Here is a 72,089-nt window from a genome sequence, read left to right on the forward strand (position 1 = left end):
TTTGACAATTACCAAGTATCAATCTAAATAATCATGTTTTGTTAAGGTTTATTCATTGAACAAGAAAATCAATTAAGTATTATATTGAGAAAAATATGAAAATAAACTATTTGTGTCTTTAGGTTAAAACAAAAAATCAAATGCCAGTAGGCATATATAAAATTTAGAAAAGGAGATGAAGGAAAGCAAACATTAAAATGTCAGGAATTTAATATAACCTATTCTAAAATTTAAGAGTACCTGAAAGATAATAAGATAAATGAAGAATAAAGACCTTGAGGGGAAGACTATTAAAGATCATGAATTCAAATAAAGAAAGAGGAGGCTTTAAAGGATAATCGTAATTAAATAGCTGTCTTTTTGTTACTATCTCTCCTCAACTCCAACCTTTAGTTCACACTCTATGAGAAAATTAAATGACTCCATGATCAAGCCAGTAGTTAAGACTATATCTTTAGTAGAAAGTGGACTTCAATGGCTGAAAATAATTCAGAGTGAAATACAGCTGCAGCAATCAAGCAATTTTTAAAAGTAGTGTTATCAGTAGAAGCATTATGTAACTTGTTAGGGAGCACAGTGCAAGAAAGCTTAGTTTATAAAACAGCAGAAGAAAACGATATCAAAAGAGGCGAAAAGTAAATATAATAAGCAGCAAAGATCCACATTTGTATGGGTAAGGGTAAAGAAGTAAAAGTGAAAGATACAGCCTCAAATACATTCTAAAAATTTTAAATACTTAAAATTTTACAAGCATTTTCACATCAAGGCCTAGAATAAGTTTTATAAACCAAAAAGTCAAACTAAAAGGGTATTATACTGGAAATAACAACCTAGTGGATGGTAGAACAAATATCATTTATCCAATCATCCATAGTTTGTTATAGAAATATGAATGATAAGCCCCTGAAGAAAAGTCATATGCCCTCTTACTTTTTAAATAAATAGCTTTCATATTTCCCCATAGAAGATATATTTGAAAAAAAGCTAAAATATAACTAAATAAAATTTATAATAAAGTAAATGAAATTATTTGGTGAAATTACACACTGCACAGTATAAATGGAAGAGTTCAAAACTATTTGTACTCTAAGCCACACTTCAAATAGTGGCTGTCAAATAGACATTTAACTCAATACAAAGATAGAAAATATAACTTATTTTCTAGTTAAGCATCAAATATTTAGTCCAATTGTAAAAATATATTTTCCTTATATAAATTAATGAACACTCCTTAGTTCTTTTCCAGACTCGAATGTCACAAAACGCTTCAGCAAAATATTAGATAAGCCAAAGACATTAAATTAGAGATTATTCACATTGTAAACAAAGAAGCAACAGTAAAGTGAGCAGAAAACAGGACAATCAATGTTAATCAGAATTCATATAAGAATCAAAATGTCCAAATCACAGAAAATGTTATAAATCTCTTTTTAACCTTGTATATTTTCAGTTTTATTTTCATGGGGCTACTGAATTCAGTATTTTAATAAAAAAAATATCGGGGACTCATCTCCCTGGCAAAGAATTGTTTCTGGTGGTGACTTTGGATTTTCCTTCTATATAGCTATGGGTAAGTGAATAGGGTGGTCACTTAATCCAGGGTCTGGGGCACACAGCAGTCAAACCAATGAGAGAGCAACACAGTCCAAAGATAAACCAACAAAATAGTGAGATTAGGTTTAAAAGATAAACGAGAGAAAGAAAAAAAAGCTAAGATACAGGGGAATGATTCCAACATCACAATGGTGAATAGGTAACCAGCCCAGAAGCAGGTGCCTGGCTACTTTAATCTCCTTGAAGTCTGCACACCACTCCTTGTAGCTAGTTAACCATCAGTGATCATTTTAACAACCACTAATTCAGCCAGCCTGCTTCCCCAGTCAGATTTAACATTTAGTGGAATATAGATCTTTTTTATGAATAGCTTTTCTTTTACATGACAACAACGATTCATGAGCAGTCCTACATTCCTCACTTTCTAAGTAAGCTTAAACTTAACTTCAGTACTAGTCGGGAGTCATCACACCACTATGTAATGCAGGACAAACTTGAGCTTCTCAACTGTGAGAAGGCACTGACATCCTCAAGGGATCAACTTAACCTCCCAAGGATTGAGTTCTAATAAATTCAAGCAATGGGAAGCTGAGCTGCAGTGCAACTGAGAACCCAGATATATAGCTGAAGATGCCAAGAAACATGGTAATTGCAGGGTAGAGTATTTCCTTTGTGCAAATCTCATTTGGATGGGATTCTTAATTCAGTCTTTCTATTAGCTATCTCAAAATGCCCAACACTTCAAATCTATTACATCTTGAAAGTACCTCTAAAATCTTCACCCATTATCAAGCCAAAGCAATTTTCTAAGCTCTGACTCAGATAACTTTATTTCATGATTTTTAATAATTAGAACATTTTTATGCCCAATAAAAGACATCTGAGCCTCAGTATTTTTCATCCACAAATCACAAACAATTTATTTTCTATGAAAGCTATTCTTAATCTCTATCTACTAAGGAAATCTTCCTTGCAATTGCACAAGTTTGGGAAACTACTTCCTATTTACTAGGGGTACACTTGGGATATTTTCTCCTCTAGATAATATTGGAAAATATGCTTTGAGGGCTATAATAAGCTCATTGGAAAAATAAAAGTTAATTCACTGCAAGAATTCCCTCTCTGTACCTGTAGCATTTAGTTCAGTACCTGCAACACAGAAACGGTGGAATGAGTGACATGATATTATTATTAAAATAATTCCCTCTATTTATATGCCAGAAAATATTTTTAAAGGTTTTAAGTATGTATAACGTTGCTGCATCTAAATATTAAAATATTATTCTCATGAGGCAAAGTTTATCATTTAATTCTCGCTATTAACATTATATAATAGAAAATGTTTCTTAAACAGTATTAGAGTAGCTACAAACATGTGACTTTCGTGCTGTTGTTCACAGAAATGGTGGAATGTTTTGAATGTATTAACTATGGCTTATATTTTTAATATATCATTTGTTGTGTATTTTTTAAACATAAAAAATATAACCTCAAAGCACTCAACAGAAATGTACAGAAAACTATAAAGGAAAGAAAACCCTTAGCAATTTCACCATTAGAGATAAATTATGACTTATCAGTTTAATGTGTAATTTAAGGTTTTCATTCTACAGTTATATTATGTGTACATTTAGCATATTCTTATTAGTGGAAAATAACACCTTCGGCTTTTTTCCCCATCACTCAGTCTTCCACACTGATTCAAGGCAGGTAGAGAATTGGGAGGTAGTACAGCTGAATGGATAAAGCAAAGCACAAGCTTTGGTGTCACACAGACTGGGCTCACATTCTAGATATCCCACTTACTAGTGTGCTCTAAATACATAATAAAACTCACTGTCCTCATCTTTAAAACAAAGATGGTAATGCTATCTTATAAAATAGCTATGAGGATTAAATGAGATAGTGTAGGTAAAAACACTACAAACCATGCCACACACATAGTAAGTGTTGAAAACCCAGGACTCAGTTTACCTTAACTCCTTCTCTCCTTTCTAGAATAAGACAATATGAAGAGTAGATAGTGATCCAGCATTAAGCAAAGACTCTTCCATCTCAAAGATTTTCGGATCAAAGCGCCTCTCTTGGAGAGGCTAGGAACCGATGGAATAGATATGAGGAGGAAGCATGGCTCAATTTCTCAGTACAAATGGGAAGCCCATTGCTAGTAGTTTTTTGCTTGTGAACTCCCCAAGAAACAGAACACTGTAATAAGTGAACAGAGTTGTACTCAATGAATTATGAGCTTTTCTAGATCACCCTTTAGCCGCCCATCTCTGGGATGAAAGTTTCTGCACTCTACTCAGCATTCAGCACATACCATAGCTTAAATTCTATCCCAAAAGAAGTAGGTTTAAAAACCTGAAATTAAATGTTGGTGTCTGTGCACACAGTGAAACAAATATCTCTTTTGCTCTACTGCTTTACAAAGCTCATCTGGGATTATAGATCAAACTGAATTCAAACCTCACTCTCAGATTTGGCCTTCAGCCTGAAAGGACAAGGTGAGAACTTGGCCCATTAAACATTATGGAGTAAGTCAAGTAGTGAAAAGTTGTGCAAAGCTCCAAGCATCTCCAGAATGTTTTCAGCTTTTTACGTCGGAGACCTTTGAGGTTTGATTCCACATCAGGGCTCTGAGCTTGTGAGTTCACACTGTCACATTAGGAAAATGCCAGGAGAACACCCATCTGTGCAGACAAAACCTTACTGTTTCCCATTAGGGCTCAGTGGCGCCTGTTCTCACATTACTATGGTTAACCTTGGGTTAAACAGCATTTGGATAATAATGGCATAAACTTTTCACAGTTCAGTTTAAACTTTATAAGGGTTGGTTCTTTGTAGAGGAGAGTGCATTAATATATAAAACAAGCATGTTTTTTAGTTTAACTATTTGGCTTTGTGTGCTTTCAGGGTCACTATTCCAGCAAAATGTAGGCAATTTCAGTGTTTTTTTTAATAAAGTGAGAGAATGCAAACCTTTACAGTTCACTTGAATAAAGCTGTATGACCTACATACCGTGCATTTAAAACAATTATGATGCTGTTGCCAGACAGTATGGGGTATATTACTGGAGCTACCATCATTAGGCATGCCTCAGCATAACTCTTAAAGAATCCAGATGGTGGTTTTCAACTTTATCTCCATGGTGTACCCTAGGAAGTATGTGTTACAATCACAGTCTCCTTACTTCAAAGTTCTGTAAGCAGAGCCAACAGACAAAGGGGCTTCCTGCTGTTATTGGTGGGCTGTAACTGCACTAGCCATTACCCTCAACAGAACTCATATGCAATGCAATGCCCCTGATCCACAACAGCAAAGATGTGGCCAAAGGGCAAAAACTGGTACATAGAGGAATTTCTCAGAACAAGGCCAACTGTTTTTAAAATTACATTTTTTTCTTTCAAATTTATCATTTCAACAGAAATGGAGAGGGGAGAAAATGAATATATCATTTGATTTTTTTATAAAAATGATTTCTAATAAGGTCTTATTATAATAAACAAATACTCAGGTAGGATAAGAATAAGATAAATCAAACCAACTGAGGGTCAAACTCTGGTTATCTTTAGGTATATAGGTAAACTAGAAATACTGCCTGTGAATCTAAAAAAGGATTTTCATAATTTAAGCATAATTTTCCTCAGTGTAATCACAAAGGCAAAATGATTTCAGCTTGCTGAAAATTGTGGAGGAGGCTATTATGCTGTAGTGTTTTGTTATAATTGTTTATATACTTAACTTTGCATTAAGACTCTATATGTGTTCCAGCATTGTACAGTTTTAAGTTTCAATATTGGTTTCACTATTTAATTTGGATTCACTGATCAGATATTTCTGTCAACTAAATCTATAGAATACTTCATTAGATTTTTAAACATATGACATTATTAAATTGGTATTATCTGTCAAAATTTAAAATACACACAACCTTTGATCCCAAAATTCACTTTTAATAATTCATCTTATAAATGTTTTTTCAGTTATACACAGATATGTTCAAGCTAACTGAAACATTTTTGTTAGCAAAAAAAAACCTAAGAATAAGTTTCCATCAATAGGAAATTAGTAAATTTACTAGGGTTGCTACAAATGAGTTAGATCTTTCTGTACTAATATGGCAAGATCATCCAGATATGTTAAATTTTTAAAAAATAAGATGTACAATATTGTGTGTAGGATAAACTTACTAATATTTCCTAAATGTTTCATCTGTTAAAAGATTCCATTCATTTTGGGTTATGAGTTGCTTTTATAAATAATTTTGTACCTATATTTCCAATGATCTAAAGAGGAGTGAGAGAATATATGTGATATGGTTTGGCTGTGTCCCCACCCAAATCTTATTATGAATTGTAGTTCCCATAATCCCCATGTGTTATGGCCAGGATCGGGGGAGATAGCTGAATCATCAGGGTGCTTTCCCCATCCTGTTCTCGTGATAGTAAGTTAGTTTTCATGAGATTTGATGGCTTTATAAGGGGCTTCCCCCTTAGCTGGGCTCTCATTCTTCTCCTTTCTGCCACCATATGAAAAAGGACAGGCTTGCTTCCCCTTCTGCCATAATTATAAGTTTCCTGAGGCCTCCCTAGTCCTGCTGAACTGTGAGTCAATTAAACCTCTTTCCTTTATAAATTACCCAGTCTCTGGTATGTCTTTGTTAGCAGCATGAGAACAAACTAATAGAACATGTTCTCAAGTCTCCCATTTTAGCTGAATTCAGTTCATCTTAATTGTGTTTCATAACAATATTTCTTAAAATAATTTTAGTTTTGTCCCATCTAAAGCATATAAAAATGACGGTTTTTGTTTATTTGTTTGTTTTTGGTATATTATGTGATCAGATTCTATTTGCTATGCAGGAATTACATCATGACTCAAAATTAAGGCATGAAGAGTTGTCAGCACTCTGACCTAATAGGTCATTGACTACTATTTTTATCAGGTCTCTCACAGTATATTCTTCATAAAAATGTTAATTTATTAATTTTTTTTAACATGGTGGGGTGATATGTTCCTGATTGGGATAAACAGAAGGCACAAGTCTTAATAAGATGTTAGCACATACCAGAATTTTTCATTAATATAAATAATTTTAAAAATATTACAGAAGGGGGAAAATTTGACAGTTATAAATAATTTCTTTAAAAAATTTTAAATTTAATTAACGTACTGATTTTCAGACCAGTTTTAGGATTACAGAAATGTAAGTAGAAAATATAGCATTTCTATATTCTTACATTCTCTCCTCCCACCATCCCACTTTCCCCTGTTTTAACATTTACATTAGTGTAGTACATGTGTTAACAATAGATGAGCCTATATTGATACATTATTGTTAGCCAAAACCATTAGTTTACATATTTCACTATTTGTGTTGTACGTTCTACAGGTTTTGGCAAACATCTAATGACACAGAGCCACCATTGCCAATTTCACCACTGTCTTTCACCAAGTTGATTCATTTTGAACTGGCTCCAGCAATCTACTCAGAGTTGACCTCAGAGCAAAAAATTGAAGTGGGTAATATATTAAATCTTTTCTCTCCTCACTCTCTACCTGAAGTCCCCAGTGCCCTCTCATGGCCACAGGCTCTGCAGTCATAGATAACATTTTTTTCAGGAACAGAAAGAAACTTGTGATTCTTAGCATCCCTCTATGTCTCTCTTCTCAGGAAAGCTTGCATTAGAAACTGTTGTCTCGTGAGCTGGCCATTGAAGCCCGAGGCATGGACTGTTTACAGCATTGTTACAGGTATCTGAATTAGAAGATGGCTTGGCCCTTAGATTTGGATTTGCAAAGTATAGCTCTTTAGCAGTGAACATGCTCTGTTAACTGTCCTGTTAAGATGGTTATTTTCTTTTAATAGGCTTTAAAAACAACTAGAATCCTATTTCTTTCAATAGAGATTTATCAGTACCCTAGTTGAATTCCTACTCACCAATTTTTCTCTATAGATTTTGTCCATTGTAGGACCTTGGAAGGTTCGTGTTTCTGTAACTATTTACTGTTCAGTTATCTTTGAAGTTTGTGTTAAAAATACACTGTTGGTGGGAATGTAAATTAGTACAACCACTATGGAAAACAATATGGTGATTTCTCAAAAAACTAAAAATAAAACTACCATATAGTCCACCAATTCCACTACAGGGTATTTATCTAAAGGAAAAGAAATCAGTATATCAAAAAGGTATGTTCACCTCCATGTTTATTCACTATCGCAAAGATATGGAATCAACTTAAGTGTCCACCAATGGACAAAAGAATAAAGACAATGCGATACAAATACACAATGGAATACTATTAAACCTTAAAAAATAATAAAATCCTGTCATTAGCAGCAGCATGGCTGAAACTGTCATTATGTTAAGTGAAATAATCCAGGCACAGAAAGGCAAATATTGCATGTTGTTACTCATATGTGGGAGCTAAAAACGTGGACTTCATAAAGGTAGAGAGTAGAATCATAGGTATACGAAAGGCTGGGAAGGCTACAGGGAGGACAGTGATGACAGATTCGTTAATGGGTACAAACACACAGATAGATAGAAAGAATAATTTCTAATGTTTGATAGCTGAGTCGGATGACTATAGTTAACAGTAATATATATTTCAAAATAGCTAGGAGAGAGGACTTGAAATGGTTGCAACACGTAGAAATGATAAATACTCAAGGTGACGAACAACCTAAATACCCTGACTTGATCATTACCCATTTTATGCATGTAAGAAAATATCACATGTACCCCACAAATAAGTATTATGTATCAATAAAAATGATATATTATAAACTCAGATCACCTGGCATAGGATCTACCCAATATGTACAAGTTTAGCAAATACAAATTTGTCATGGGCAAAAAAAAGAGAATGAAACAAATTACTTATTTGCCTAGAATGAGTAAAAGTAACCCAACAATATTATTGGAAAAATCTCATTCCTAAAAGTGAATCAGGTTTGGCATTTTTTAATACAAAAACAGAACAAAATTAAAATTTAACTAAGACCTAAGTTCCACTCCAGGCACCAAATTAAAGCAAAATATGGCACAGAGTAGTCTATAGACTTCAGCCTTTAATAAAAATAAAATCTTGACCCAGATGATATAATTTAAATGGCTTTTTATAATTTAATTATACAACTTATATAAGGTTGCACATCCTTAAGATGTCAAAATGTGCCACCTTTTCCGCTAAAATTTCAGTGAGACGTTAAGAATTGTGTTAAAAAAAAAAAAAAAAGCCTGCCTTCTAGAGTAAGCTGTACATTTTTTGAAGGGTGCTGTTTAAGAAAAATGTCTAATTTTTTTCATCTGGTTAATCAAACAGTGGGAAGCGTTGTAATGGATAATTGGGCTACTCAGTTTATCATTATAATTTGACATTTACATAGGTCTTTATACTTTCAAAATGTTATGCAACCATTTTTCTTGATTCCATCAATATTACCTTGAGAGGTAAATTAATTCTTCAATTCACATTTTACAAATGAGCACAAAGAAGGAAGGTGGGATGAAACAAGTCAGATGCAAAACTAAGATAAGAGCTTCTTGTCCTGGCAGGCCTAAGCTACTATTTTTTATCCCTTGAGGAAGCCTAAGCCTTTCTGTTTGAAATTTTTCAAAGAGAATTAAGCTGTCAAACACACGTTAACAACCAAGGCCTCTCATTTTCTAGCCCAGGTGGTCCAATTACAGATTTAGCCTAAAGTAGAATCAGATATAAAATAATATGGCAAGTCATGGTTGCTACAGTCGTAACTATCTTTTATTTTAAAACAGACTTCAAAGATTAAAAATAACATGTCTTTACTCATGGGTAAACTTTTCTTTCCAACTCTTCCTCCTCAGTCTTTTTCTGCTTTCTCTAGAACAATATTACCACTCTGCAGGGTCTATTTGCAACAATCCAGGAAGTTCTCTGGGTCTGCCCCAATGTTACAGAGAAGAAATGATGACCATAAAAATAGCACATAAACATGGGAATTAATATGGTCAGTATTTGACGTATGATTGAAAAACTTAATCAGAGGACAGAATTCACATATTTCAGCCTAAGTGTCTTTATGTATATGTCATCTTCTTCCTTTGATTGCTTGGCTTCAAACCACCCCATCACCATCACCCTCTGCTCATGATGAATGCCTACAGACAGAGCTAATGCATGAGGTGGCAGTGTTCCCATTGATAATAGGGGCTGAAAGAAGCCAGTTCAACTCAGGATGTAAGGATGCCACTCAAAGTACTAAATGTTCATTTATACAGTCCATCTGAATGATGGATTTTCAGCATTGAAGGGATCCTAAAAGAATTCAGATATTTAAAATGGAATATTGAATTTTTTGGAGCTTCAATAGGGCTAATGTAACTTTTTTTTAAAGGATAAGATGTATTGCAAAACATCTAGACTCAAATGATCTGGATCAAATCACAACTCCACAAAATTAAATTGGGTTAATTTATAATTAGGCTTTATGGCAATAACATGCTAGCTGAATAACTTGAAAATAAATAAAAAGAGCAAACTCAATCCTGCTGTAAATACTGTTACTCTTGGTAAATGGCATTTTATGTTAAGAGCTCAGAGTGTTAACAGTGGTGTCAAGAATAGGTCAAATTATTAAAGAAAAGTTAATTTCTCATTCTTGGAGAGGAGTACCTTCCTCCAATTGCAGAATTAGAAACTTCATCAATCTAAAATAAACCTACTTACAAATATTGTTTATGTGCTTGGAATGGCACCAAAGTAGTTAAGTAAAATGTAATTTGAAATTTGGCAGTACATATGTAAGTATGTGGATGAGTGTATATGTGTGCACTCTCAGAGTTAGCTCTTTTAAAATTAATTTTATTGTTGAAGTTGTATATTGATCCTCAAGTTGGAAGACAAATAAATACACAAACAAAAAGATGTAATAGGGCATAAAATTTGAAATTAACACTTTTGTATTTATTGAGTTTATTCTCAATGTCTCTGGAAAATCATTATGAGTGTTATATTGACACTGTAGTTATTCTATATATATTTGTGAAATAAATTATACATGTATATATCAAATGTGCTTATATATTTAAATGGAATTAAATTTCATCTTCAATGAATGTATTTTTTACAATTAATTATGAAACATTGTTCTAAACAGCAAAGTCCCAGATGCCAAACCTACATTGTTATTCATTCTGCATCCATCTACTAATTCACACCTGGCATTCTAGTTTCAAAATCTTCTCTTACCATTTTTGTTGAGAATTATAAAAACAATTTTAAAAGGATAATATTCATTCTGATATATAACTTCTGTAATTTTATTATTTCTATCTTAAGGATCACATGGATTTTTTTTACAATTGAACTCCCCCTACCTATTAAAATAAAGAAACAAAAACAACGCTTTTCAGCACTCTTAGCACACTTTCTTACTCACTAAATTGACTAATTAGAAAGTGTTATATTCCATCTATTCCTAAAATTTTGACATTAATAAATTATCCATAACTTCTGTTTGAATGGCAAAGTTGTATTCAAAAGTAGAAAGACACTCAGTATGCCAAGTCAGGTAATGAAGGTTGTATTTTATGGAGGCAGGACTCTGATTTTTACTAGCCTTTTCTAAGTACATTAACATTGTAAGCTGTATTTTTTAAAACATCTGTAAATTATAAAAGTGTTGCTATAAGAGTGTGTGTCTATAGTTACATGCCTAAAAGCCCAGAGAACATACTGGTGAATACCATCTCTGTAGAAAGGCCAAAAGGATGCCCTTGAAATTCATTTTAACTCCTTCAAAATGACCTGAACCACAAGTCAGGAATGAAAATCAATGCCTATTTACTTTCTATGCACCAAGTATTATGAAATTACAAAAGCAATATAAAATGGCTGCCAGTTTGTCATTTTCTTTTTTTAAAAAATCTTATCACTGTTTGAAACTACTTACATAATATATCAAAGAAACAAAATAAGAGTAATTATACAAACATTTAAAATTAAGTGTTCTTAAAGGTGAATATTGATGCACAGAAATTGGCATGTTTACAAATGAATTCTACCACAAATTCTACCAGCTCTCTTTAGTGTTTTCCCTCACACCATACCCCAATACGATGATTCTAGTTCCAGATCCTAGCTACCTTATAAATCATGTCTGAACATAAGAAAAGGATGAAATCTCCTATACTCCTTTAATTTCTCCCCAAGTAGACCTTATTATATCCGGCCCTTCTTTAAGCTCAAAATAACATTGCTGATGCAGCTAATGATGTTGTATTGTTCATCTCAAAACATTCTCTTTGCCTCAGTGTCTTTAATGATATAATAAAAATAACATTTAAGACATAAAAGCCCATAATCATAGAAAGAATCATAAATAACCTTAGAGATTACTAAGTCTAGAGTGGCAGTTCTCAATCATTTTTTTTTCATTATCACCTTCCAAGGAGAATTTTCAAGCGTTGTTAACCTAGTCAACCCTTCCCTCATGAAATTTAAATATCACAACTACACTCTATATCTGTTTATCTACTCTCTATATATCTAATCTATATGCTTTATACATTAAACGTGTAGGGGCTTTTTTGGTTCCCCTCAGAAAAAATTTATGCCACATTAAGATAATATCATCTTTGTGGTGAATGTGTTTTTCAGTTAAGGAAACATGACTGAAATAGAGCTAGTAAAATAATAAGATACATCTATCACAATGGTATTAGTCAATTACAGTGGGGCAAGAGTTGTCCCAACTACCTTTGACAATCACCAGTGAGATATTAAGTATTTTATTGCTAGAAGTAAATCTAAGGAAGCAGTGATACCACTATTAAGTATAATTTTTTCCTTCTGGTCTTTTTTTTGTTATTTCTCTTCTGTTGATTGATTATGTGGATACCACTCCATTTTTATACTAATAATTCTAAAATACATGTTACTTCTTTCTCAAATCATTTATGACTTCTCCTTTTCCATTCAACTTTTCTGTTTATAGCACTATTTCACAGCATCTTCTACCAATAACAAAGCAGCTTAAGGATACAGTGTGTAAGAATATATGCACACATGCATAACACATATATAATACATATGTAAACACATGCAAACCTATTATTCAAAAGTGGAGAAAAGGCTAAATATTGTGGTACACATTCTTCACTGCTAATGACCAGAGGCTAACATGTGATATGACAGATCGTAGAGGTTGTTCATGATGACATTTAAACATTCCAGCTTTTTGTCTGATCATGACAAATTTCTGACTAATGTAGTTCCTTTTAGTGAAGCTTAAGTCATAGTGTGGAACCAAACCATTTAATATAACAATATTTGACAACGTAATAGTGAGAGGTTCAGAAGCACAATCAATAAAAATAGATCCTAGACCACAGCAAAAGGCAATCAAATACCCTCAAAAGAAGGTAGCTGACTCAGCTCCTAATTAATCAAATGAATCACTTAAACCCATGGAAATAATAGCAAAAAAGAATCTCAGAAATTCTGCATTAGCTGAAGTATTTTTTTTCTTTTTTTTTGATGTCTGTTGGTCTTTTTTGTTCCCAAAAAGGACAATCCTGGCAGGACTTAAATTTCATGATTAAGTTTGTATCACAGAGGTTTTTTTGTAGTTTTATGAAAGGAATGTGGAGACAGAATCTGGGTCCTTGCCCTAGCTTTGATCACTACTGGTTCTCTTTTTCTTGGAAAGTTCCTGAACCTCTCTGATTCACTCTTGCATTATCATAGGTTATTGTGAGGTCAAATAAGATAATGAATATGAGTTATAAAAGCTGCTAGGTTTCATAGGAAGTCCTATTTTATCATCATTGCTATCTTCCTAGGAAGGTAGGAAGTGACTACCTTCCTATTACTTCCTATTTCAAATACATATCAAGCAAGATTTTGTTTTGCATTTAGTTTCAATGGGACAGTAGTAAACTATAAACAAAATATCATTCCAGGAACATTACCTTAATGTCTTGATGACATTGATGTCCAAAAGTTACAGACAGTGAACAGTGAGTTCCATGAAAAGAATTCTGAGAGTTGATCACATTCATGTTCACTAACATAGTTGTCAGGTTTTCCCCCATATATCCCAGGCTTCACTTTCTCAGTTTTTCTTCTACTGAATAATCATTATGTGTGTCACATGGTTCTAAACACTGAATCAGGTGGTAGTAATGAAGAACTGACCATCAGGGACTCAAGTTGGAGAAAATACTGCAGATAGTGGAATAGAGGCTCAAGTGTAATTCCTACTCCCATCCCTTTAAAAAAAAAAAAAAAAGAGAGAGAGAGAAACTGTCCCTTACATTATTTTGGCCGGAACTAGTGATCACAACACCCCTTTTAAATTTCCTTAGTGCTCAGATCACATTCTACCTTATGTTATAGCTCTTTGTGGGTGCATTATACATCTATTATCACTCTCCCCACTAGATTGGAAGCTCCTAAAGATTAGTGATTACATGTTAGTCATTTTCCTATCCTGAAAGTAACAGGAAGTACTGTAGCATATAATACACACTGACAAATGTTTGCTAAGTTAAAATGAAAAGAGAAGACACAATTTGAGCTTAAAATTTGCACTTTTTACGTTATAATTTGCGATCATGACATTCTTTCTATATTATAGTGTATATTTAAAATTCCCTTATGTACTAGTTTAAAATATAATCTGAATGTGAGAGGGAGAGGGAGAGGAAGAGGGAGAGAGGGAAAGAGAGAAGATAGAGGACTTTGAAATATGGTTCTAATGAAAAAGGGAAGAAAACAGTAAATTATTAGAAAGCCCCATTAGAATTTATCATGGTAAATTCTACTCCTAACCTTTACCTCAGCCTCTCATTTGTAACACTATTGATCTTCTGAGCAGTTTGTTTTAAAGCATGTTTCTGAAGGTTAAATTGGACTGAACAAGTGAATTTCTGCCTTTTAAGATGACAAACTACATACCTGCTCCTTGAGGAGAGAGTTAAGAGAGAGCTAATACAAATTTCAACACAATTATTATCTGACTTGCCTTTTAGCTGACCAAGACTCTGCCTCATCCAAATTAGGTTCAATGTTAGTCTTGCTTTTGATTGTGAAATTATTTCCTATTTTCTTAATTGTTCTAATTTATTAATTGCTAGTCAGCAAAAGACTTCCATGTAACCAAATGTGTTTCACATGGAGGAGCTAGAGGTGAGACAGGCTTGAGCCTCTGATAACAGTGCTCTTCACTAGTCTTTTCTAGTCATGAGCTCCAAATCAATAGGCTGAAGAGCCGTTTCTAGTGACCCAGATCAGAAGTGAAAGTTGGAGCTTCTTTTGACTGAGAGTGCCCGACAGTAATTCATGCATTGTAAACACAGTCTGTCGAGTTGTCCCATGCCTCAGCAGTTTACAGGGAGTACAGATTATTAAAATAGAGTTGGGGCTGGATTTTTGCTTATGCTTCTGTCATGGTCTGTTGCTATTGATTTTTTAGGAGGCACAGACTCTGTGTCTGTCCACCCAAGGGATACTTTTGGTGCATGGTTGAGCTCTATGAAAAAATGATCTTATTTGTTTATGCCAGTTTTTCTCTAAAGTATGTTTTATATTTTTGCTTGATGTCCAATAAATTTGTTATGCACTCATTTTTACATGTATTAAAAATATATAACCAGCACATCAGAACCACAGTTTGTTATATCTCATTTCTCAAATTAAGGCAAATAATATTTAGAAATAGAAGAGTTGTGCCAGTGATGTAAGTATTATAAATTCGGGAAAACGCTGCTTTATACCCAAACTTGATGCCTTACAAACAGGAAGTAGGTAAGCCACCTAGATTGAGTAGTTATATCATTTGGACCTGCCATTCCACTTTCTGATATAACAAGGCAAAGTATTATAGGTAAGTATGATCAAGATAAATATGTATGAAATCTTCAAAATGAAAATTTTTAGAATATTAATCAGCTCAAGTGACTTGTGGATTTAGATTCAGCAAAAGTCAAATCATTTCCCCCAAAGCATAACTGCATGCAGTAAAAAAAAAAAAAAAGGATACAACATAATTAACCTATATACAGTTTTAAGTTTTGTTCCTAGGCATCAGCAGCATAAAGAAGCACAAATAATCTTACTCTGGTTTATCAAAAATGGGAACACATTTCCAGGAGGTATTTTTCTGAATCCGACTCAAATGAGTGGATATGTTGCTGAACAAGTAGCTATATTTTAATTTAATTCCTGACACCGATTTCCAAAGAAAAGAGGGCAAGAGCTCATTGCCCTACTTTGGGTCTCTTCACATGGCTTTCCACTGCCCTGAGAATAAAGCTGACTGCCACACCATAGAATAGAAAGCTCATCATGATCTAACTCCTACCTAATGTGTCAGGTTCATTCTTCCCATCTTCTTTATTTGCTAGGATTCACACACCTGAAGCTTTTGTGATTCTGGACTAAATTCCTTCTTTTTGTAGAAACTTTTTGCATATTCTGTTTGTCAGTAACACTCTTCCCCAATCTCTTTACATATCTATTACCTTCTCACTTTAAGGTATCTGCCTAAATCCATCTTCTCAAAGAGACTTCTCTAACCATGCTGTTTTTAAGCAGATAGCTTCACTCTGTCTCATACTTTCTCTCTGCTTTTCATTTATTTCTTTCACAAGAAATAGTAACTGACTATTAATTTCTTTTGTTATGTGTGTGTATACATGTGTTTCAGTCTCTTTTTTCCTTGAATAGAAAGTTGATTAGGACAAGGACTACTATCTTATTCACCAATTTTTCCCTTAGCATCCTGCATAGAGTCTGCACACAGTTTAAGTCTTATTAAATATTTTTGAACAGCTTAATGAAAGTATATCTTACTGGTGATTTCATTTTAATTATTTTGAAGACTCAAATCATCCTAGGTTTTTTGAATAAATTCCATTTTCATCACAGTATTAAAAACATAAAATATGACAAATTAGACTTTATCTTTTTAAAATTGTTCCTACAAAACTAAACTCAAGGCATGATTTTCAGCTCTCGGGTTCTGCAACCTCAGCTTTGCATTGGGAAAGTATGATGAATCTCTCTCTTAAACACAAAGTCATACCAATTTAAAACCCTAAACTCAGGGGTGTCAGGAGCCATCCGGCTCTTTATACTCTTAACAGTACAGTTTTTCTTTCTGCAATGTGTTTTTTGATTAATTATCCAACTAGTAACTAACCAGTCCTTTCATCAGTTTTCTTTGTTGAAATCTATTTTTCTCTTTGACATTTAAGTTTTTCTATCTTCCTCGTGTCATTTTTCTATCTATCATTTTCTCTTTCATTTTCCTCAAGAAATGAGTCAGTTGGAGAGTATTTTTTACCCTTGTCTTCTATCAGATGTGAAGGAAAACCTGTTTGTTGACTTATTTGTTTCATTTCCAATTATGTGTTTTCAATTACAAAGCGTAACTTTTAAATGAAAATATTTTCTTTCTTCACAAAGCCATATCATTCCAACTATCTTCTTTTTATAAACTAATTGGTTAATCAATTCAACAAGAATTTTTTCAACACCTACAACATGATTGACATTGTCTAGGCTCTGGGGAACAGCAGGAAATAAAATATTAAGTCCCTGCTTGAATAGACTTCCAGTGGGGCAGGAACCTGCTGATTAAAACATATGTTCCTGTGCATGCATACATGTGTAAATGCACACCCACACACCCCCACACACATACACACACTTGTCTTACCTGCTGAAATGTGGAGAGTCTATAGAAGGGAAAGGAGAGAATACACATTGGGAGACAACCCCGCAGTACTTGCCACAACATTTTTACTGCATTGTATTAACTTTACCCAGGAAATGAAAAAAATGTAAAACTTCACAAATAATTAATAATATACTATGTAATCTCTAGGTTACAGGAACACATAATCCAGTTGGGTAGAAGAGCCAAACAGTAAAGCTAGATTTCCTCACCTCTCTCTCCAACTTCAATTTCAACTAGTATGTGGACTTCATGCTCAAAGCATTGACATTTTTCTGAAGATATCATGTCATTTCACCATCTCATGTTTTTGCAAACGCTGTTCCAACTTCATAACATTCCATTTCCACATTTCTATCTGCAAAATTTTCTTCATCCCTCAAGACCAAAGTAAAGTGATAATACCTAATACAGACCTTGGTTCACAAAGGTACTCAATAAATGATGCTGAATGAATGAGTTTAGAAACAAAGATAAAGCTGATATGATTCTACATCAATGATGCAAATGCATAAATCCTGGTAGGTTCAAAGTGAGAGAGAGGGCTCAGAATCAGCAATCATGATGGAGAGGTACCATTATTAAAAATTGAACAAAGATTTTTTGAGTGGCAGAAAGAGAATGAAAGCTATTTTAAAGGAATAACACAAACAATTTGGAAGCATATAACATATTCATTTCCTTCATACTTAATATTTGTATTCTGCCTAACACTCATGATTAAATTACAATAAAAAATTTTCATTTGTACTGAAATGTCATTTATGCCACTATGGTATATTTATTAAGAAATGATCTGATGCATAAGGTTGGTGACTTTTGTTTGCTCGAAGAAAAAACATTTGTTTCCTTCACAATTAAGTGGATTTTCCAGATCAAAGTCTCCTGATATATTGTTGATAAGTTCATTTCTAACTCTGTTAACATTTAACACCCATCCTGGATATTTATAAAACAAAAATAAATTTAAAATATTAACATTTTACATTAACAACAAAGTCCATTTGGAATAAACTTGTCTCCCAAGACCATTAGTCTAAAATGTTGAGGATGCCAATATTTACATAGCATACTAACAATGACATGAATAATTTAGAACGGAAATAATAAAGTCAAAAAGTTACCTGAGTCATGTCAAGGTAAAAGTTTATGAAAATGAGACAAATTGATAACTGCATTGCATTGATGTGTCCTACATTTCAGAAAACATTCCTTTATTAATAAAGTTCATTTTTTCTATTCCAAACATTCTCTGCATAGCTTTGTGATAGTTCCATATTTTCCACTAATGTGGAAAATGCCAGTCCAAGCCAGAGATTTCTTGCTGTAAGGTTAGGAGACCTAATCTTAGCCTTGGGATTGCCTCTGCCTGTAACTCCCTTACTGGAAGACTGAACATATTAGTGGGTCTGCTGAGCTTCTGCTTCATCCTCTACAATGTGAGGAGAGTACGGAGGGGAGTCATAATCTCTAGAGTCAGTTTGTGCAGCTCAGGAATTCTGTGAGTCTGTGAGTACTTTCACAAGCTCCTCTGGGTACCTAGGAGAGGATTCCCTTTTTGGAGGAATTTCTCTAAGGCTTGGTCAAGAGTGAATCTCCAGGCCTTGGACTGGTTACCTAAATCTCAGGTCAGCAAATCATTCAATGATAATTTTTATAAAAAGGTAATATGACTCATACAAATATAAAATGATCTCTTGCAAAATATTTTGTTTAACTGATTAACTACTGAGGGATCCAGTAAGATATTGATCTCACATCCATAGGTCAATCAGAATTCTGAAATGTATTTATTTTAAAAAGCAAAACTCTGGGGAAAAAAAAACACATAAACTAGAAAATATATTTGCAGCACATTTTATGAATAAAGGGCTGGTTTTCTTGATATATAAATATCAATAACTAACAAAAGAACTAAAGAACTAAGAATGTAAGAGCCCTAGAAACGACTGAAACCTCTGATCTCTTCCATATGGAGTATCACATTAACCAAGGACAATTAAAGGTATTTCTAAAAGTACAGAACATAGGAGGCAAGTTTCATATAAAGCTATCCATATAAATCTATTTCACATAAAGACAACAAAAAATGAGAATCAAAAACATTTCAGCTGATGAAAACTCTCTGACTTTACCTGCTAGGGTCTGAATATTTTTGTCCCCCGCCATTCATATGTTAAACTTAATCCCCAATGTAATAGTGTTAAGGAGTGGAGCCTTTGGGAGGTAACTGGCCATAAGGACTATATCTTTTTATAAAAAGAGGTCTGAGTGAGTTTATTCACCCCTTCCAACATGTGAGGACACAAAGAAGGAGCCATCTATGACAAAATGGGCCCACACTAGACACCAAATATGCTAGTGTCTTGAGTTTGGACTTCCAAACCTCAAATAAATAAATAAAATTAAAAAAAAAAAAACTCTCTTTTCATGAAGTAATAATTGCATTTCATCAAATGAGTTTCATTTGCATTTCTACAGATGAGAATTATTTGTATTTTTATGTTTTCTACAATGTACAGTTGTAAAACAGATCAAAAGCACTGAAAGGCGGATATAATGCAGAGGAACACATAAGATATGAAACTTAGTAATATTTTACTAGTATTGTTTACAGGCTTTCACAATTTTTCTCTACAGAGTTTGTTCAACTTAATTAGAAAACATTATCCTTTTTCTCCTAAGTTATTTAATATCCTTGCAACATTTAAGACATCTATTTCCTAACAATATAAATATCATTGAAAGTTTTAAATTTGGAGATATAAGGACTTTCATTTCATTTTTAAAAAGTTGTGTTTATTTTAGACAGAATCTTTTGTTCAAAAAAAATGTCAATCACAGAAAGGTAGAGGTGACCTGGTTAAAGTTGGAGGTTTGAAGAATCAGTATCAGAGTCTCCTCAAGCTCTTTCCTCATTCCTGAGGTGGCTCCTACGTTTTAAAAATTATGTAAGTAAAGTTTTGTCTCATTTTGGAGTGAGACAGACATTAATTCAACCCCATTCTCCTTAATTGTTATACAATCTTTGGCCATGTGTTTTGACTAACTTCTGTTTAGGATGTTAAGAGAATCATAATAATTGTGTCTTAATGTTGCTGTAAGAACATTAAGGTATTAGGTATTAGATATAAATATAGATACAGATAGATATATCCAAAAGGTGGAAACAACCCAAATGTCCATCCACAGATGAAAGGATAAACAAAATGTGGTGTATATATATTATGAAATATTATTCATCTCCTTAAAAATAAATGAAATTTCTCTCCATGCATGGCACAGATCAATCTTGAAAGTATTAAGCTGGCCAGGCGCCGTGGCTCATGCCTATAATCCCAGCACTTTGGGAGGCCGAGGCAGGCGGATCACGAGGTCAGGAGATCGAGACCATCCTGGCTAACATGATGAAACCCCATCTCTACCAAAAAAATACAAAAAATTAGCCAGGCCTGGTGGCGGGTGCCTGTAGTCCCAGCTACTCAGGAGGCTGAGGCAGGAGAATGGCATGAACCCGGGAAGCGGAGCTTGCAGTGAGCCAAGATCATGCCACTGTACTCCAGCCTGGGTGACAGAGAGAGACTCCATCTCAAAAAAAAAAAAAAAAGTATTATGCTAAGTGAAATAAGCTAGATACAAAAGGACAAATATTGTATCGTTCTGCTTATACGATAAATATAAAACAGGCAAATTCATAGAGACAGAAAGCAGAAGGCCTGACGGGAGGGAAAATGGGGAGTTATTGTTTAATGGGCACAGAGTTTCTGTTTGGGATGATAAAAAAGTTCTGGAAATGGATACTGTGGGATGGTAGCACATCATTAATGTACTAAATGCCACTGACATGTACATTTAAAAATAGTTAAAATGGTAAGTTTTATGTATTATTTCACCACAATAGAAACAAACACACAAAAAATGTGCTATAGTGTCTAATCCTTACTCATAATAAGGAGCATATAAAAGTTATCTCATCATTATGATTGGTATTTTATTTTACTTCTTTAATATTTCATTTTACTTACTACTAACAATAAATTCACACTGCTAGTTAGTTATGAACGTAAATCTCTCCTTGTATCTAGATTTTCTGGCTCCTAATCTGATACTCTTAATGAGATCTCATATATTTAACTTTTTTTAGAGATCTCTTCTCTCTCAGATGCTTGGGCACATGACTTTATTCTAGCAATTCCTTACCTGGTATGCTTCCAACAAATCACAATTAGTAATGTAATTTTAAAATAACAATTACAATTTTTTGCACACATTGATAAGTAATTTTTTGGTGATTACCAAGTGTCTATAGGAGTGTCTCACCCAGGGTACATATCTAATAATTATTTTTTAAATGAATAAACATATGTAAACATGTGAACACATAAATTCATCTCTCTTCCTTCCTGTAGTCCCATTGAAATGACATTATATAAACAGACAAATCATAAACCCATGAACTATTGGAAGGAAAAATATAAAAGAATAAGATGCCAACAAAATTTTTTAAACTGGACACCTGGCAATAGATTTAGCTGAGTCAGAAAAGACTAAAGCCTGTCTTGTAAAGGAGGAAGTAGAGTCTTGCCACACTGAAAAATCCCAAAAGGCTCAGGAAGTGGAAACATCAGATACCTCTAAAGACCAAGGGCCAAAGGGGAGCTGAAAACACGAGATAAATGTCTTTTAAAAAGAACAATTAGATGTACAGATTTCAAACTAAGCTAACAATGGACTCACCAACTCACAACAAGGCAAAATATGGTTAGTTAGCTTTCTGGAGTCTTAAGTCAGGGAAGAAACAGAACTTAGACTATTCATAGCTATAAGTAGGGTAATAAGCCATACTGAGCAGAAAGATTAGGAATAAGGCTGCTTGCCAGTCTGTTTGCACAGAACTGTTTTTCATCATTTTGGAACCTCACAATTATAGGAAGTAGGCAAAGAACACCAGTTATATGAGGAATGACCCTTACATGAAAGTCTGAGAGGAAAACAAACAAACGAAAAACAGAGAAAACATAAAACGCAGAAAGACAGAGAATGTTTAAGAAGAAACTATGATTCTCAAAGAGACAAGAGAAGTATTGTGATTACAATATAAGAACACAGATAAGATATTGCAATTACAAAATAAAAACAAGACAAGGGAGAAACTGGTTTCTCCCCGCTCATTCTCACATAGCATAACTGTAAATCCTGGAAATAATGGAAGATACAACACAGGTGAATTCCAAAAGGTAGCAAGAAAGAAGAACTGATTTGGGAAGCCAAAACTGGAGGAACAACACAGCATCAGGGCATCTTATGTCTCCCTCCTCAACAGGAGATGATGACTCAAACGCAGCACTTCCAATTCCCAAACCTAGCAACAGAAAGCAGCCCACATAGGAAGATTCTTCCCCAGGAGAAGAGTATCTTTGACAAAATTTTCAGCCCTAAATCACCACAAGCAGGATTGATTGGACGCTCCACCCACAATGAGCTGCCAGGGAAAGTGATCTTCTTTTCCACTGAGCCTGAGACCCTCTTTTCTACCAAGAAATTGGAGGTAGGAGGTAGGCAGGTAGAGCTGGAAGGAAGGACCAAGTCTCAACAAGTGAACTGGCCTTGGGAAGCCTCTTTGATCCCACAGGCCTGAGACTCCCCTCCTCTGACCAGAAACACTAGAACAGCCAAGGGATACCCATGAGAGGATACCACCACCCCCTCCACCCACAAGAGACACTCACATTCCCTCAGGCAGCACCAGCAGGGGTGAGTGGAAGCCCCACCTGCACCAGATAAACCAAGCAGACCAAAATAACATCGCAAAGGTTCTGAAAAACTGTCATTGGGACCATAGCCCAGAAAAATAGTCAGAGAGCTGTGGGCTAACCCTAAACAGGGTGACCACCTGGTAATATAAAAGATTTAAGTAGGACCCAGGGTCACATAATATAATAAATAAGTGTCCAGCATATAATCAAAAATCACCTGTCATATGAAGAACCAAGAAAAATCACAACTTGAATGAAAAATGACCATCAATGGATATTAACTTCATAGTAAATCAGATGTTGAAATTATCTAACAAGAATCTTAAAACAACTGTCATAAAAATAGTTCAGTAATCTGTTATAAATCTCTAGGAACTAATGAAAAAATAGAAAATCTTAGAAAATAATTAGAAATTACAAAAAAGAACCAAATGTAATTTATAAACCTGAAAAAATGCACTAAAAAACACCAAACAGCTCACTGGATAGGCTCCATAGTAGAGTGGAGATGATGGAGGATACAATCCGTGAATCTGAAAACAGAACAGTGGAATTCACAGACTAAAAAAAATGCTCAAAAGAGCCTCAGGGACCTTTAAGACAATAATAAAAGATCAAAGCAATAGACATGTAGATCAACAAAACCGAGTAGAAAAACAATAGTCCCACACGAACATACCTTCTCATTTTACAAAAGTAGAGCCATTCAGTGGAGGAAGAATAACATTTTTACCAAATGCTGCTGGAACAACTGGACATCTGTAGACAAGTGCATGAACTTTGTCCCAAACCTCATCCTTTAAACAAAAATTAACTCAAAATGGACTATGTACATTTTATAGTTTTAAATATAAAACTGTAAAACATTTAGAAAAAATATAGAAGAAAATATTCAGTATCTAGAGCTAAGCAACAAGTTCTTAGAGTCGACACCAAATCGTAATCTGTAAAAAAGATTGATAAATTGGGCTTCATCATCTGCACTCAATAAGAAAAAAGTAATTCAATTAGAAGATGGGCAAAACACTTGAAGATATTGCAATGAAGAATACATATAGACTGAAAAGAAGCACATGAAGATGTTCAGCTTTATAGTCATCAGGGAATTGCAAATTACAACCACAGCACTGCATACCTATATGGAAGACTAAAATAACAAATGGTGACAACACCAAATTCTGGTGAGGATGAAGAGAAACTGAATCAACACATACATTACTGGTGCAAATGTAAGAATGCAAGAGACAGTTTGAAAACAGTTCAGTAGTTTCTTTTAAAACTAAATAGGCAATTGCCATGCAACCTAGCACCTGCACTCTTGGACAATTATATCAGAAAAATAAAAACTTACATTCACATAAAAATCTGTGTATGAATGTTCATAACAGCTTTATTTGTAACAGCTAAGAACTGGCATAAGCCCAGGTGCCATTCAACAGGTGAACAGTTAAGTACATGGTGGTCTATTCATACGATGGACTATTAACAATAAAAAGGCATGAACTATGCACACAACAATTTGGATGAATCACAAAGGCATTATCCTTAGTGAACAAAGGAAGTCTTGGAAAACATACATATTGTATTATTATACTTAAATAACATTTTTAAGAGACAAAAATCATAGCAACATAGGTTAAAGAAGTAAGAGGATGTAACTTTGGTTATAAAAGGGTAATATATGAGCCACCCTTGTGGTGATGAAACTTGACTGTGGTGGTAGAAACACAAACCTACACATATGATACAATTATGTAGAACCAAACACACATGCATATATGCACTCATACACAAGCACAATGAAAACTGGTGGAATTGGTATTAGTTTGGTGGATTATATCAATGTCAATGACTGTAATATTATACTATATATTAATAAAATGTTACCATTAGTCCTAAATAATATATGAACTTTCTGTATTTTTTCTTAAAACTGCATATGAATCTAAATTATTGCAATCAAAATTTTGAAATAAAAAGAACAGAAGGCTACATAAAAAGAACATTCAAAAACCAGAAAAATATCTAGAAAATTACAAATGAGATATTGGTAATTCAAATAAAAAATCAACAGAAAAGTTGAGGTAAAAATGGAAGGAAAAACAAATGATTTAGCAGCTCTTTCCAGGCAGTCAAACATACAAATAATATAAAACCAGAAAAAGTGATCTGAGAAAATAAAGAGAGGAAATTATTAAATAAAACAAGAAACATTGCTAGCATTGAAGACTTCAATCTCCAGAATAAACATCATATATAAATGCACAGAACAATGAGTAAGAGAGACCAGCAACAAGGCACACCATTATAATTTTTCAGAAACACTAAAAATAAAGACAAGAGTCTGAAGTAGTTTATGTGGAAAAAAAAAACCCTAGGCCACATAAAAGATTAGTAATCAATATGACATTATAATTTTCATATAGAAGCTAAAATATGTAAAATAATAAAATCTCAAGACCCCAAACTTAACCATACCAAAGGGAAAGTTAAGGTGGGGAACTGAGTCATGGAAAAAAACAAAACAAAAACATAACTTCCTTTTGTTCCCGAATAGATAGATGTAACTTCACATGCTGACTTAAATCTTATGTAAAATTAGATTTACTGAGAAAGAGAAGTATACATAGTTGACTTCCTCCCACTTCCATCTTTTCATATGTAAAATGTAAATTCACTGAGTGCTAATCAAAGCCTCACAGGAATGAAACCACTTGCCCCATTGCCTACCCTCCCCATTTTTTCTTTCTTCCCATTTTCCCCTTTACATATTGAAATTCTCAAAATCCACTTTGGAAAAAGCACAAGACACAAATCTTATGTGTCTTGTACTTCTTTTTCCCTGAGCACGTCCTCAACCTTGACAACATAAACCTATAAATCAATTGAGATTTGCATTGGTCGCTTAGTTTACAATCAGGTAATTGCCTACAAAATTTCAAGGGGAAATGAAATGCAGTCTAGAATTCTACACTAAGCTAGACTACCATCAAATTAAGAATGGAATAGTAGAATGTTTAGACATTTATGCTCCCAAAAAATGTAACCTGCCCTGCAACCTTTTTTAGGAAGCTGCTAAAGAATCTGCTTGACTAAAACAAGGCAATAAGCAAAAGGAAGTCATAGCATCCAGAAAATGGGATCCATCATGCACACAAAGAAAAGGCGAAGAGAATTCCCAGGATGTTCAGAACCCACCAAAAACAAGAGTCTGTTCCAGATCAGAAGAGAGGGAAACACTCTGAAAAAGTCCCTCAAAGACAAAATTAAACAGAGTTTAAATGATGTGCTTGACCACAAAAAAAGGCTTCTTGCTCTGTAAGATTTCTGGAATTAATTAGTGATAAGCAAAGATAAATACAAGCAAATCATCACAACAGAGTGAACACATTCCAGTAGACCACATGGATGAGCTTTGGAAAATATAGATATATGCATAATGTAATCCCTTAATTTCTGGGAGGTTGGTGGGAGGGAAAGTTTGAGAAGGTAAAATGTGTGTGTTAAGGGTGGGAGTGGGTAATATGGTTAGGCTTTGTGTTCCCACACAAGTCTCATCTGGAATTGTAATCCCCATAATCCCCACTTATCAAGGGAGAAACCAGGTGGAGATAACTGAATCACTGGAGGCAGTTTCCCCCATGCTATTCCTCTGATAGTGAATTCTCATGAGATCCAATGATTTTATAAGGGACTCTTCCCCCTGCACTCAGCACTTCTCCTTCCTACTGTGTCCAGAATTGGTGGGTTCTTGGTCTCACTGACTTCAAGAATGAAGCCGCGGACCCTCGCAGTGAATGTTACAGTTCTTAAAGGCGGCGTGTCCTGAGTTTGTTCCTTCTGATGTTCGGATGTGTTCAGAGTTTCTTCCTTCTGGTGGGTTCGTGGTCTTGCTGGCTCAGGAGTGAAGCTGCAGACCTTCCTGGTGAGTGTTACAGCTCATAAAGGCAGCGCAGACCCAAACAGTGAGCAGTAGCAAGATTTATTGCAGAGTGAAAGAACAAAGCTTCCACAGCGTGGAAGCGGACCCGTGCAGGTTGCCACTGCTGGCTTGGGCAGCCTGCTTGTATTCCCTTATCTGGCCCCACCCACATCCTGCTGATTGGTCCATTTTACGGAGAGCGGATTGGTCTATTTTACAGAGAGTTGATTGGTGTATTTACAATCCCTTAGCTAGACACAAAGGTTCTCCAAGTCCCCACTAGACTCAGGAGCCCAGCTGGCTTCACCTAGTGGATCGCGCACTACACCGGGGCTGCAGGTGGAGCTGCCTGCCAGTCCTGCGCTCTTCAGCCCTTGGGCGGTCTATGGGACCGGGTGCTGCAGAGCAGGGGGCAGCACTCATCGGGGAGACTTGGGTCACACAGGAGCCCAATGCAGGAGGGGGAGGCTCAGGCATGGCGGGCTGCAGTTCCTGAGCCCTGCCCCACGGAGAGGCAGCTGAGGCCCCACAAGAATTTGAGCACAGCGCCGGCAGCTGGTGGCTGGCGGCCAGCACTGCTGGGGGACCTGGCGTACCCACCACAGCTGCTGGCCCGGGTGCTAAGCCCCTCACTGCCCCTGGCCGGGGGCTCCGAGTGCAGGGCCCACCAAGCCCACGCCCACCCAGAACTCACGTTGGCCTGCAAGTGCCACCTGCAGCCCGGGTTCCCGCCCGCGTCTCTCCCTCCACACCTCCCCGCAAGCTGAGGGAGCCGACTCCAGCCTGGGCCAGCCCAGAGACGGGCTCCCACACTGCAGCGGTGGGCTGAACAGCCCCTTAAGTGCAGCCAGAGTGGGCGCTGAGGCCCAGGAGGCGCCAAGAGGGAGTGAGGGCTGCAAGGGCTGCCAGCATGCTGTCACGTCTCACTACCACCTTGTAAAGAAGAGCTTGCCCTTCATATTCTGCCATGATTGTAAGTTTCCTGAGGCCTTCCCAGCCATGCTGAAACTGTGAGTCAATTAAATCTCTTTCCTTTATAAATTACCCAGTCTCAGGCAGTTCTTTTATTTTATTTTGTTTTATGTATTTTCAGATGGAGTTTTGCTCTTGTTGCCCAGGCTGGAGTGCAGTGGTATGATCTTGGCTCACTGCAACCTCTGCCTCCCGGGTTCAAGCGATTCTCCTGCCTCAGCCTCCCGAGTAGCTGGGATTACAGGCAAGCCACCACACCCAGCTAATTTTTTTTTCTTGTATTTTTAGTAGAAACGGGGTTTCATCATGTTAGCCAGGCTGGTCTCAAACTCCTGACCTCAGCTGATCCACCCACTTCGGTCTCCCAAAGTGCTGAGATTACAGGCATGAGCCACCTCGCTTGGCGTAGCAGTTCTTTATAGCAGTATGAAAATCGATTAATAAATAAATTGTTACTACAGAGACTAGGATGCTGCTATAAAGATACCCAAAAATGTGGAAGTGACTTTGGCACTGGGTAACAGGCAGAGGCTGGGACAGTGTGGAGGGCTAAGAAGACAGGAAGATGTGGAAAAGTTTGGAACTTCCTAGAGACTTGTTGAATGGCATTGACCAAAACTCTGATAGTGATATGGACAATGAAGTCCAGGCTGAGGTAGTCTTAGATGAAGATGAGGAACTTGTTGGGAACTGGAATAACGGTAACTCTTGCTATGCTTTAGAGACTAGTGGCATTTGTTTCCTGCTCTAGAGATTAGTGGAACTTAGAACTTGTGATAGATAATTTACAATATCTGGCAGAAGAAATTTCTAAGCAGCAAAGCATTCAAGAGGTGACTTGGGTGCTCATAAAAGCATTCAGTTGTATGCATTCATAAAGAGATGGTTTGGAATTGGAACTTATGTTTAAAAGCAAAGCAGAGCATAAAAGTTTGGAAACTTTGCCGCCTGACAATATGATAGGAAGGAAAAACTCATTTTCTGAGGAGAAATTCAAGCCAGCTACAGAAATTTGCATAAGTAACCAGGAGCCAAATGTTAATCACCAAGGCCATGGGGAAAATGTCTCTATGGCATGTCAGAGGGCTTCATGGCAGCCCCTCCCATCACAGACCACAGACCCAGAAGCCTAGCAGGGGAAAACGTGGGCCAGGCCCAGGGCCCTGCTGCTTTGTGCAGCCTCAGAACTTGTGCCCTGTATCCCAGCTGTGGTTAAAACGGGCCAATGTACAGCTCAGGCCACTGCTTCAGAGGGTGTAAACCCAAAGCCTTGGCACTTCAATGTGTTGTTGGGTCTTTGGGTATGTAGAAATCCAGAAGTGAGGTTTGGGACCCTCTGCCTAGATTTCAGAGGAGGTATGGAAATGCCTGCATTTCCAGGCAGAAGTTTGCTGCAGGGGCGGAGCCCTCATGGAGAACCTCTGCTAGGGCAGTGGAGAAGGGTAATGTGGGGTTGTAGCCCCCACAAAGAGTCCCCACTGGGGCACTGCCTAATGGAGCTGTGAGAAGAGGGCCACCATCCTCCAGACCCCAGATTGATAGATCCACTGACACCTTGAACCATACACCTGGAAAAGCCACAGACACTCAACACCAGTCCATGAAAGCAGCCAGGAGAGAGGCTGTATCTTGCAAAGCCACAGGGACAGAGCTGCCTAAGACCATGGGAGCCCACCTCTTGCCTCAGCGTGACCTAGATGTGAGACATGAAGTCAAAGGGATCATTTTGGAGCTTTAAGATTTGACTGCCCTGCTGGATTTTGGACTTGCATGGGGCCTATAGTCCCTTGGTTTTGGCCAATTTCTCCCATTTGGAATGGGAAAATTTACCCAATGCCTGTACCCCCACTGTATCTTGGAAGTAACTAACTTGCTTTTGATTTTTCCAGGCTCATAGGCAGAAGGGACTTGTCTCAGATGAAACTTTGGACTTGGACTTTTGGGTTAATTCAGGGGACTGTTGGGAAGGCATGATTGGTTTTGAAATGTAAAAGGAACATAAGATTTGGAAGAAGTCAGGGGCAGAATGATATGGTTAGGCTTTGTGTCACCACCCAAATCTCATTCTGAATTGTAATCCCATAATCCCCACGTGTGAAGGGAGAGACCAAGTGGAGATAATTGAATAATAGGGGTGGTTTTCCCAATGCTGTTCTCATGATAGTGAGAGAGTTCTCATGAGACCTGATGGTTTTATCAGGGGCTCTTCCCCTGTTACTTCACTCTTCTCATTCCTGCTACCTTGTGAAGAAGGTGCCTTGCTTCCCCTTTGTCTTTTGCCATGATTATAAGTTTCCTGAGGCCTCCTCAGCCATGCTGAACTGTGAGTCAATTAAACCTCTTTCCATTATAAATTACCCAGTCTTGGTCAGTTCTTCAAAGAGTATGAAAATGGACTACTACAGTGGGAATGGGAGATAAATTATGGTAAAAATGTCAAAGTATCATCTCTCTTGTAACAATCAGTAGAATATATCTGCAACTTAAAAATTTTTAAATAGCCATAGCAATATATTTTTGTTTTTATTTGATTTATTTTACCTTTCAATAGTATTGTTTTATTTACCACTGTTATAAAATACTTTATATGAAAATAGATAGAATAGTATAATGAATCTCCATGTGTTTATCAAATATGGTGGTAAAGAGCAGAACAAACAAGTGTTAGAAATAGGGAGAGGTGGAGCAGGAACTGGTATTTTTAACTGTATGCCATTTAGCACTATCTTAAGTTTTAACTACTCATATGTCTTATTTTAATTACATAATTATATAAAAATAAGCATAATGCAAATAATTTTAGAAATTGACCAAGCATAAAAAGATTAAAATTGGCTGTGCATGGTGACTCACACCTACAATCCCAGCACTTTGGGAGTCTGAGGCAGAAAAATCGCTTGCACCCTATAGTGGGAGTTGCAGTGAGCCGAGATCTCACCTCTGCACTCCAGCATTGTCGATCGAGTCGATAGGACTCCATCTCAAAAAATAAAAAATAAAGATTAAAATTACCCCTATAATCCTGTCACCCAGAGGGTACCACAGCTGAAATGCCAGTGTATTTTCTAAAATTATGGTGTAAAGCTCAAAAATAAGATAGTTGATTCAAACAAACACAAAACCTTCAATCTTTAGATCTAATATCTTCCTTTGGAAAATACTCTTAATCTTCAAGCACTCTTTGGAAAACAGTAACATTACAATTGACATTGCAGTTGACACTGGAGAAATCTTGGCAGGAACTGAATTGAGTAGCTTGGAAAGGAATCACCCACAGCTGTCCTTGACTGGATGTATCCAATTTGACCATTAAACAGGAGAAAAACACAGGGCCCACTAATTGAGTATCATAATTAGCAGCCTACCTTAGAGTCACTTTTGTGAAAGTTAATTCAGTTTGATTAAGCCTCCAAACCATCACTGTTAAGCTTGAAGCAATATTTCATGACTGCTATTTCTCTCTAATGGATTGCATTATGACCTGTGAGTTTTAGTCTTTTTAAATTTGAAAATGTTATATATATCTTATCACCAGTTACTCTTACCTCTTATCTTTAAAATGTTCCAACGTAACTGCAAAATTACTATACCCTAATATCCCATCTATACAGATAGCAGGTCTCACATAAAATCTCATTCTATTTTGCAAGTCATTTATAAAGATACTGGCTGTTCCTTTGTTCATATGACCATTGATTTAAAGAGTAGTCAAAATGTCCCATCCTTTTTCCTTTAACAGAATTTTGTCACTTCTTTGCCATTAAAGAATAACCTAACTTATCTGCTAGCCTTGGGTTTAAGATGTTAATTTTTGTATTTAATGTTTCTATCAATGACCCTGTAATGTGGAAACCATTTTAGATTTGTCTACAAGTGCAGATATTTCTATTTAGGGAGGGCAATTTTATTGAAGCCTTTTGGGCTTTGGGACCATTTCTAAACATCGCTCTTAGTCCTAAGAGTGAAAATATTGTTTTCACAATACACACTCAAGAAAATGCAGAAAAATTAGCCTGTCAACACTTTTCTTCTTGTTAGATTTGTATTTGATACTTGGGGCTATTGTATAAATTTCCATAATTTATGCAAACAGTGTAAGTCAGTCACATATCAAAAACAATCATATTAATGATACAATATTCTCTTGAACACTGGTGGGTTGGCATCTTTTTTTAAACTGGAGATATAAATGTACATTTAAAGTATATAAGCACACATAGATTAATATTTTATATTATTGATAGTACTGTATCATCCCAAGAGTTATATCCCCTAATGAAATGATAAGCTATTGGTCTTGAGGGACTCAAGATGGGCACTGACAAGGGTGGGGACACAGAGGAGTATACCCACTGACAAGCTGTTTCACCTAAGAGAGGCGTGGTTTGAAAATTGTACCTGGAAGGGCATTAGGACAGAAAAACTGTATCACTACAAAGATTCTATATATACAATATTTTTATTATCAGTTTCTATCATAAGTCTTATATTAGTCACATTTTGAACATATACTATTTTACCCAATTTGAGAAACCTAGATGTAACATTTGAATTTTGTGGGCTGAGAATATGTTGAAATTTGAGGAAATTTTTAACATGTAGGGAGTCATATAATGCTTATTTCCTTCTGCATCACCAACCCATTCCATTCTTTGTTATTGCCTAGTTACCCCAGAGAAATAGAAGTGAAGCTCAGTAGATGCTTCCCTGATCAAAAACACAGAATGGGCCAGGCGCAGTGGCTCACGCCTGTAATACCGACACTTTGGGAGGCTGAGGTGGGTGGATCATGAGGTCAAGAGATCGAGACCAACCTGGACAACATGGCAAAACCCCGTCTCTACTAAAAAAAAAAAATACAAAAAAATTAGCTGGGTGCGGTGGTGTGCACCTGTAGTCCCAGCTACTTGGGAGTCTGAGGCAGGAGAATCACTTGACCCTGGCGGGGCAGAGGTTGCAGTGAGCCGAGATTATGCCACTGCACTCTAGCCTGGAGACAGAGGGAGACTCCATCTCAAAACAAACAAACAAAAACCCACACAGAATATTACAAGGCTACAGCAAAGAAAGTTTTCATACAAGAGCTCGCTACCCTTAAAACCCACAAGCAACCACAGGTATTTTCTGTTGTTTTAGTTTATTCTGGAAAAAAAAAAACTCGCTAAAAATTACCACCTTTTTACCCATACCTGTATCTCTTCGTGGCTCTAGACTGTCATAGCCAGCTGCGAATTCAAAACACATCTCTCATTCAACATACCCCAAAAATTTAACTCAGAATTTTCCACCCAATTTTGCCCCTCTCTCTGTTTCCACCACCTTAGTAAATGACAGTGTCTGAAGTAGAAACCTGGGAGTCATGATAATTTCTGTATTTCCCAAAACACCCACATCAAGTTCAATCCACTTACTATATCATCTTTCTCATCACTCAAGTCCAGCTCACCATTCTCTCATCTAGAAAATTACAGTGGACTTCTAAATGTCCCTTTGTGCTTAAAAAACCCTCAAAGGCTTCTCATTGTTCCTAATAAAATGTCTGAACTACTAATAAAAACTAAAAGCTTTTGTGTGACCTGGTCCTTGTCTACCTCTCTAGACTCATTTCTTGCCACTCTAACATACTCTTTCAGATAAACAATCTTTCTGTTTTTGTATTGTGCTGTCTTGTATTGTGCTGTTCTGTTTTGTATTGTGCTTCCCACATGCTGTCTCCTTGTCCCAAAGGATTTAGTGACTCTATTTTCTCCCGGTTAGCTTGTGAGTAAGTCTTATACATTCTTAAGTGACCATTAGACCAATTGCCATTGCCTTGTATCCTCAGACAAGACATGGCTCTCATGTTTATGCCAAGACTCTCTATTCTTCCTTCTCAGTAACTCTATTTTACTTGAGGTTTTACATTTAATTGTTTAGTGTCTCTGTCATTTGTTAGACCAGTGGTCAGCAAATCTCTTCTGTAAAAGACCAGTTAGTAAATATTTCAGGCTTTCCCAGGCAAATGGTCTCTGATAAAACTACTCAACTTGGCTCTTGTGAAAAAGCATCCATAGACACTAAGATAACAAATTTGTGTATTTGTGTTCCTGCAGCCTCTGGGTCATAGTTTGTCCATTCTGTTATTAGATTATAAAATCCATGAAGGCACTGAGCATATTTGAATTTTTCACTGTTGTATTTCAGTTTCCACTGCAATATTTGGCACACAATAAGCATTAAGTACATATTTATTAGATGAATGAGGGTCAATAAATGAACAAGATTTTGGATCAATATTAATCAGTTGTGAGGGTGCATATATATATATATATTTTTTCATCTGTGCTTCTAAGCCTCAAGAAAGCAATTGTTTGACAAAGGAGATTACTCTTAGATGATCCAGTCATTATTCAGATTTGCTCTTGATATGCTTGACGGTCTCAGACAAGCTCAAAGCACAGAAATTTAAGCAATTAGTGAGGGAGTCTCTACTTGTTCATAAGATCCCTTAAACAAAACAAGAGTTTAAAGGAGAATGAGAACTAAAGAGAAAAATGTGCTCCAGTATTCTATTTTCACCTATCAGGAAAACTGAAGGAGCAACTAAGAATCTTTACTTTTTAACTAGTGAGCTAAGCACGTAAGTACAGAAACAGTAATTATTAGAAAGAGAAAAAAAAAAAAACTCTTAACAAACCCCAACAAGGAATCATAAAGACATAAATTATGGCTGAGAACTTCAGTAGCAACCAATTAGGCACTTAAGCTTCACTTAGAAAGGTTTTTATCCAGAAAAGAATAGTTTCTGGGGCTTCCAGTCAAGATGTTAAATTGAGCATACACAGGTATATTTATCGCGTCTCAGTTAAGGTTGTTTGGAACCAAGAGAAAACCCAGTAAGATTTAAACCCATGTGACTATGGGGAAATGAGACTAGATGTATGCCCTAGGGACCCAGGCTTTAAGCCAGTGTCGGAAAGAGTAGATTCAGGAGGTGCTATCACTAGTCAATGAAAAAGCACTGGGCTCCCTGCATAGAGCTTGAGCCTAAACAAGGACTATTACTTATGTGAACAGTGACTTGAAATTTCAGCAGCCAACTTGTAGCAGCCACAAACAAAATGCTTACCCAGGACATATGTGAAAAAAGAGAATACCCATACTATAAGAATCACAAGCACATGCATTGATTACTATGGGGGTCTGAATTGATCCCACCCTTTAGTTACAAAACTACTGAACTGAGAAATAAATCTAAGTGTTGATTCAGTTCTGATGAAACCTATAGTGTCACCTGAAGAGAAAGTGAAGGATTCCCCAGAATACATATGAGAAAAAATACCTATTAATTCCATAAAATAGTGTCCACAGAATCAATAAACTAGGGAATTTACAAAGAACCAGACCACAGTACAATTCACAAGGAATTTTTAAAATAAATACGTTTCAAGAGGGCAAAAATGAAATCCATAAAAAGAAGATGCTATGAAAGAACGACAGGCAGACACAGAAACAAATCAGAAAAGAATAAAAATTATATATAAAACACAGTCTTTGAAATAAAATAATAACTAAAACTGTAGAGATGCTAAAGAGTAACTTACTACAATGGGAGATCAAATCAAGTCTCAAAGTAGAACAGAAAGCTATATAGAGACAAAAAGTATGAAACAGAAGGTAAGAAGTATTACTTTCTTATGGTATGAGAGCATGAAAAAGAAATATTTAGTACAGAATGAAAATTTTCCGTAGTTGAAGGTATAATTCTTCAGCCTACAAGTGTTTCCAGAATTCCAAGGATGATTTTTAGAAATTCTACCCAGACATGAAAATTAGCAAAACTTCTTAACGTTTTCCAAATAGGGGGAAAAAATCAGTACTCAGAAACTTGTACCTAGGACAAGACCCATCAGAATGAACACAAATCCAATCAGAATGGATAGCAAACTACTTACCAACCACAATAAAAACAAAAAATGAGATGAAAATAGTGTAATAAAATCACCAAAGTATCAAGGAAATATATTCACCAAACTAAAATTTCACAAACAAGCACAAAAATGAAATAAAAACATGTTTGGACATAAGATTTTCAAAAGAATTTCTACACACAAGTGTGCACTGAAGGGATTACTAAAGGATGTATTTCTTGAATAATAAAAATGATTCCACAAATGGAGGATTGGGACAACAAGAAGTAACTATATGAAAATAACATTTTTGTCTGGGCGTGCTGGATCACATCTGTAATCCCAACAGTTCGGGAGGCCAAAGGAAGGCGGATCGCTTGAGGTAAGGGGTTCAAGACCAGCCTGGCAAACATGGTGAAACCCCATCTCTACTAAAAATACAAAAATTAGCCAGGCATGGTGGCACACGCCTGGAATCCCAGCTAGTTGGGAAGCCGAGGCATGAGAATTGCTTGAACTTGGGAGGTGGATGTTGCAGTGAACCAAGATCAAGCCACTGCACTCCAGCCTGGGTGATAGAGTAAGACTCCATCTTAAAAAAAAAAAAAAAATAGGAAGACAATAAAAATTTTTAATTATATCAAACATTTAAGAAAGGAATTACACAAATTCTTCACGATTTCTTCCAGAAAATAGAAGCAGAATCATTACTTCCTAACTCATTCTATGAGGCCAGCAGTACCCTAATACCCAAAAGAGACAAAGACATTATAAGAAAAAACTACAGACGGTTATCGTCCATGAACGTAAATACAGAAATCCTCAATAAAATATGAGTAAATTAAATCTAACAATGTATAAACACAATTATACACTGTGACAATGTGGGATTTATCCCAGGTATGCAAGGCTAGGTCCACTTTCAAAAATCAATTAATGTAATTCATCAGATAAATTGACTAAAGAAGAAAAATCACATAATTTTATCAGTAGATACAGAAAAAGCACTGGATGGAATCCAATACCCATTAATGATAAAAATTAGAAAACAAACTGAAAACAAGGAATTGAGAGGAAGTTCCTCAACTTGATAAAGAACATCTACAAGGAACTGACAGATAATATCCTATTTCATGGTGAGAAACTAGATACTTTCTCCATAAAATCGGGGATAAGATGATACGTCTCTCACTACTCCTATTCATCATTATACTGAAAGACCTGGCTAATGCAATAAAAAAAGAAAAGGAAATAAAATATATACAAATTTGGAGGAAGGAAATAAAATTACTTTAGATCATGGATAATATCATTGTCTATGTAGAAAATCTCCAAGAAAAAATACCCTGAAACTGATTATTATAGAAAGGTAGGAAGATATAAGTTTAATATATGAAAGTCAATTGCTTTCTTGTACAACAGCAATGAATTAAAATTTGAAATTAAAAACACAATGCCATTTACATTAGCACCAAAACAAACAAACAAAAAATACTTAGCAGTAAACTAGCAAAATATGTATAAGATCTACACAAATGAAACTAAAATATACTGACGGAAGAAAGCAAAGAAGATCTAAATAAAGAGATCGTCCATATTCATCGATAGGAAGATTTAATATTGTTAAGATGTCAGTTCTTCCCAAATTCTTATTTATTTATTGCAATTCCAATAAAAATTCCAGAAGATTATTTTGTGAGTATCAACAAGCTGATTCTAATGTTTATATGGAAAGGCAAAAGACTCAGAATAGCCAACATAATATTGAAGAAGAATAAAGTTGCAAGACTGGCACTAACCCACTTTAAGATTCACCATATATCTACAGTAATCAAGACATTGTGGTAGTGGTGAAAAATGGACAAATAGACCAATTAAATAGGATAGACAACCCCAAAATAAATCCACATAAATATAGTCAGTCGATCTTTGACAAAGAAGCAAAGGGAATTCAATAGAAAAAGACAGTCTTTCAGGAAATGTGCTGGAACACAAGTTGGGAAACATATGCAAAAAAAGAAAAAATAATCTGGACACAGACATTACATATATCATTACATTATACATTACATATTACATTACATATATCATTACATGTATCAGAAAAATTAACTCATAATGGATCATACATCAAAATGTAAAACATAAAACCTGATATGGTTTGGATGTTTGTCTCCTCTAAATCTCATGTTGAAATGTAATCCCCAGTGTGGGAGGTGGGACCTGGTGGAAGGCATTTGGGTCATGGGGTTAGATCAGATCTCATTAATAGCTTGATGCCATCTCACGGTTATGAGTGAGTTCTCTGAGCTTATAAAAAATCTGATTGTTTGAGAGAGTCTGGGACCTCCTGTTCTCATTGTCTCTTGTGCCCTCTTTAGCCGTGTGATGTGCCTGCTCCTCCTTTGCCTTTCACCATGATTGTAAGCTTCCTGAGGCTCTCAGCAGAAGCAGATGCTGGCACTATACTTCTTGTACAGCATGAAGAACTATGAGCCAAAATAAACCTCTTTTCTTTACAAATTACCCAGTCTCAGCTATTCTTTTATAGCAAGGTAAAAACTGACAAATACGAAACTATAGAAATCTAGAAAATAACAGAGGATAAGATTTAGGTGTCCTTCAGTTTGATAACTTTTTAGATATGACACCAGAGCCATACAAGAACATTTAATAAGTTGAACTACATTAAAATTGAAAGCTTCTGCTCTGCCAAAGACACTTTCCATAGAATGAAGAGGCAAACCACAGCAAGAAAATATTTGCAAGGTGCATATCTGATAAAGGACTGTGATCTAAAATATACAAAAAAACTCTCACAACAGTAAGAAAACAATCCAACAAATTGACAAAAATCTGAAGACACCTCACAAAAAGCTATACAGATGGCAGATAAGCATATGAAAAGGTTCTTAATATCACATGTCATTAGGGAATTATAAATTAAAACTGAGATACTTCTACATGCCTGTTAGAATGGCTAAAATATAAAACATTAACAAAATAAACGCTGACAAGGATGTAGAGCAACAGGAAATCTCTCGATTGTTAATGGGAATAAAAAGTAGTACAAAAACTTTATGAGATAGTTTGGCATTTCTTACCAAGCTAAGCATTGGTTTACTCTCTGATTCAGAAACCATGCTCCTTGGTATTTACCCAAATAAGGTGAAAACATTTTGACAAAACATACACATGGATATTTATATTAGTCTATGCATAATTGCCAAAACTTGGAAGCAGCCAAGATGTTCTTCAGTATTTGAATGGATAAACAAACTATGGTACATTTATATAATGGAATATTATTCAGCGATAAAAAGAAATGTGCTGTCAAGCCATGAATAGACATGGAGGAATCTTAAATTTCTATTTCTAAATGAAAGGAGCCAATCCGAAAAAGCTAATATTATATGCCTCCAACTGTAAGTCCTACTGAAAAAGGGAAAACTATAGAGACAGCATAAAGGTAAGTGGCTTCCAGGGACTAAAAGAGAAGAAAAGAAGGGAAAACAGGTGAAGCACAGGGGATTTTTCGGGTGGAGAAACTCTTCTGTATAGTAGTCGATGGTGGATTCAAAACATTATGCATTTATCCAGACCCACAGAACTTCACAAAGCTAATGCAAGCTATGAGCCTCTGTGGATAATAATATATCAGTACTAGTTCATCATTGGTAACAAATGCACCGTGAATGCACGATGTTAATAATAGAGAAAACCACAAGAGAAAAGGATAGTATATATGGAAACTCTGCCTCCTGCCCAATTTTTCTGTAAACCTAAAACTTCTTTAAAAACCAAAGTCTATTAGTCTAAAAAAACACCTTGGTAAATATGGTTGGTAAATTTAAGTGATCTTAAAATATAGATTAGCAAAACTTATGTATTTTAAAGACCCTTAAAATTCTAGATAAAAATAATAAGAAACAATAAGAGACAGTTTAGAAGCAAATTTGACTTCCTCAAGAGAAAGAAAAAATTATTAACTATCAAGACACCTTAGAAATATAAAAGTTGATTTCAAGTTTTGTCATGAAATGACAGCAATTCAGTCAAATCTTCAAGCTCCATTTCTAATTATAGTTCTCTTGCTATTTCTACCAAATCTGCAGTTACTTCCTTCACTGAAGCCTTGAATCCCTTAAAATCATTCATGAGAGTTGGAATCAATATCTTCCAAACTCCTGTTAAAGTGGTTATTTTCACCCCCTCCCATGAGTCATGAAAGTTCTTAATGGCATCTAGAATCATTTCCAGATGGATTTCAATTTACTTTGCCCAGATCCATTAAAGGAATCACTATCTATGGCAGCTATAGCCTTACAAAATGTATTTCTTAAAAAAAATAAGTCTTGAATGTCAAAATTACCCTTTGATCTATAGGCTGGAGAAAGGATATTGTGTTAGCAGCCACAAAAATATTAATTTCCTTGTACATCTCCATCAGAACTCTTGGGTGACCAAGTGCACTGTCAATAAGTAGTAATGTTTTGACAGAAATCTTTTTTTCTAAGAAGTAAATCTCAACAGTGGGTTTAAAATATTCAGGAAACCACACTATAAATTCATGTGCTGTCATCCAGACTTTATTGTTCCATTTCGAGAGCACAGGCAGAGCAGATTTAAGATAATTCTTAGGTGCACTAAAATTTTCAGAGTGGTAAATGAACATTGACTTCAACTTAAAAGTCACCAGCTGCATTAGCCTCTATAACAAAAGTCAGCTGTCATTTGATGCTGGCCATTGACTTCTCTCTATGAAAAGCCTTGATGGAGTCTTCTTCCAAGATAAGGCTGTTTCATCTACAATGAAAATCTGTTGTATAGTGTAGCCTACTTCATCAATTATCATAGCTAAATCTTCTGGATAACTTGCTACAGTCTTCCATATCAGTACTTGCTACTTTACCTTGCAATGTTATGTTATGGAGATGGCTTCTTTCCTCAAACTTCATGAACCAACCTCTGCTAACTTCCCATTTTTCTTCTGCAGCTTCTTCACCTCTCTCAGCTTTCACATAATTAGGGCCTTGCTCTGGATTAGGCTTTGGATTAAGGGAATGTTGTGGCTGGTTTTGTCTTCTATCCAGACCACTAAAACGTTCTCCACATGAGCAATAAGGCTGATTTGCTTTCTTATCATTAATGTGTACACTGGAGTAGCCTTTTAAATTTCCTTCAATAACTTTTCCTTTGCATTCACCACTTGACTGTTTAGTGTAGGAGGCCTACTTTTTGGGCTGTCTCAGCTTTTGACATGCCTTCCTCACTAAACTTAATTATTTCTAGCTTTTGACTTAAAATGAGAGGCAGATGACTCTTCTTTTCACTTGAATACTTAGAGGTCACTGTAAAGTTATTAATTATCTTAATTTTAATATTTTTGTGTCTCAGGGAAAGGAGGCCTGAGGAGAGGGAGAAAGACATGAGAGAATGGTAACTGGCTTGTTTCATATAGCATACTACCTTCCAGGTCCATCCTTATCATTTATTGCAAATGGTAGGATTTCCTTCTTTTTTAAGGCTGAACAATATTTCATTGTATGTATACACCACATTTTTTTAAATCTATTTATCTCTCAATGGATACTTGGGAAATATATTTCAATAGAAATTTAAAAAGGAAAAAGCAAAGAACAAATATCAATGAAATGGGATAGAGTTGAGAACCAGGCTCATACATAAATGACAGTTTTGGAATGGCAAATCAATAAAAATTAGAATGAACTAGTTAATAATTAGCAACAATTTTTTCTCAATATAGAATATTTTTGAAAAATAGTTTTCTTACCAAATACCACAAAAATAAAATCCCACTGAACTAAAATACAAACATAAATAAAAAACTTTAAATCTATTAAAGCAGACAATCTATAAGAAGTCAGGTGGAAAAGAATTTCTTAAATAAGATTTTGAAATTATATACCTTATGGGAAACAATAATACATTTTATTATATCAAAATGAAACAATTTTAAATATCAAAGTTTATTATGAGCAAGGCAAAAATACAAGTGACTACAGTATTACAACATGTAAAGCAGTCAAAGGATTAGTATGCATATTCTAGAATTTATGAAGAACATGTATAAATCAGTAAGAAAAATTTTAATCATAAATTAGAAAGTGAAAGCCAGAACAGATAAATTATAAAAAGTTTTTCAATCTCATTAAATTATTGAATAAATAAATTATTGAAACAACAATTTTCCACTTAATTTGCCAAATTGGTAAAAATTTATATTCTGATAATGTCAAGTATTAGGAGAATTTGGGGAAAAATGGTATTCTCAAATACAACTAGTAGAAGCATAAGTTGATACAACTGCTCTGGGAACAATTTGGCAATATCTAGTTAATTTAAGTATATGTATATCACATAAATCAATTCAACAACTGTACTTCTGAGTATATACCCAATAGAATGCTCACACTGGCTGGCGTTGAGTGGCTGTGGCCTTTCCAGGTGCACAGTGCAAGCTGTCAGTGTATCTACAATTCTGGGTTATAGAGGATGGTGGCCCTCTTCTCACAGGTCCACTAGGCAGTGCCACAGTAGGGACTCTGTGTTGCCGGAGGCGGGGGACTCCAACCCACATTTCCCTTCTGCACTGCCCTGGCAGAGATTTTCCATGAGGGCTCCACTCCTGGACCTGGACTTCTGGGCCTGGACATCCAGGCATTTCCATACCTTCTCTGAAATCTAGGTGGAGGTTCCCAAACCTCAATTCTTGACTTCTGTGCACTGAAAGGCCCAACACCACATTGAAGCGCTGAGCTTGGGGCTTGCCTCCAAACCTTTATGCTCTGCTTTCCTTTTAAAAATGAGTTCCAATTTCCCATCATCTCTTCATGGACGCATAAAACTGAACATTTTCAGAATAATCCAGGTCACCTCTTGAATACTTTGCTGCTTAAAAATTTGTTCCATTAGATACCCCAAATCATCTCTCTCAAATTTAAAGTTCCGCATAGCTCTAGGGCAGGGGCAAAATACTGCCAGACTCTTTGCTACAGCGTAACAAGAGTCACCTTTATTCCAGTTCCCTACATATTCCTCCTGTCTTCTTCTGAGCCCTGTAAACTGTTCCAACTTCTGCTTATTATTCAGTTCCAAAGTTGCTTCCATATTTTCAGGTTATCTTTATAGCAGTACTCCACTCTAGTGGTACCAGGTCCCTGTATTAGTCTGTTTTCACAATGCTATAAAGAAATAACAGAGACCAGATAATTTATGGAAGAAAGAGGTTTAATTGACTCACAGTTCTTTATGACTGTGGAAGCCTCAGGAAAGTTACAGTTATGGCAAAAGATGAAGCAGAAACAAGGAATGCCTTACACAGTGGCAGAGATAAATGTAAAGGGGCAACTTCCAAACATTTTTAAAACCGTCAGCTCTTGTGAGAACTCCCTCACCATCATGACAACAGTATAGGGGGAAACTTACTCCATGATCCAATCACCTTCCAACAGGTCCCTCCCCACTTCCCTCGACACATGGGGATTACAATTTGAGATGATATTTCGATGGGGACACAGAGCCAAACCATATCAGGGAATAAACATACACTTAGAAGGCATAAGTTCTAATGTTTGGCATCAGAATAGGGTGACTAGAGTTAACGGCAATGTATTATACATTTCATAGTAGCTAGAAGAGATAACCTGATTGTTCCCAACACACAGAAATGATAAATACTCAAGGTGATGGAAACCCCAAATGCCCTAACCTGATCATTACACATACCAGGCATGTAAGAAAGTATCACATGTACCCCATAAATATGTATAATGTCATGTGTCAATACAAAATTTAAAAAAATAAGAATTTTGTCTTCTCTACATAAAATTTACCTTCATTTTTATACTAATTGAATCCTATGAAATAATTGTCTTTGGCTACTATAAATTGCTCCTCCTCTTTCTTACAATACATATGTATTTTACATGTACCTATTTCCCCATAGAAAATAGATTTTAAAAAACAACACAATATAATGAATATTAAGATATATTAATTTATAATTACTTGGGTAAGAACCACACAGGAGAGAGAGAAAGGGAAGAAGGGAACTAATCAATGATACATCTATATTTTGGGACCTGAAAGAGCCATTTCTTTTCTGCTGAGCATGAAGTTTTCACGGATAGCAGGATTTTTCCTTTCACTTTTTTCTTAATATCAAAGAAATCATTTAAGAGTGTGGACTCACTAACCACAGGAAATGATTGTGCTGTGCTTCTCCCCATCCATTCAGGGTCTATTTATGTATTGAACGTTATTTTCCAGAGATGGGCCCAGAAACCACAGATGGGAGATGACTCAGGAGAGTGGGATAGGCAAGAATTGCTGCATTTAAACTATGTTCTCACTCAGATACCACTGTTCTAATCAGGTCAGGAAGAGTAAATAAGCTTCTCAAGGCACTAGCTTGGTGTTCATGAAGTTACTTTCAAGGAGGATTCTTCTGTCAGTAAAAGAAACAAAAAATGGACTGAAAATCAATACATCTGACATGCAACCTGACATTGCTAGTAACACTAACTCTCTAATCCCCTTGCACTGTTTTTCTCTAATAATGAGAATTAGATGAGTTGATATTCATTCTGCAACATAGTCTCAAAATGATAGATGTGAGTTTTCATTTTGCTTCTGCTATTAATATACTCAGGGCTTAGAATTTCATAGATGTTAGATCAATCAATCGTTCATTCGATAGGTAGAGAGAGAGAGATGTAGTATACACACAGACGTGTGGGTGTAAATACATATATATGTGTGTATATTTTATAAAATGGGTGTGACAATACCTAATATGTCTTTAGTTGTTATAAAAAATAATAGTTATTAAAACGCTAAGGAACTATATTGAAAAGTGAGTAATTTTGGTTTTCTAATATAAAAATTGATCTAGAATAATACCACTGATTGGAAATACTTTAAAAGCATGAATATAGGTCTTATAATTTAGAAAGAAATATTTTATTTTTAGAGGCATTTTCACTTTGAATTTTTCATTTCCATGTATTTCTTAACAAGTGCTAGAGAAAACCTTCTTTTCTATTTGATTTCTGCCTTTTCACATGAGTACAGTTTCATATTTCTCATGGTTTTCCATATGTCTCTCCTTCTCCCTCTTATTTTTTCTTTTCTGCTTCGATAATATGTAAGTTTAGCTATAGGACATATTGGGAATACTTTTCTTCTAATATATTTTCTAGAATAAAAATGTTGTTCTTCAGGACTCCTGAAACCAGATGTAATTCATGGTTAAAATCCTTCACAAAATTATGAAAAAGTTTATTGTTGACACTTACAGACTCCTTTATGTAATCTGTTTTTCTTTCCTTTGCCTTCTGTCACAAATCGACACTCAGAATGAGAGCTGATATGGTCGTTGATAAAAAATGTATAAAATATAGATAAAAGGAATAAATACATATGTTTACTAAACGGGCTGACTGATCTGTTGCTAATATTCACCCATACCAGTCAGTTAAGCATGATTCTAAGCTTGTACTCATGCTCAGTAGGATAATAAGCCACGCGTAGCGAGTAACTTTTCATGAGCTTTGGCTGAAGTAGACCTCTTCCAAAAGTGTTTGCAGTTTTTCAAGGTAGAGATACAGTGAATTAGATGACTACTATGTGATGGAAAATATATTTGGGAGGAAAAATTTTCTTAGGTACTCCTATTTTTTATTCTGCTTTTCTAGCCACACACATATTTCCTAAAATGAACTACTGTGGCAGCATCTTAGAAATAATGAGTTGCTGAGTCCTTTAGAAGTTTTTCTCTTCAAACACCTTATGGAGGATATTTAGCGCAGCATGTACTTTCTGAGGGCTGCCCCCTTTTTCTTCCCCAGCCTTGCTCCTCTCACATGAGTTATCATTTCTAACAGCTCCAAGAGAAGTTACCTGTATTTCCTGATGCCCCCAAATTGCCCTTAATCAACATACAACACATTCCCATGTGGAATCTTCACCTATTGTTCATTTCCTTCGTTAATGAAAACTTCATCTTCCTCTCCCCTCAACACTGCCATAGATTTCTATGACAATATTATTCAGACATCAGTAGTATGGCTTCTAGCTTTCTATTTTGACAAGACTGTATAAACCCAAAAAAAAGCCAGACCAATTTTTATTATGAAAATATAGCATATAATAATAAATTTTAATGTTGACTTTTATATTAAAAAATGGCACTTTTTTAAACTGTCTTCTGGTAAGACTATAAATCACTTTTCTAGTGGGCAATATGAAAGCATGTATCCAAATTACAATATGTATATTCTCTGAATTTAATCTAAAAAAACATAGACATAGGCAAAGATATATATGCAACCTGATATATATGTAAATATATATACACATTATACTTATATAAAAGTGCTATATTTTTTAACCTAGTAAGTTGCAACCCAATTTATATATTATGTATATATATGCAACCTAATTTATATATATATGTGTGTGTATATACATATATATTTTACATATATATAAAAATTGGGTTGCAACTTACTAGGTTAAAAAATATAATACTTTTATATAATGGATATCATTGCAGCCAATACAATAAATAAGATACGAACATGGAAACGAATTGTTATTGAGTATACTATCTGTTTAAGGGTAAACAGATAACTTGCAGAATTGGAGAAAACATTTGCAAAGTATGCATCTTACAAAGGTCTAATACCTAGCATCTTTAAGGAACTCAAACAAATTTACAAGAAAAAACAACCCCTAAAAGCCCACTAAAAGTGGGCAAGGGACATGAACAGACACTTTTCTAAAGAAAATATACATGTGGCCAATAGCATATGAAAAAAAGCTCAGTATCACTGATCATTATAGAAATACAAATAAAACCACAATGAGATACCATCTCACACCAGTCTGAATAGTTACTATCAAAAAGTCAAAAAATAACAGGTGCTGATGAGGTTGCAGAGAAAAGGGAATGATTATACATTGTTGATGGGAGTGTAAATTAGTTCAACCATTGTGGAAATCAATGTGACAATTCCTTAAAGAGCTAAAAGTGGAACTACCATTTGGCCCAACCATACCATTACTGGGTATATATACCCAAAAGAATATAAACTGTTTTACCATAAAGACACATGCACACAAATGTTCATTGCAGCACTAGTCACAATAGCAAAGACATGGAATCAATCTAAATGCCCATCAACAGTTGACTAGGTAAAGAAAATGTGGTACATGTATATTATGGAATACTACATAGAAAAGAACAAGATCATGTCCTTTGCAGGAACATGGATGGAGCTGGAAGCCATCATCCTTAGAAAACTAATGCAGGAACAGAAAATAAAATACTGCATGTTCTCACTTGTAAATGGGAGCTAAATGATGAGAACACATGGGCATAAAGAGGGGAACAACAGACACTGGGGCCTACTTCAGAATGGAGTATAGAGGGTGAGAGGAGAGAAAGGAACAGAAAAAATCACCTACAGGTACTAGGCTTAATACCTGGGTGATGAAATAATCTCTACAACAAACCCCCATGACATGAGTTTACCTATATAACAAAGTTTTACTCGTATCCCTCAACCTAAAATAAAAGTTAAAAAAATTATTTGTAGTTTCGTATTTGTACTCTAAGGTATGTTTATATATTAATTGTCTTGGTAAGCCAAATATATAAGTGTGTGTGTGTGAGAGATATATATGTGTGTGAGATATATGTGTGTGAGATGTATATATGTGTGTGTGATACATATATATGTATGTGTGTAATGGTTATCTCTGAGGAGTGGATTTATAGAATTGGAAGATAATTTTCTATTTCACACACTTTTTGTTACAACTTTTACATCAGATCTTTATACCTTTATAATTTAAAGTATTTCTCCATTTTGAAAAACATTATTAGTGGGAGAGGACACAAGGCAGATAACCTAATGAGAAACTGAATCCAGGAACAATTGAAAGATGGCTTGTACAACAGCTTCTTACTCTTATTCTCTTTGCATGCATGTCACCTAAGTATTAGAATGTATTTCCCTTATATGGCTTCTCATTATCATCAAGCACTCTCCATTTCCTGAGATTCCTGAATTACGTCCCTTGTTTCTAACTAGATTTGTTTCTAAGTAGATTTTATTCTTCTACTCTATCTCCCTGTGCTGAGTACTGTCCTTGGCAGAACAAGACAGCAACTGCAACAATAATTCTGACAAGAACAAACACAGCTCTCCCACAGGACAGCACACACAAGGGGCAGTTCCCCTATGCCCATGGAGGGGAATTGCTAAGCGAACTGTAGTTTAGAAATTCTTGCCCAGGAAGAAGTAATGGGCTTGTCAGTAGTTCTCTGATTACTCACTTACAGTTAGCCTGGATTCCTTGAAACAATGAGGTCATCCAATCTCTAGGATGTAAATCCTAATAATTTCTGGGCACATAAGACATATTCCTTATATTATCTGTGGATATCAAAATTGGGCTATATCTTTTGTTTCTCTTTTTTTCCTCATAGACTCATTTTTGGGGATTCATGTAGTACTTCTCATTCTTCTTTCTATACTAAATGCTCTAGTTAGGTTTTTCTGGCAAAAAAAATTATAGCCTGAAAGTTGCTTATGAATCTATTTCTATCCTTTTGACTTCAGATAAATCCTTTGAGAATAAGTGAAAGAACTGCCCCGTTACGGTTTTAGCTTTCATTGCACTTTAGTATAGAAGTATGAAATAAACCCTTCAGTCAGACATGCAGGAACACAATATGAAATGAGGCCTTGGGAAATTTGGCATTGTTATGGGATTAGAGACAGCCACAATACATAGTCAATTTTTTAAAACTGGCTAGCTATAATTTTGGGACAGCAAATGTACTTCAAAGTGAATATATCTGTACAAATAAATATAGACATAGTTATACACATGCAGATTAATGAAAATGTGGATAGGGGCTGTTCTACTTAAATGTTTTCAACTTATACATTTTTATAGACACATACAAAATTACATTGACTTTACTCCACAGAAAAAGTAGATCAACATGCCCACTATCTAGAGTTGGCATTAGCATCAGTGCCTTGTAATTTTAGACCCTGTGATATTTTATGTTGGTCTCTATCTGCAGACTAGTTAGTGAGGTTGGCTTAGTTTTGAGATGTTTTACCAGCCTTATTTGCTGTATCTTTGGTAACTCTTGGTTTAAAAAAAGATTTAAATTTCTACTAAGAGAACTAACAATCACAACTGAAACGAAAGCAAAGTAATTTAAAACATGCACGTAGATTGAAAGTGGTAAGAAAATAAAAAAATACCTTCCGTGTATATCGCATAAATCATTCCATAGTGAAAATGACTCTGAAAAACCACACACAAATCTTGCAGCAGGTGTGTAGCACTCTGTTTGTGCAATAAATACTAACAACACAGCCTCCCGACTTGTCTTCCTTTACATTTGCTGCCCCCCCCCCACTCCGACCCCATGTTTCATTCTGATTCCAAACACAGGAGCAGAATGATCCCACTAAAACTCAAGTAACATCCTGTTACTTCCCTACTCAAAATCTTCCAATCTTTTTTTTTCCTCAAAGATCTATTAATCTTTCCCCAACCCCAGTTGCCCTTCTTGCCTCATCTAGTTTCCCTCTCCTTTTTGCTCAAGATGTTCCTTACACGTGGCTTCCTTGCAATTCTAAGAACTCATTAGCACTTTCCCACCCCTGTGCCTTTGTGCCTAGTATTTCCACTCTTCGGACCAATTTCCTTCCCAATACACAAGACTCTTTTCCTTTCCCTCAAGTATTTCCTCTGATGTCACCTTTCCAAGGAAACCTTCCTTGACACCCTACTTAAACTGTAACACTCCCTCCTTTTCTGTCCTAATTCAGTGCACCCTTTCCCCTTCCCTGCTTTAGACTTCTGCACAGTGCTTACTAGCATGTGGCGAACTATATGTATTTACTCATCTACTGATTTCTGTCTTCTTCTATTTGAAATAAGTTTCTCGAGGGCAGGAAATTTTGTCTGTTGTGTTTAGTCCTAGATACCTGTACATAGTAGGTACCCAAAAAACCTTTGTTAAAGAAATGAGTAAGTATTTAGTGAATTGATTAATGAAGAATAAAGGATGACTATGTCTGCAATGAAGGAAAGTGACTTGTGAACTGGGCTTTAAGTGTCTAGCTAAAAGATCAAGATCCATATGGGTATCTGTTAGCTTAATGTCAATTCAAGAGAAGACTAATAGTCTACTGAAGAGCAGGCCACATGGCAAAGATGAAAGAACTACAGAGCTCATCCAGGAGGGAATTTAACAAACTTAATGGATTTCCAAAGTAGATAAAACTGGTTAATTAAAAATTTTAAAGCCTAATAAAATATATTTACTCGATAATAAGAATATCTGAAAATAGTCAGGTTGAAAGGAAAGGCATAAACTCCAGGCATAGAAATTCTCAGGTTATCTTTGATGACATTCTCTCTAACTCACATCCAATTCACCAGCAAATCTGACTACTTCCCAACTCCACCATTATCCCACCAGTCCAATCCACTATCAACTCCAGCTGAGATCCATATGAGACTCCTAAATAGAGTCTGTGCTTCTACTTTTGTGCACCTCTGGCCTTGCTGACTCATAGCAGCCAGAGTGATCTTCAAATTTAGAATAAATTCCTAAGTCTTCACCACACCTTATAATACGCTACATGATTTGCAGCCCAGCTACACCACTGACCTCATTTCCTAACTTTTTCCTCTCCCTCATATGCTCTGGCCGTGATGGTCTTTTTGCTGTTCAATAAGTCAAGCAAACCCATGCCTCAGGTTCTCTGTACCAAGTCCTGGAATAGGAACATTAATTCTCCACATATTCAGGTCGTCCACATCCTTACTTGATTCACTACCTCATTCCTATTTTTGTTCAAATGTCAGCTCCTCAGATAAGCCTTTTCTTTCTTTTTTAATTTATTTTTTTTTTTGTGATGAAGTCTTGCTCGTCACCCAGGCTGGAGTACAGTGGCATGATCTCAGCTCACTGCAACCTCCGCCTCCCAGGTTCGAGCAATTCTCCCTGCTTCAAGCCTCCTGAGTAGCTGGGATTAAAGGCACCTGCTACCATGCCCAGCTAATTTTTGTTTTTTTTAGTAGAGATGAGGGTTTCTCCTTGTTGGCCAGACTGGTCTTGAACTCCTGACCTCAGATGATCTGCTTGTCTCAGCCTCCCAAAGTGCTGAAATTACAGACATGAGCCACCACACTCGGCCAGAGAAGGATTTTCTTACCGTCAGATGGAAAATTACAGTCCTTGTCATTCTTTATGTCCTTCTCTACTTTTTTATTTATAGCCCTTCTCATTTCCTAACATTATGCTATAGATGTATCTATTCCTATACTTTATTGCTGTATCCCCTGTGGCCATAACTGCACCAGGTACAGAGTAGGTACTGAGGAATATTTATTGAAGGCATGAGTGCTGAATGTAATGTATAGAGGGATTGCAAGTTGAAGTTCATCTTAGTCACTATGCATAGGAAGAAATGAACTTAAAATATAGATTTATAGGCTTTCAGGACCCAACATGCTCAAAATTAGAAGAATGCTTCCACATTTTTACGTTCACAATTACTTCCTGCTCTGGGAGAAACCCTTCGTAACTACTGTAAACATTTCTGGGATTTCCAATGGGGTATGATGACTGAAGGTTCATTTGACAACACGTCTTACTTTTTCCTGAGTCTAAGCTCTTATTTTTCTAAATTATAAGGTTTTTCTCATCTGTATTTAAAACAACCGTGTTTGTGACCTAACCCTTATTTTTTAGCAAATTGTGCATTTACTAAAAGATATGGAAATATTCAGGAGGAAATAATGCATTTAAATCCCCAAATCCTCTTATAGGAAGCATTTCCTAATCCTATGTAACTTGTAGAAAATGTTCATCTAATCTTCTACTCTATTATGACTCCTTATAGTTAAGGTAATAAAAAAGAAATTAAGTTGTATGTTTTCCATCCTAATCTATGTCTACTTAAAAAAACAGAGAAATAGAATAGTATACATATATAATGTGTTACTTGTTAAATTGCTGTTTTCCTATATTCTAACTTTTACAATAATAAGTCTGTATTATATCTCACCCCATCTAAATAAAAAGTTTTGTGCAAATACTTTAGGAAACTTCTGTGATTGTAAAATGTCAAGCTCTCATAAAGCATGTTTCAAAAGCAGAGACAGAAATATCTGAAGATGTTAGAACTGAGATAGAATTTTAAATACCCAGATTCGCTAATCGTTATGCAACCTCCTCAGTCAGTGGGTGCTGCTGCTTTTTCTCTCACAAGTAGAATTTCTAATAGATTTTCCTCGCTGAAAAAAAAGGGATCAAGGAAGACATCATTCTATAGATATACCAAGTAGCGGATGCACATTTGTGTGGATATCAACTGGTAAATAGCTAGATTGTAAACAATCTCCATGTTAATTTTATATAAAATTATCTATAATGTTACAAGATTCATTTTTAAAATAAATTGCAAAGTACTGTCTGGATAGTAAAATATTTTCCACTTCAGTTCTTTTTGTTTTACCCGAACATTCTTAGTATACTGTTAAAGCAACAGTGCCTGTCATTATTCGGTTTAGCAGTATTACTTCTAATAAGTAGAAATATAAATGACTTGAAATCCACAAGGCAAACATCCATTCTTTGTTTTGACTGCATCAGGATATTATTGGCAAATCAGGTATTAAAAGACATTAACATTTTGTCTTTAAAACACAAACTGTGGCGAATTTACAGGTAAGCTGACATTGCATATATAGACAGCCTCGAGAATTCTAGACTATCATTCACAAATGTATTTTTCGAATATTCATAGGACCTTATACCTATGCCAATCCCAGTTGTGGCAGCAAGACTACTTTGCTGAATAAACTGACATGGCCTCTTCCCTCAAAAATTTTAGGCCATCACTGACTGACTTTGCATTATCATATGTACATGCATGTACGTGTGCACACATGCACACACACATATACACACACACACCCCTTGAGGCAGGTGCTTTTGATCTTTTTCAAAGAAAGGAAATGGGCAGTTTCAAAGTCACTGCCTGCTGCTTAGAAAAACAGAGGTCATGAATGTTTCATTGATATAGCTCAGATGTTATCCTTTATGAATGAAGGGTTTCTATGCAACTTGATTGTGGAAATTGTCTGCCTACGGGAACTCACAGAAAAAAGAAAACTATTTGAAGTGGGTGTTTCCTGCATAAAAAGAGGATTATGATGATGCATTCTCAACCTTAAATTTGCGGTTTTTTTTTAAAGTCATGACCACAACTGTGGCAATGAAAATACCATAAGTACTTCACTTTTCCTACACCACAAAACTTGGCCAGGAATAGCACATACTTTTGGCTACATCTACATCTCTGATTAATTTTTTGAATGCAGGAAATGTACAATCATGGCATTTAAACAAATGAACACAGACGCATATTGCTTCAACTTAGAGAAAAGAAAAAGACCAAATTTCATTATGTTACAATACACACACACAAAAAGAGTTTGTGTGAATGATCAGTTGGAGGATTTTTAAATGCATTTTATTTACTCCTTGACATACATCCGCAACTCCAGTTGACATTAATGGGAATTACTCAAGTGTATTGAGAAAGAATAGGCCTTTTGTGTGTATACTTGTACGTTCAAGTAATAAATTTACATATGCTCAAAGAAACCCATTTGGTTTTTCTTTTTAATATATTGAGTTAAAATCACGGCATACCTCATAAGAGGTAGTGAGTGAAAGATAGTTAGCAAAGAGAAGGTTCAGATACTAAGTAGCTCAAGATGCATTTCATAAATTGTCCCTATTTCCCTTAACCATCCAGGACAGAAACTAGTTTCTTAATTTATCTTTCTTACTAAATGGGAATTGTATTTTCACCATGTGGAGAGGGGAATGACCACAGGGTAATCCCAGGGAGCCACTGCGGTCCACTGCAATTGATGCAGCAACAGGGGCTGACAGTGGCTGGCAGCCCTACATGCAACTCTCCTGGGCAACAGTCAGCATGTACAAGGTCTGTCTCTGCTCGCAAGAGTGCTCTCATGCTGACAAAGGCCTCCTCCTAATGCCCATGCTATGAAGAGTCAGATTATAACACAAGCAGGATGCATCCAGCACGCAAACCCCCAGGCCCCTGTCTGTGAGACTGGGAATCTCATACACCCTTAACCGAGGACTCTAGCTGGCATCATGTGACACTTGGTGAATTTGCTCAAGCCCTTCACCCAACACTAGTTGCCTCAGAATGTCTTTTAAGAAAAGAGTTAGTTAATATTTCTTGGTGGTTATTTTACAAGTTCATTAGATGAAAGGTTTGTAAGCAGAGAATCACTTTCAGTGGGAAAAAAATCATAATATCATAACTAACTTAGTTATCTGTCTATTCTGGCTGCTCTCTCGCTTACGTATTTCCTAATCAGGCCATTGGCTTCTAGCAGGAGGGACAATGAGAAGAAAAATCGAGGCTAATCACAGTGAATGTAAAACTAAAAAAAAAAAAAAAAATTAAATTCTGTCTCAGAAGGTTTGAGTATTTTCAATGTGAGTCTTTGGAGTGACATACGATTTGCTATTGTGGCTTTTAGTATCTTCATAGGGCAACTAGAAACAAAGAGTGACGGCCAGACAAGGTGTTTGAAGAAGTTTGGGGCAGAGGAAGTTGTCAACAATGCTTCTGAGATAACTAAAACAATTTCAGCTAAATATATCTGAACACTTTAGAAAAAAATGTCTTCTGTCTCATATTCAGAACAAAGATAAAGTACCAGTCAAAAGTGTAGATTTTGTACTTAATTACTCAAAATCAAAATAAGCAGGTGATCTCTGATTAAGCAGAATGCAAATGAATAGGATTTGACAATGATGCTTTAGCAGCATGTCTGAGAACACCAAAGCTGCAGCTGTAAACTAAAGAAATTAAGCATATTAATTTGTTTCCATGTGTCCATTGGGATAGATGACTGATGACCTGCCAGCTGCTGTTTTAAATCACAGCATTTCAGAGTAGAATTTGATGGCAACTTACACAGTTGGATTTGGTTTTCTACTAGAACTACCTAATACAATACCACAATTCACAGTTAAGTGTAGACGAAAAGGGCGGCAACATCAGAAGGCAGAGAAGATCCTGATAGGGGTATGTACAAGCTTCCCAGTGCTTCAGGATTCATTATTTTAATAATGACAAAATTAAATCTTAATATCATAATGACCAGGTGTGAGGTTATGCACTTGGATCTTCTCCCTTCCTCGCTGTACACCAAAAACATTAGTAAGTCTCTGGTGAAGGTATTTGTAGGTTCAATACTTTTAGGTTGCTGATTGCTGTGTTTGGCTTCAAGTTTTGTGGTAATAAACAGTGATGCCCAACCCTCTCAACTATGTATGGCTATTCTATTGCCTGCTTTAATAAAGAAGTAAAAGGAGAATTACTACTTGGAAGGTACTTGCTAACAAACCATTATTTTCTTTAGCTGCCAACATCTCAATGGTATTAGAATTAGTAGTTTCCAGTTTCCCAAGACCACAAGCAGAGAAGCCTGAAAGAGAATCATATTTTGGGACAGTTAAACTATGAAAAGTTTACTATGCAGTGACTGTGCTTAAGAGTCTAAAGAGATTGATAAATCTAAGGGACTCTTGCCTACATCGAGACAAGGAATGTCTTTGCAGTTTATCTCATCTGCTTTCAACTTCCTGTATTAGAGCTACAGAGACGACTGCAGGTCTTGGAGAGTCAGATACACCTGGGAAGACAACCTCAAGCTGCTACTTACTGGTTAAGTGATACCAAGCATATTAGCTAACAAAAGATATAGTTTTCTCACTCATAAATTGTACATGAACACCTCCCTCATGGAGTTGTTTTAAAAATTATGTGAGATAGGGATTCTGAAACTAGAGTTAGTGAAACCATCCTACACAAACAAGCACTCAATGAATTTCAGGTAAATAATAGTAGGTATTATATGTTACCTACTATTAGGTTAATTATAGAAATGAGGAAATTGAGAGCCACTGAAAACATGTGAGAGACTGTTAACCGCAGAACCAGAGCAAAATCTCAGCTCCTTAAATGGGGTATAGTCCTCTTTACAGTATATGGAAATAATATGTTTCTGAGTGTGTGTGTGAATGTGTGTGTGTGTGTGTGTGTGTGTGTGTGTAATTCAAATGATGTGGGACTGGTGCTATTCTTACTAAGTCAAGACAGTAGTCTCATGTCCAGTATCACTTCTTCTATTCTCTGCATCCATTAGACTCTCTTTTTTCCATTAGGAAATTTGAGATACTCTTTGCAAGCAATAATGACATGAGATCGTGTTCTGAAACATCTATGCTTTTTTCTTACTTGGATATCCCCATAGTGGGAAGCATTTCTGTATACAATGTAATAACTTGGCACCACCACATTGACAAAATTTATTCAAGATAAACATGAATACAGTCATGTCTAATTATTAAGATAATTTATTCATTCTTATTAGGAATGTCAGGTGTCAATGATACAGAAGTAGACAATACAAGGAAGGTCTTTACTTGCTTGAGCTTAAACACTAGGGAGGAAAGAACAGAAAAGCACACAAGCAATTAATTTGCATGATCTTGGGCAAGTAATTTTGCTTCACTAAGTCTCAGTTTTCTTAATCTTAGAATTTGGAAATTATTTTAGATAAAAGGCATCATTAAATGGGAAAATTGCTATTAATAAAATACATCAAAATATTTACTACAGATGTATCAAAGAACTAAATGTTAAAAGAAAAATTATAAAATTTTTAGAATATAGGAGAATATTTTTTAACCTTGTGCTTAGAAAGATCTTAAATAAGAGTGTATACTTATAAGCCAAAAAACATGTTGACATAGTCAATTCCAAAACAAAAACAAAAACAACTCTATGACCATAGAGCCCCCCAAAAAAAGTCAAAAGATACATAAAAGATTGAGAGAAAACATTTGAAAAAGTACAATACCCCAAATTTTCAGTAAAGCTCTGAAATTGATAAACTACCCATTATAAAATGAACAAAGACTGTGAAAAGGTGTTCCCCACATCAGAAAATGCAAAAGAAACACAATGTCAATATTAGCCAGAAAAATACGCAAATTATATAAATGAGAAAGTACCAAACTTTTGTCATTAATTTGACAAAATCTTTAAAGACTGACTGTATGTCCCACTGAAAAGGCATAGGAAAACATTTCTTCTCATACACAGTTGGTAAGAGTATAAATTATGACAAATTTTGGAAAGAGTAATCTGGAAATATTTATTAAACTTTAAATCACATTAACTTTGACCTCAAAATCTTACTCTGGGAATGTATCCAACTAAAATAAAAGTACATGTACTTCAGGACATATGTAGATAGATTTATGTATGGCAGCATTATGTGTAGCAGAAAAAAAAATACATGGAACAGCCTGAAATGTCCATATATAAAGAAATGTTTTTATCACTTATGTTATATCCATTCAAAAGACTTCTCTATGAACTCCTAAAAAGAATGAAACATATGTATATGTGTTAACTTCGAAAAAAATAATATTTTTTTAATTTTTTTAAATTATACTTTATGTTCTAGGGTACACGTGCACAACATGCAGGTTTGTTACATATGTATACCTGTGCCATGTTGCTGTGCTACACCCATTAACTCGTCATTTACATTAGGTATATCTCCTAATGCTATCCCTCCCCCCTCCCCCCACCCCACAACAGGCCCCGGTGTGTGATGTTCCCCTTCCTGTGTCCAAGTGTTCTCATTGTTCAATTCCCACCTATGAGTGAGAACATGTGGTGTTTGGTTTTGTGTCCTTGTGTTAGTTTGCTGAGAATGACGGTTTCCAGCTTCATCCATGTCCCTACGAAGGACATGAACTCATCATTTTTTATGGCTGCATAGTATTCCATGGTGTATATGTGCCACATTTTCTTAATCCAGATTGGAACCAACCCAAATGTCCAACAATGATAGACTGGATTAAGAAAAAAATAATATATTATTTAAAAAAAACAGGATCCCTAATAGTGTGTGTGTGTGTGTGTGTGTGTGTGTATGTGTGTATATATATATATATGTGTGTGTGTGTGTGTGTCACATTATTGTTATTAACTATATGTATAAATATGTTTTTTATTTGTATAAACAAAGAATATAGTAATGGAAGTTTTGGGATTCATACAAATAAATACCTAAGGGATTCCATTATGAGGTGGGATTAGAAAATTAAAATGAAAATTATCTGTTTACATTTGATGTTCCTATACTATTTGCCTTTTTGCTTTACAAGTGTTAATGCTTTAATTTTCAAATCGCTGAACAAGACACACCTGCCCACACTGTAGTGAGGATTTGAGGAGAGATGTGCACAGAAATAACCAGCACACGCAAGGGGCCGGTCACTTTTCCAGAGCAGCCAGAGAAGTTACCGTAGAGGGGGTGGCCTTTGAGCTAAATATTGAGAAAAATACAGAAATGCATCTTACATTGGTTTATGATTTTGGAAATAGGGGATTCAGATCTGATCCTCTTATTAACACCAGAGATGTCATTTGATAGTGTGAGTCTACCTTCTAAATCTCTGAAAAGTACTCTCTTCTGAAATATATACGGCTTTTAAATCTATAAAAATGTACTCCAATCATTCATAATTTTACAGATTCAAATTAAAATAATATACTATTTAATATATATCTAATTCAGATTGGAAAAGTCTGATCATCAATCTTCTGTCATTAAAAAATCTGATGATAACACTGTTAGTTAAGATTTAAGAAAAAGGTATTCTCATACCCTGTTTGTGGAGTATATACATTGTTACAAAGTATGAAGGGCTCTTTGGCAAAATGTTATGAATTTTAAATTTGATCCAACATTTCATTTCTAGGAATGTATCTCACAAATGAACCTACAAAGATACACACATGCATATGTTCAAAAATATTCATGACAGTACTGTTTGTAATAGTAAAGTGTTAGAAATAATGTAAATAAGAAATGGATAAAATAATTTGGGCAATGGAAAGAATAAGAGCAGGAAAAAATGAAGCCTAGAATGTGGTTTTCAACATCCAATATGCAATTTTTCTTCTTTCATAGCAGGTCTACCTCTTCTGAGTTGGGCCATGTTGTAACTTAACCCTCTTCTGTGACCTGATAGTCAGCACTGGAGTGGCAGATGGGGCCAGTTCTGCAGAGGACAAGCATTGTAGATGATGGATGATGTTGTGTCCTAGCCAGACTATCTTTACCCAGCCAGTGCGCCCATCTCTCAGCTGCTGTAAATCTTGGTTGCTTATAGCTCACAAGTCCCTCTTTTCAAGAAATTAACTTTGACTAAATGGGAGCCACCTCACTCAAGAAGTTACTTCTCCCACCCCAGGACAGCCTACAGCCAGGGCTTGGCCCTTGTGCTCAACAACACTAAGGTGTGACTTATGCCCAGAGCACCCCAAGGTATCTAGCTAAAGCGAGATTCCAAATGAAACCTCATCTGTGTTTAGCCACTTGCCATGCTATGTCATATACTTCCCTCACTTCTTTTATCTTGAGGGCCCTGGTAATAAAGAAATTGGACTCTGAAACTTAGCAAAGGGTTATATAAGAAAATACCCTTGAGAAACCTAAGCCCTGGATTCCCTTGAATCCCTTGGTCCTGCAAAAGTAGACCATCACTCCTGTTAGAGGACAGCATCCTCTCCCATCTCATCCTTGCTTGAAGACTATGCAGATGCCTCAAGTGAGGCAAGGTTGCTCATGAGACAATGTTCATCCTCTGCAGGATTTGCCCTATTGTCCCCTCCTGGCCATTAGATCAATCAAGACGGTCAACTAACAACATGGCACAACACAGAAGAGCCGAGTCTGCTAAGAAAGGAGAAAAATTACGTGTTGAAGAACCCATAGAACCTAATTATCATCCACCAACAGGAACCAGGAGAGTAGCCCCAGATTGGATCTCCAGGATGCCAGATCATGAGTGAAGGTAAAGCTGGATAACAAAGATTTTGTCAGTTTCAGGGAAATTATTTTATTTAATTTAATACCTGACAAAACCCTGCAGGACAGTTCTGATGTGCTATTAGGATGACTCAGAAATTTGAAAAAACATAAAGATGTCTGAATTGTTGTGACAGGCAGTAGAGAAAGAGATCAAAAGACTCATTGATAGGAGCATGTTAGAATAGACCAACTACCTAAGACCAAAAGACCTACCTTCCAACTATATTCCTTGAAAAGACCTAAAGGACACACCATTTACCAAAATGGAATAAGCTGATGAAGGAGACAACATTATCATTGAAAATCTCATAGTGGCTGTCCTCTACAGTCTGGGCTGATGACATTCAAAAATATTAGCCTGCTATTAGCAGGCTCAACAGCAATCAAGACGATGTGATCCTTGAACAGCAAAGGAAATGTGGCAGCATTTAATTGCTAGAAGTAAAGTTCAACAAGTAACAAGGTCAGAATAACAGGCAGGGAAATCTCACCTGCAGGGAGCTATGCAACTGGCTAATACCACAGCCAATGAGATAGATCAACAGCCAATGAGAATGTTGTTTAATATAATATATAATCCAAAGAAATCAAGAATGAACAAAGAGAAGAATGAGGCCCAGTCTCAGTCTTTAGTCCCAGATAGAAAATCATGATCCCGGCACATATTGCAGTTCTCAGGCACTTCTCAACCCAAAACCCATCATTTGAATAATAGGTTGAGTCCCCAGCAGGAAGGAGTCTGAAAAACTATGGCAAGAATAAACAGTAATGCATCCCCTAGTCCTTGCTGAAGGAATCTATGACACATTAAGACAACCAAACATTGAGAAGCATTTTGAACTATTCAGCTGTGACTAGTTGATGCTTGGAAACCCAAACCTTGATCTGATCATGCCACCCTTGTTAGAGTAGGGTAGTACATGGGTTTTGTTTTGAAATTTTTTTTTTTTACCACTCCGCCAGTGTCCATATAGTGACTAAGTCTTATCAATTCTAATTCCAAATGCTGTCTTCCATCGGTCTTTTCTTCTTTATCCCCAAAGACACTCATTTCATCACTCTTGCTTAGGTCAATTAAAATAACTTGTTGATTATTCTCCTTGTTTCAAAGTGTTTCTCCTTCCAATCACTCAGAATGATGATAGAAGAATGATGTCAAAGTTTTCTTAATATAAGATGAAAACCTCTGCATCAATCCTTTGCTTAAAAATCTTCAATGGTTACTATTTTGCTGTACATAAAATATCAAACTCCTATACCTTATGTGATCCTTCACAGCCTGGTCACATTTTACCTGCCATCCTTGCCTCCTGCCACACACCCCTGCTCCCTGTGTTCTGACCATACAGAACTTCAACCAGTGCCATTAACAGGTCACCCTTTGAATTTCTGATAATTTCATTTTGCCCATCTAAAAGGCCATTCCATGTTGTTTTTTCTACCTGTTTCTCCCAAAGCAATCATTCTGGTTGTGAACAAACAACCTGAGGTCCCTATCAGCATTGGTTCAATGGAGACTACCTGAGCCATTGAGGAAGGTAAAGAATGCTTCTTTGGGAACTATGGCTTTAGAGATACTGTATCAAATATGCCTTGACAAACCTATTTAGAAATAGACTCATTTTTCACATAGCAAACTCCTGCTTATTCAAAGTCTAGTTCAATTATTACCTTTTCATGTTCCTATTCTCAACCCTTGCAGAATTAATTGTCCTTTCACTTGGGTTCCCAAAGCAATTTATTCTAACTCTACTATACTCTGTAAAACATGTTATTATAGTTTTAAATGGTGTCTAAGCATTTTTGTATCCCTAGCATTTATCATGGTGCTTGCCACATAGAGTTCCATCTACATTCTTATTGAATTAATATTTGCTCTCCTATACTATCAAATAATAATGAAGTTAATGTGTATCTAGAATTTATAGGTAGGTTTGTTTCGTATTTTTAATCTTCCTCCCTCCTTCACCTCCCAACCTTATGTGGTATTCACTTTTGACTTCATTGGATTTACTTGAGCTGTGAATTTGTGATCCTATCATGTATTAACTTGTAGAGCCTGACCAACCACTTTGGTAACCTTTTCTAAGGCAGGAGAAAAAGGAAGTGTTTTACCTGTTTTATTTTTTGAATTTTTATTGTAAAAATTTCAATCATTAAAAAAGCAATGAGAAAATTATAATAAATGTCCTTCTTCGTTACCAACTCATAGCCCAATTTTGTCTCACACATATTTCTACTTACTCCCCATTTTCAAGTTATTTTGAAGCAAATTAGAGATGTCATATTATTTTATTCATAAGTATTTTTATAGTTACATCTAAATGTTAAAAGAACTCTTTTTAAAAATATTTTTAACCCACAATACCACTATCACTTCTTTTAAAAATGTCGGTAATTTCTTATTATCAAATATTCAGTCATGTTCAAATTTTTTGTACCTTTGAAACCTTTAGTTATCTGCCTCATGAAAAGGGAGATTAAAATGTGCTCATTTTTTGTAAACTACAGTATGTCCTGTATAGTCAAGGATGTAGGTTGGTAAGCTTAAATAATTGTGTGGCATAATTACTGACAATAAGGAGTTAATATAATTCTATCAATTTCACTACATTAGAAAAAGAAAAACGAGCAGAAATGCATATTCCACCTCCCACTCACCTGGACTTCTCAGGGTGTTCCAGAAGGATGGCATTCTAACCTTCCCCTCTGTTGAAATCACAATCAAGAGCTGATTACAACAGAGGAATGTGGTAGTCTTACATATTTTTGTGCTCAACCCTCAATTTCACCTCTTTATTATGTAATTACTGATTACTTAAAACTAAAGCTAATAAATAAATGCTAAGACTCTCTTCCTAATAGGAGTATAGTAATGACTGAATTATGCAATATTTTAGAAAATGGATATTTTATTTGCAATTTAAATACTCTATAGTCCTCACATTTCTATTTCATGATAGAGTAATAACAACCTTTCTGCTGAATATATCCATTGTTAGGAATTTATACAAATGTACTGACTCTTCAAATGCTTCCTCATGTACTTTCTTTGAAGGTGGAAGTGTTGAATCTATTAGTTCCCTGTCCCAAATAATATTTTAACAGTAAACCCATTTCACTAACCACGATTAACTATTTTTTCCTGTTATGGACTGCATGTTTGTACCCCATATTCCTACCAAATTCATATTTTGAAACCCTTTGTGACTGGTATCCCCAAGGTGATGTATGGTATTTGGAGATGGGGCCTTTGGGAGGTAATTACGTCACGAGTGTGGAAATCTAATGATAGAATTAGGGCCTTTATTGTAAAAGACACAGAGAACTTGCTTTCTCTTCTTCTCTCTTCCGTGTGAGGATACAAGGAGATGCTGACCATCTACAAGCCAGGAAGAGGGCCCTCACCAGAACCTAACCATTCTGGTATCCTAAACTTGGACTTCCAGTATCTAGAACTGTGAGAGAGAAAAAAAAAAATGCTTGCTATGTAAGCCACCAAATCTATGGTGATTTGTTATAGCATCATAAACAAGACATAAGACATAAACTGACCGAGACCACTATAATAATAAATATTATCTGAATATTCTATTCTTTAGCCTTTTGACTTGGCATCAGATGGGCACAGCTTAAAACACAGCTGGGGTAATAACTTTTTAAGTAAGAGAAGTAGTAAAGCAACTAAAAATAAAAATAATGTTAGACTACATTGGGTACAGAGAGCCAGAATTGGAATCTATTCTGCTCTTTGCTAAATACTGGCTTTGTGATTTAAGCAAATCTCTTCTCTAGAACTCATCCCGTCCCTTTAAACAATTGTGAGCACTGGATTAGATCATTTGTAAGGACCCTTTCAATAAAGGAGCTCTTTCTAAATATGAACAGAAGATATTCTATCAGAAAAAGCTGTTAGAATATCATCTTACTAGCCAAAAAAAGGAGAATCAGGTTGACTCATTTACTGAACTAAAAACTCCATCTACTCTTCTAATTTATGCATTTGAATAAGAATTTTCATAATTCTGTTTCCTGTGACTTGTCAAATCATACACTATACAAAAACGTATTGACATAAGCTCCAGGTAAGCAGCAGAAAAAGAAGCAATGCATTTTATATGCCAATCCTTTTAAACTGATCATTGTCCTCGTTCATCTCAGACAGTGAAATGACTTACTTAGGATGAAGATATTTCCAACTAGGCAGGACATTTTTCCTGATTAAACTTTTCTTATAAAAACCAAGTGATTTTTATAAGAATTCTTGTTACTTTTCCTTACATATTCTTTCACATGCAAAAGATATTTTAATAAAAAAAATGCAACCTATACATCAAATATGAGTCATTGAATAAAACACAGCCACACTGACTTTGAATTATAAGGCAAGTAAAGTAGTTCATGGGCTCAAAGGAAATAAGAGTTTATACCTAATTAAGTGGGAGAAGAGGGAAGAAGCAGGGATGCAGAATTATCTTCACAGGGAAATTTGTGTTTGAAGTCAGCCTTAACAAATGAACAAAAAGGCAAAGAGCAAAGATAGAAAAGTATTCTAAGGAAAGGAGTCAGCATTGGGAAAAAAGATGGAAGAGAGAAAAGTACAGACAGGCATGCTACTGTCTGCTTTCCACTGACACTTTTCCTTAATATTCACAAAATCTGAATATTATTAGCATAATTTTAAAGATGTGTGAACTAAGGTTCAGGCAGATAAACTTTTTTGTCCAATGTTACACACCATATTCTTAACTGGTCTTAGGTTACACACCTAATAAATAAATAAATACATAAATAAACAGCTCTCAAACCCTATTATGAAAAACTTCAAAGCCATATTATGCTGATATAGTAATTTATTCAAAAAGCATTTATTAAGCACTCACCAGGTATCAAAGACTATAGTTAAAACTAGTGATGCAATAGTCACTATCTATAAGGAGCCTGGGGACTCTTAGGCTGGGTGAGGAGACAGTGAGCTTCCCAGTTGATATGCAATAACCTTTGCCTGCCTTTTTTACTTCCTGCACTGGTTTCTGCTCCACAACGTACACTTTGAGTTCATCCTCATAAGGACCATTTAAACTGGTCCCTATTCTCCACTGAATCCTCTTTGTGACAAGGATTATTCCGGTACAAGTAGGAGCCCAGCACAGGGCTGTCTGGAAACAACAGCTAAGAGAAGGTCCTATCATGAAGATGCTTCCACTGACCCAGGAGGAAGCCCAGACCCAGTGTCTTAATCCTCAAGTTTCCTTCGTTGACCTTGGGCACCTTGGATGTATGCTCAGGAGCAGAGGCATTCCAATATGTTCTTTCTTTTACCAGGGAGAGTTCACGACACCCAGGAAAGGTAGAGCTCCCCTTCTCCTTGCCTACTGAAGCTCTTACAGGCAAGAGTTGAGTAATACCTCCTCATAGCTTTCTTCTCTTTTACCTTCTCTTTGTCTATAACAATGCATTCCCACCATTCCTTACTTTCATTCTTCTTGATGTGCTAAAACATGAAACAAACTGCCCTTATTCTCAGGAATTCAAAAGTAGACAAGCTATTTTGTTTTCTAGCATTGCAAAGCTTACGCATCTCCTCCACTGTGAGGGAGCTTCTTACTGCATGCTGAAATTAGTTTATGCCCCAGAATGTTTTGAGCCATTTCTCTGGGCCGCAAATAAGACTTGTCCATATGTTTGAACATTGAGCATAAGGAATATCCAGGCCTCAGGGGCTAGTGATAAAATATAAAGGTGCTTCAAGTTTTAGATGACCGTTACCAGGGTTGATTTCCATAGAACATTTCCCTGAAGTACAGTTATTAATTGGATAGAAAGCCAAATTATCTCATGTTATCTTCATCTGAAGGTTAGAAGAAGAAATGCCTTAACAAGAACTAGGAAAAGATGACATCAACTGAATATTTGATAAGACATACACACATACACACACACACACTTTTATTTTTTATTTTTTATTCTTTAAGTTCTAGGGTACATGTGCACAACGTGCAGGTTTGTTACATATGTATACATGTGCCATGTTGGTGTGCTGCACACATTAACTCGTCATTTACATTACGTATACCTCCTACTGCTATCCCTCCCCCCTCCTCCCACCCCACGACATGCCCCAGTGTGTGATGTTCCCTGCCCTGTGTCCAAGTGTTCTTATTGTTCAATTCCCACCTATGAGTGAGAACAAGCGGTGTTTGGTTTTCTGTCCTTGCAATAGTTTGCTCAGAATGATGGTTTCCAGCTTCATCCATGTCCCTATAAAGGACTTGAACTCATCCTTTTTTATGGCTGCATAGTATTCCATGGTATATATGTGCCACATTTTCTTAATCCAGTGTATCATTGATGGACATTTTGGTTGGTTCCAAGTCTTTGCTATTGTGAATAGTGCCGCAGTAAACATACACACACACACACACACACACACACACACACACATACACACATACACACATTTTCAACCCGTTATAATGGCAAATATCTTACTGTTCATGTTTTTCTGTTCTACTTTTCAGGGTAATGGGGTAGGCAATTAATATTTCTTTTAGAATATAAAGAGTATTTACAGATGGCTGGAAATAGGAGTAGAGGCAGTCTATATCCTAAAAAAGAATTGATTCAAATTTTCCTCTTTATTCCCTTAGGTGAAGTTTATGTCACGTTTTAAAATTCTATAGGATGCAGGGAGAGAGTAAGTGGAAGACATCTAAGCTTCCACATTCCCACCGTGATCTTTTATAATCCTAGCTACTAGAAAACCCCTCAGCACTCGGGGTCTCAAGACTAACATAGGGAGCTGGCTAGAGATTGCACAGAGGCATTGCTTCAGAGAAGGAGCCCACACTGTGACCCATAGGCCCCTGCCCTTGAACAGCTGGAGCACGGCACCATTCAGAAAGTCCAGCTCACACAGAACTGCCTCCCGCCCTGGGACTGACAACACCACTGCTGCTACCAGGCCAAGGAGGGAGAGGAAAGGCCAGGCACTTTTACACACTCCAAGGGAAAACCCAGTGCTGTTGCTGTGGGTTGCTGTGGAACTAAGGAGTGAGCAAACCTCATGTCCCTTAGCTGCCTGCCTACACTGCTGGCACCGAAAGTGGCCCCGCCCTACCCCCAGGGCAGGCCTACTGTGCAGTTGCTGCTGCCTCTACCTCAGCATTCTGCTAGCAGCCTGGGAACTGCCCCACTCCTGCCTATCACAACCAGCACTTGCACACACCACCAGAGGCCTGAGGACAAGTCCACCCGCCTGGTCCTGTCACCCAAATATTTGAACATGCTGTCCAGGGACCTGGAGATTGGCCAGTCTAGTCCACCACCCTTAGCATGTAAGCACTTCTGGAATCTGAGGTCAGGCTGACCCAACCTGTAATATCACCACAACTGGCACCCACCTGCTTGTGCCACCTGCTCCCTGGCCCACCCATGCCATTGCAGCTACTGCCAGCACCAGCTCAAAGCACTTAGGTTCCAGTACATAGTTCCACCACTGCTACTGCCATTGTTCATATCATGCTCACTGCCCAGGAGCCCAAGGAACCACCAATACACTTGGCTCACCACTGCCACTATGAGCAGCCAAGCAAGCCTCCTGGAGGCCTAACAATCAGCCTGCCTGGACCCACTAATACTAGAGCCAGCACACACTGCTCCAGGGCTCAGGGACAGGCATGCTCACTGCTGCAAACATGAGGCCCAAAGACTGGCCCATCTGGCATTCCAGTCCCCAGCAAAACTTCACCATAGCCTCCATTAATAACTGCACTCTAAGCCACTGAAAAAAATCACAGATACCATGGATGCTATATACAGCTGAAGAAATCATGCTGAGACTAAACTACTGCATACAACCAAAATAGAAGCCAAAGAGGACTAAACAACCAACAGCATAGATACAGCTTTAGAAAAAGTACTCCCCTATGGAAGCAAATTTTAAAAATTAGAAAAAGTAACTGTTACACTGGATGCAAAGATATCAATGTAAGGACACAGGAAACAAGAAAAAGCAAGAAAATGAAAAACAATCCACTCAAAAGAAAAACAATTTTCCAGTATATCCCCATCAAAAAGATTTGTGAAATCTGGATAAAGAATTCAAAACACTGATTTTAAATAAGCTCAGTGAGATATAAGAAAATGCTAAAAAAAAAAAAAAAAAAGAAAAGAAAAAAGAAAAAGAAATCAGAAAATCATTTCAGAACACGAATGAGAAATTTACCAAAAAGATTTTAAGAATGAACCAGGGAAGATATTCTGGAACTAAAGAATTCATTGAAGAAAATACAAAGTACATTTAAAGCATAAACAACAGACTAGATCAAGCAGATGAAACAATCTCAGAACTTGAAGACAGGTCTTTTGAAATAGTCCAATCAGACAAAGATAAAGAAAAAAGAATTTAAAAAATGATTGAAGCCTCCATGACATTCGGAACAACATAAAGTGACCAGATACTTAAATTATCAGTGCTCCCAAGAGTGAAGAGAGAAGAAAAGAGTTAGAAAATCTATTTAACAAAATAACAAGTGAAAACTTCCCAAGTAGAACAGGAATGAGCTATCCAAGTACAGGAGGCCCAGAGATTTCCAAACAGATACAATGAAAAAAGGTATTCTTCAGGGCAGATTATAGTCAAACTGTCTAAAGTAAACAAACAAAAAAAATTTCTAAAAATAGCAACAGGAACTATCAAGGAACCTCCATCAGACTAATAGCAAGTTTCTCAGCAAAAGCCTTACAAGCCAGCAAAAGATGGAATGACATTTTTAAAGAGCTGAAACAATAAAAATGCCACCCAAGAATACTATATCCAGCAAAATTATCCTTTGGAAATAAAAAAGAATTAAAGTTCCAGACAAGCAAATAATGAGAGAATTCATCAGCATTAGACCAATCCTACAAAAATTGCTCAAGGGAGTTCTACAACTAGAAGCAAAAGTACATTTACCATCCCCAAAGCACATGAAAATATAAAGCTCACTAGTAAATCAAATATACAAATGAGGAAGAGAAAGAGATCAAATGGTACCACTACAGGAAACCACAAAACCACAATGACAAACAATAAAAGAAAAGGAAAGAACAACAAAATAGCCAGAAAACAACTAGCAATATGACAGAAACAGAATGTCACATATCAGTAAATAACCTTGAGTATAAATGGGTTGAACTTTTGACTTAAAAGATATACACTGGATAAATGGATTAAAAAAAAAACATGATCCACCTATATGTTGCCTGCAAGAAATTCACTTTAGCTGTAAAGACACATATAGACTCAAAGTAAAGTAAGAGAAAAATATATTCCTTACAAACAGAAACTACAAGTAAGCAGGAGTAGCTATACTTATATAATTCAGATAAAATATATTTTTAGACAAAAACTTTAAGAAGATACAAAGAAGATCATTATGTAATGATAAAGGGATCAATTCAGCAAGAGGATATAGTATTGCAAATATATAGGCATCCAACACCGGAGCACCCAGGTATATGAAGGAAATATTACAAGACCTAAAGAGAAAGACCCCAATACAATAATAGCTTGGGACTTCAACACCCCACTTTCAGATTTTGACAGATCATCTGGACAGAAAGTCAACAAAGAAACATCAGACTTAGTTTATACTGTAGACCAAATAAACCTACTAGACATTTATAGAACATTTTATTCAATAGCTGCAGAATACACATTCTTCTCCTCAGCACATGAAACATTTCCCAGGACAGCCCATATGTTTGACTACAAAACAAGTCTCAAAAAAATTCAAAAAATAGAATTGAAATTATATCAAACATCTTTTCTGAACGTAATGAAATAAAACTAGAAATCAATAACAAGTAGAACTTTGAAAACTATACATGAAAATTAAACAACATGCTCCTGAAGAAGCACTTAGTCTTTGAAGAACTTCAGAAGGAAATTAAAAAATTTCTTCAAACAAATGAAAATGGAACACAACATACCTAAACCAGTAGGAAACAGCAAAAGCAGTGCTAAATGGAAATTTATAACAATAAACATCTACCTCAAAAAGTAGAAAGATATCAGACAACAGAAATAATATAATGCACATCAAGGAACTAGGAAAGCAGGGACAAAACAAACCCTAATGTAGCAGGAGGAAAGAAAAAGATCAGAGCAGAGCTAAATGAAACAGATACTAAAAAACAACACAAAACATCAATATAACAAAAAGTTGGTTATAAAAAATAAAAATAATAAATTGCTAGGAAGACTAAGAAAAAAGGAAAGATGACAAATAAAATCAGAAATCATATGATCATCTTGTTGATACAGAAAATTTACTTGATAAAATCCAATATCCTTGTATGATAAAAACTCTCAACAAATTAGGAATCGAAGAAACATACTCAAAATAACAAAGGCCACACAGGACAAACCCACAGTTAACATACTGAATGGGGGAAAGCTGAAAGCCTTTCCTCTAAATGCAAAAAAAGAAAATTAAAGGCATCCAAACTGAAAAAGAATAAGTCAAGTTGTCCTTTTTTGCTTACAACATAATCTTACATCAAGCAAAACGGAAAGACTCTGAAAAAACTCCTAGATTTCATAAATAAATTCAGTAAGTTTGCATGATACAAACTCAATGTACAAAAATTAGTAGTTTTTATATATCAATAATGAACTAGCTGAGAAACAAAAAAGTTAATCCCATATATAATAGTGACAAAAAATAAAATACCTAAAAATAAATTTTAACCAAAAAGGTAAAAGACCTCTACCAAAAAACAAACAAACAAAAAACACCTCAGAACACTAAAATTGAAGAGGATACAAACAAATGGAAAGATATCTCATGCTCATGGGTTAGAAGAATTACATTAAAGTGATCCTATTGCCCAAAGCAATCTACAAGTTCATTATAATCCCCCATCAAAATACCAATGCCATTTTTCATAGAACTAGAGAAAATAATCCTAAAATTCATATAGAACCAAAAAAGAACTAGAATGGCCAAAGTAATGCTGATAAAAAAAGAATGAAGCTGGGGGCATCCTACTATCGGACTCCAAAATATATTACAAAGCTATAGTAAACAAAACAGCATGGTGTTGGCATAAAATATATGCATAGACCAATACAACAGAATAGTGATTCAATAAATCCATGTATTCACAGTCAACTGATTTTTGACAAAGGCAGCAACATTCACTGGGCAGAGGACACCCTCTTCACTAAGTGGTGCTGGGAAAATTAGAGAACCATATGCAGAAGAATAAAACTGGACCCCTACTACTCCTCATAAACAAAATTCAACTCAATATGGATTAAAGACTTAATCATTAAGTCTTCTTAATGTTAATCATTAAAGTCAATAAAATTTAAATCATTGTTTGCATAAAACTTCTAGAAAAAAATAGGAAAAAAGACTTCAAGACTTCAGTCTAGGCAAAGATATCATGGCTAAGACCTCAAAAGTAAAGACATCAAAGGAAACAGTCAACAAAGTGAAATGACAACCTGTTGAATGAGAGAATATATTTGCAAACAATGTATCTAGGGACAAGTGACTAATATCCAGAATATATGAGGAACTCAAACAACTCACACTAAAAACATAAATAATCCCATTAACAAGTGGACAAAAGATACAATCAAACATTTCTCAAAAGAAGACATATAAATGACGTCAGGAATATGAAAAAGTACTCAACATTGCTAAGCACTGGGGAAACCCAAATCAAAATCACAATGAGGTATAATCTCACCCCAGTTAGAATGGCTATTATTGCAAAGACAAAAAAATAGCAAGTGCTGGTCAGGATGTGGAGAAAAAGTAACTCATACACTGCCAGTGGCAGTGTAAATTAGTAAAACCGCTCTGGAAAATGGTACAGAGATTTCTCAAAAAAACAAATATTGAACTGCCATACAATCCAGCAATTCCACTACTGGGTATTTATCCAAAGAAAAAGAAATATATTTTTCAAAAAGATACCTGAACTCCTATGTTTATTGGAGCACTGTTCACAATGGCAAAGATATGGAATCAACCTAGTTGACCATCAGTGGACAAACAGAAAGACAATATGGTATATATACACAATGAAATACTATCCAGTCATAAAAATGAATGAAATCATGTCATTTTCAGCAACACGGATGGAACTGGAGGTCATTATGTTGAGTGACAGAAAGACAGATACCACA

The sequence above is a fragment of the Pan paniscus genome, chromosome 4, assembly GCF_029289425.2.
Source record: "Pan paniscus chromosome 4, NHGRI_mPanPan1-v2.0_pri, whole genome shotgun sequence".
NCBI classification, from domain to species: Eukaryota; Metazoa; Chordata; class Mammalia; order Primates; family Hominidae; genus Pan; species Pan paniscus.